General features: G+C 43.8%; 2 protein-coding genes across 5 annotated transcripts in view; both read left to right on the top strand.

Annotated features, from left to right (window-relative positions):
* The window catches only part of LOC143961451 (dnaJ homolog subfamily C member 3-like), a 24445-nt gene extending 8785 nt beyond the window's left edge, over positions 1-15660 (top strand). For all 4 annotated transcript variants that reach the window (XM_077470746.1, XM_077470744.1, XM_077470747.1 and 1 more), the window contains exons 7-13: positions 855-1036; positions 3429-3548; positions 6574-6679; positions 6771-6891; positions 10718-10850; positions 10941-11089; positions 15039-15660. In XM_077470746.1, the coding sequence (XP_077326872.1) occupies positions 855-1036; positions 3429-3548; positions 6574-6679; positions 6771-6891; positions 10718-10850; positions 10941-11089; positions 15039-15178 (951 nt within the window). In that variant the 3' untranslated portion in view covers positions 15179-15660. The remainder of the gene's footprint in view (positions 1-854; positions 1037-3428; positions 3549-6573; positions 6680-6770; positions 6892-10717; positions 10851-10940; positions 11090-15038) is intronic.
* A 32961-nt stretch (positions 15661-48621) lies between these two features.
* TM4SF5 (transmembrane 4 L six family member 5) lies at positions 48622-71858 on the top strand. Its single transcript, XM_077470743.1, has 5 exons — positions 48622-49020; positions 50114-50194; positions 59017-59171; positions 63514-63700; positions 67285-71858. Exons 1-5 carry the CDS (start codon positions 48850-48852, stop codon positions 67294-67296), a joined length of 606 nt encoding a protein of 201 aa, XP_077326869.1. The 5' UTR covers positions 48622-48849; the 3' UTR covers positions 67297-71858.
* Positions 71859-72089: the final 231 nt, after the last annotated feature.

Raw genomic sequence — 72089 nt, 5'->3', positions numbered from 1 at the left:
AAAAGTGATCCATTTTTTTTTATTTATTTTTTTAAAAAGGAAAAGTGTAAAAAAAATAAAAAAAAAATAAAAAAAAAGGGAATAAAAGAAACAAAAAAAAGTTTTTAATGCCCTGGTCTCTGCAAGCTCGCACGCAAAAGTGTACGCATATGTAAACGACGTTCAAACCACACATGTGAGGTATCACCACAAGCATTAGAGCGAGAGCAATAATTCTAGCACTAGACCACCTCCTGTAACGCTAAATGTGTAACCTGTAAAAAATATAAAAAGTAAAGTGTTGCCTATGGAGAATTTTAAGTACCAAAGTTTGGCACCATATGAGTGTGCGCAATTTTAAAGTGTGATATGAGTGTAACATCTTCTGTCACATTCTACAAAAAAAATTGGGCTAACTTTTTACTGTGTGTTTTTTTTCTTTTCCATGAAAATGTTTTTTTTTTGCTTGTTTTTTCTTTTCCAAAAAAAAAATGACTGTGCAAATACTGTGACATAAAAAGTTGCAATGACCGCCAACTTATTCCCCGGGGTCTCTGCTAAAACATATATATATATATATATATATATATATATATATATATATATATATGTGAGGGGGGGGGGGGGGGGTTCTCAGTCAGTCATTTTCTAGGAAAGAGAGTGATGCTTTTTACATGTAGGAGAGAAGTGCTGGAATTCGCACGATATGGAAGTGGTTAAATCTGAGTCAATGGCTTTGTATTTTGGAGAGCTATTTTATCTAAGAGGAAATTCCTAAAACGTGGTCTGTTGGGGGTACTTGAGGACAGATTTGAGAAGCACTGCTCTAATCTACTACCTCCTGAGTTTTTTTTTTATTTATCTTGAATTTTTAGTTTTCCCCTTGGGACCCGAGTGTCCGGGAGCTGAGGTCCGAGTGTTACCTCCGAATCGGAGAGCTAAACAAGGCCATCCAGGACCTCAAACCAACAACCAAACTCCGGAACGACAACAGAGCCGCCTTCCTGAAACTGAGCCGCCTCTACTACACAATGGGAGAGCATGAGGAGAGCCTGAAGTGAGGAAGATGTACTGCACTGGGGGGGGGGGGACATGTGGGAAGAATCTAATATATTGAGGGAGCAAATGGAGAGTCTTGGGCAGGCCATAGATCATGCAATTTTTCTTTCCTTCAACCATGAATTGCAGGAAAAAAAGCGTTTGACAGTTTCTACAGTCGATGTTGATGGGGGATGTTTCCTACAGACATATTATGTTCTTCCAGTAGGGGGGTGTGGGGAGTCATCCCGGTCAAAGCACAATAATTACTGCTAGTGGCTACAGCAATAGCTAAAAATACAACCCGCTGGTTGTAGCCAAGTGATCGATGGGTACAATGGTACAATCAGCCTGCCCATAGGTGGATCAAATTTTGACTGTTCTCAACCAAGCAGAGATCCGATGCATCTATGGTTAGTTTAAGGGGAAAGGGATCTAAAAAACACAGTGGTGTAGTGGGTAGCACTCTCACCTAGTGGTAAAAAAGGGTCGCTGGTTTAAATCCCAACCACGACACTACATGCCTGGAGTTTGCATGGTCTCCTTGTGCCTGTGTGGGTTTCCTCCGGGTGCCCCCGTTTCCTCCCACACTCCAAAGACATGCTGGTAGGTTAATTGGCTTCTGTCTAAATTGGCCTCAGTATATGAATGTGAGTTAGGGACCTTAGATTGTAAGCTCCTTGATGGTAGGAACCGATGTGAATGTACAATGTATATGTAAAGCACTGCGTAAATTGACGGCGCTATATAAGTACCTTTTTTAAATAATAATAATTTATGATGGAGACAACACATGGAGTGTCTGAGGTGAGGAGGATTAAATACACCATAGAGGGGGACACCTAGGGATGTTCTAATATATCAGGAGGGGAACACAGGGAAGATCAGACATGAGAAAAATGTATTGCGCCATGGGGGGGACATGTGGAGATGGTCAGACTGTGTATATATTGGGATAACACATGGAGGATCTTGGGTGAGGAAGATTTTCTACGCCATGAATGGGGACACCTAGGAATGTTCTTCACCCCAGACTCTTCATACATTTCCCTGTGATATATCAGAAGATTTAATAATCCATAGAACATGGGTCTTCAAACTATGGCCCTCCAGTTGTTCAGGAACTACAATTCCCATCATGCCTAGTCATGTCTGTGAATGTCAGAGTTTTACAATGCCTCATGGGATGTGTAGTTTTGCAACAGCTGGAGGGCCGTAGTTTGAGGATCCCTGCCAAAGAAGAACAAGGCAATGGTCTCATATAGTATAGAGGAATACATGGAGGGCCTGGGATGGAGGGTCTATTATACCTGGCTACTGTGTGTGAGGAAACGTGGAGAGTATACCGCTCTGCCTTGTGAACATAAAGGACAATCAGAATAAAGGATCTAATGTACTACATGAAATGGGAGTCTAAAATATGTCAACCACACCACTGGGGAGTGTACAGAAACTGTATTTTAATTGAATGTACCACATACTACACCATTGCGAAATATGGTGAAAAGTCTGAGGTGAGAGAGGTTTGTTCCTCTATGAGGGAGAAAAGGAGTAAGCTGTAGAATATTTATAATACCATGAGGGAGAGTCTGCATTCAGGGCTCTACTCCACTAGAGTAAAAGCATTCTTATACCATGTGTAAGAACCAGGAGTGAGGTTGTAAGGACCTACTACACCATAAGGCCGCGTACACACGAGAGGATTGTCCGTCCAACTAAGTCCGTCAGACAATCCGACAGACAGTCCGTCCTACTTTTGAATGAACGGACTTGACCACACACGATGAACAGACAGTCCGCTGAAAACTTGCGCGATGACGTGTACAGCACGTACGACGGGACTAGAAATATGACGTCCAATACACTGCAATGCACCCTTCGGCCGTGTAAATCCTTTCTGAGCATGCGCCATACTTAGTCCGTCCAACTAGCCTACTCACGAGCGGACTGTCCGCTGAAACCAAAGTTGGACGGACTGTATTATGGAAATTCCGAAAGACTAAGTCCGCCAGACTGTCCGCTGAAGCCCACACACGAGCGGACTGTCCGCTGAAACACGTTTCAGCGGACCAAGTTGGACGGACAATCCTCTCGTGTGTACGCGGCCTAAGAGAGTGAAGAATGTAAGAGGTGAGAGAGATCTACTCAACCACAGGAGACTATGAGAAGTATCTGACCTGTGGGAGATCAATTCCATTGCTGTTCTTGTGTTATGTTACATAGTAGGTGAGGTTGAAAAAAGACACAAGTCCATCAAGTCCAACCCATATGTGTGATTATATGTCCGTATTACATTGTATATCCCTGTATGTTGTGCGTGGGGATGCTGGCAGTGAGGGAAGGCCATCTACAAAGTGTTAGTTGCTTGGTGTGTTACTATAACATTGTGATGTTTGTTTTGCTCTATTTAGCCAAGTACGAGAGTGTCTGAAGTTGGATCAGGATGACAAAGATTGCTTCTCTCATTATAAACAAGTCAAGAAGCTCTCCAGACAGCTGGAATCAGCCGAAGAACTAATCCGAGGCCACAGGTGAGTTTATGAGCACTTGCCTTTCTTCCCAACATCAAAAGAAACTAGAGGTACCCACCAAAGTATGGTGGCCATTAGTCAAGCCAGACAGTTATCATTTGCACCAAACAGGCTCTGCAAGCCAACCATCACTCTAGAGCCGGGATATGCAATTAGCGGACCTCCAGATGTTGCAAAGCTACAAGTCCCATCATGCCTCTGGGTGTCATATTTGTAGCTGTCAGAGTCTTGCTATGCCTCATGGGACTTGTAGTTCTGCAACAGCTGGAGGTCCGCTAATTGCATATCCCTGCTCTAGAGCATCCTTTTTCAACCAGGACTAGAGCAATGTTTCTGAATCTGGGTGCCGCTACCATGAAACCCAGTTTGCTCTGGGTCAGGGATGGATGCGGACTCTTTGACCCAGGCAGGGACTCTGATGTGGGGCGGGGGGGGATCTGAGGTGATAGTTGATTGCATCAAGGGGGGTTGTATGCATCATCCCAGGTACAGGATTCCCATTGATAAGTAACGTTTCTGTTTTTTACATATTAGACTGGGATACCTCGAGATTTTACATACTTTTTAAAGGGTCCCACAACTGAAAAAAGTTGGAGCAACAGTGATTTAGAGGTTCCTAGGGATTTCTTTAGTAGTAAGTAGAGGTTGACTTGGTGCCCTTATAGTGTTGGCACCAACCTCTCTTAGCAGAGGCATAGGGCCAGTGTGGATTCTGATTTTGTTTTGCACATAACTGACCCCGGTCATTCTTCTAATGACTACCAATTTATGTAGAACTCTTCCTGGTGCCCCACAATGTATGGAGGGGGCACTACACTGACCACTAGTGTAATGGACATTCTTTCCACTGACCAACAGTTTTAACAGGGCATTCCTTCCATTGACCATCATTTTTTTTTTAAAGGGGCCTTTTTCTCTCGCTGACCTGCACTGAGGTGTGGCTAATGTACCGTGAGCTGTAGCTATGAATCAATTTTGTAGCGAGGGTCCCCTGAGACTTGAAAACTATTATGAGGGTTCCTCTGGGATTCAAAAGATTTGGAAAGACTGCCTTGGAGAACTGCTGGATATGTTTTCAATTCTTTATTGAATGCATTTATACAGGGCCGACGTATTAGAAATTTATGGAGAAACCTGCACGTCTGTCTCTGACTGTGTGGGGTGGAGGGTGTTCTCTTGCCATCATGGCTGGAGATTCTGGGAGAAAAGCAGCAAATGGCTGAGGAGCACATACAAACTCCATGCAGATACTGTTTACTCAAAATAAGGCCAGAGTGTGTTGTATGTGTGTGCACTCCTTGCTTGGAGCTTGAGCATGCTCACTTGCAAGAGTAAATGGTAATTCATATGGGTGACAGTTGCACGTCTTGATTTAATTGCATGTATACGTTTAACCCCTTGCAGACTAGCTCACGTCAGCAGAAGGGCACGTACAGGTATGTTAACGTACATATACGTTGCCCGAGCGCACCTGCTGCAAGCTCCGTGAGTGTGATTGCGGGTCCCGCGGACTCTGTGTCCATGGGGATACCCGCGATCGTCTCACAGAGAGGTAGGACGGGGAAATGCTAATGTAAACAAGCATCTCCCCGTTCCTGTGGCAGTACACTGATCACCGCTCCCTGAGATCGGGAGCGGTGATCAGTGTCGTGCCACACATAGCCCCTCCCTCCCACGGTTAGAATTAGGGATGCACCGAATGGGTTTTTTGGTGCCGAAACCGATACCGAAAATGAAAAATACACTAGGCCGAAAACCGATACCGAAACAGCACCGATATCGAAAATGACTGTTTTTAAAAAATATTTTTATACAGGAGGTGGTCAGAGACTGGCGACATGGTTCAGGAGGTGGCCAGAGACTGGCGACATGGTTCAGGAGGTGGCCAGAGACTGGCGACAGCCAGTAGTGTTTGTGTCCCCTCGTGCAGCGTGTGTTGTCCCCTGTGTAGTCAGTGATGCAGAAAGAGGAGAGCTGCCGTCTGGATCAATAGAGCGCCGGGAACATCACAGCTTTAATTTTAATAGCTGTGTGGCGATTATACACAGCAGATGGCGATCAGCGCATGTTGGCCAATGGGTGACCTCTGCACCAGCCGATCGTCGTGGACACACACATGACCGAGCTTTGCCTATCAATGAGGAAGTAAAGGATTTTCTTTCCCTGTGAAGGAGGGAACAAAATCCATGAAATCCAAACAGAGATGATTGTGGGAATCCTGCTAAAGTAGTATTACATATAGCATTCGCCTAGAAATACTAGGAGGGAGTGATCTAAAATGACTACAACAAAGGCCACAAAAAAAATAAATAAATAAAGGCTAAACCCCCCCCCCCCCCCTCTCCAAAACTGCCCCATCTCTGTTGAGGTGGTTGATAGGGCCTTGTTCTCTAAGGGGTCTGTTCTGGGGGAGGGGGTAGGCTCAGCTCCCTTGTGGGGTTGTATCCTCCACCCCATTCCTCTGCTCTTGGTGTGGGGGGGTTCTACTTGGGTTCGGTTTTGGAGAGGGTAGTTTAGGGGAGGTTTTATGCTGGGTGGGGAGGTGGAGTATGTGCTTTTCTTTAGGGGGGGCTAGCCTGGTGTTTTCATGCTGACTATCCCTTGTTCATGACTTAATACATTTTGTTTAGGTTACTGTGATTGGTAGGGTTTAGCCTTACTTTTTTTTTTTTTTTTTTTTGAGTGGCCTTTCTCGTAATAAAATCCATGACTTCCCTTAGTAAAAGCAGTACACCAAAACACTGGCTAGACATACATTTAACCCTTTCATTGCTCTAGATGTTTAACCCCTTCCCAGACGGTGACCATGTAGAGTTTTAGCACTGATCACTGTATTGGTGTCACTGGTCCCCAAAAAGTGTCTGTGTCCGATTTGTCCGTGCAATATCGCAGTCCTGCTGTAAGTCACTGATCGGCGCCATTACTAGTAAAAAAAAAAAAATATATATATATATATATATATATATATATATATATATATATATATATATATATAACATTTTATTTTTTTATTTTTTTTCTGCAGGTACGAAGCTGCTATAGAAAAATTTGAAGCGGCCATAAAAACGGAACCCAATGTGGAAATTTACAAGAAAGAGGCAAAAGAGCGGATCTGTCACTGCTTGTCTAAGGTGTGTCCTATAGTCATGTTTAGGGTCATATAAACCGTGCTGAGATCTGTACAATAATAAAGTGTCACCTTTTGTATCCTGTGACCTGTAGAGTCAGCACACAGAGGCGGCTATCAAGACATGTACAGAATCCCATCAGAGAGATCCACAGAATCCACAGGTGCTGAAGGACCGAGCCGAAGCCTATATCCTTAATGAGGAGTATGAGAAAGGTGTGTGCTGAAAAGAGCTCTGCTAACTGCTTCTTTCATCTATCATTTCATTCTCATTTGCCACTCATTCCATGCCCAAATGTTATTTTCCTGTTCCTTTACCTTGTGTTTTGCTCTTCTCTTATGTGTCCTGTCCTCCCCTCTCCTCCCTTCTCTTGTGTTCTGTTCTTTTAATGCCTCTTGTCCTTCCTTTCCTGTTTCTTGCCCTTTTTGTTCCTCTTATTTCTAGTCCTTCTTTTTTTTTTTTTTTTGCTCTTCTTCTTTTTTGTGGTTTGTTCTCTTCTGTCTCCTGTCCAGCCATGCCCTCTTGTCTGCCTTCCTATATCTTTCCACTACTCTATCTCCAATCCAGTCCTGCCACCTCCTCTCCATTTCTGTATCATCTCAACTCCTCGTACTTCCTGCCTTCTCTCTCCTGTCTCCTCTCCACTCCTCGTACTTCCTGCCCTCTCTCTCCTGTGTCCTCTCCACTCCTCGTACTTCCTGCCTTCTCTCTCCTGTCTCCTCTCCACTCCTCGTACTTCCTGCCCTCTCTCTCCTGTGTCCTCTAAACTCCTCGTACTTCCTCTCTTGTATCCTCTGCACTCCTTGTATTTCCTGCCCTCTCCACTCTTCATACTTCCTGCCCACTCCCCTGTGCCCTCTCCACTCCTCGTACTTCCTGCCCTCTCCACTCCTCGTACTTCCTGCCCACTCCCCTGTGCCCTCTCCACTCCTCGTACTTCCTGCCCACTCCCCTGTGCCCTCTCCACTCCTCGTACTTCCTGCCCACTCCCCTGTGCCCTCTCCACTCCTCGTACTTCCTGCCCTCTCCACTACTCGTACTTCCTGCCTTCTCTCTCCTGTCTCCTCTCCACTCCTCGTACTTCCTGCCCTCTCTCTCCTGTGTCCTCTCCACTCCTCGTACTTCCTGCCTTCTCTCTCCTGTCTCCTCTCCACTCCTCGTACTTCCTGCCCTCTCTCTCCTGTGTCCTCTAAACTCCTCGTACTTCCTCTCTTGTATCCTCTGCACTCCTTGTATTTCCTGCCCTCTCCACTCTTCATACTTCCTGCCCACTCCCCTGTGCCCTCTCCACTCCTCGTACTTCCTGCCCTCTCCACTCCTCGTACTTCCTGCCCACTCCCCTGTGCCCTCTCCACTCCTCGTACTTCCTGCCCACTCCCCTGTGCCCTCTCCACTCCTCGTACTTCCTGCCCTCTCCACTACTCGTACTTCCTGCCCTCTCCACTCCTCGTACTTCCTGCCCTCTCCACTCCTCGTACTTCCTGCCCTCTCCACTCCTCGTACTTCCTGCCCTCTCCACTCCTCGTACTTCCTGCCCTCTCCACTCCTCGTACTTCTTGCCCTCTCCACTCCTCGTACTTCTTGCCCTCTCCACTCCTCGTACTTCTTGCCCTCTCCACTCCTCGTACTTCTTGCCCTCTCCACTCCTCGTACTTCTTGCCCTCTCCACTCCTCGTACTTCTTGCCCTCTCCACTCCTCGTACTTCTTGCCCTCTCCACTCCTCGTACTTCTTGCCCTCTCCACTCCTCGTACTTCTTGCCCTTTCCACTCCTCGTACTTCTTGCCCTCTCCACTCCTCGTACTTCTTGCCCTCTCCACTCCTCGTACTTCTTGCCCTCTCCACTCCTCGTACTTCCTGCCCGCTCTTCTGTTTCCAGTCCAGACCTGCCTGCCTTCTCCTCTCGTTTTTGGTGTTCTCCTCACTCCCTCTGCCCTCTCCTGTCTCCAGCCCAACTTTTCCCTACTCTCATTTCTGTTGTCCTATCCACTGCTGTCTGTAGTCTAGCCCTCTCCTCTCACATGTCCTGCCCTTGTCTTACTTGTGTCCTTTTCTTTCTAGTCTTCTCTCCCTTTTGGGTCTTTTTTTTTTTTTTATTTATTTTTTTTTTTAAATTCCTCACCTACCTTTTCACTGGTCACCCAAGCATTACTTGATATAAGCCATGATTTCCATACTCTGAGGTTCGTTGGCCTTTAGCCAATGGCTGTATTTTGGTTTAGAATAAATGACTGTATTAGGCTTGATCTGTAAACCTGTGGTCCTGGATGCACAGTTGCTCCCGGGGTATACAGGTTTAATGTGCAGAACTCCATTCTCTATCCTTACAAGGACTCAACTCCTTAATGTTTGGATTTGTAATGACAACATCTTCAGTTTTATAGCTGAACTGCTTCACACACTTGTAGAAAATACTCTGATGTTGAAACTGATTACTTTCAATTGGCTGCACACTTGCGTCTTTTCCAGGATATAATGCGTTGAAGCTACAGCAGCTATCTTGGGTCGCTCTTCATTTCCTGTTTGATTATTCTGCCTACGATCATTTTGTTCCTGAGCATTATTTGAAAGATAAAATCGTCAGCATGCTTTTTAGATGTGTATGCTCAAGCAACTACATCATTGGTGTTCCGGATGGTGGCTGGAATAGTAGTGCCCCATCATTGGTTTTCTTGGGAGGGGTGGAATAGTCATAGTGCCTCATTGGTGTTCCTGGGAGGGGGGGGAGTAGTGCCCCATTGCTGTTTCTGGGGGGGGGGGGGGGGGGAATAGTGCCGCATCATTGGTGTTCCTGGGAGTAATAGTAGTACCCCACCATTGCTGTTCCTGGGAGGAATAGTGCCCCACCATTGCTGTTCCCGGGAGGAACAGCGCCCCGTCGCTGGTGTTCCCGGGAGGAACAGCGCCCCGTCGCTGGTGTTCCCGGGAGGAACAGCGCCCCGTCGCTGGTGTTCCCGGGAGGAACAGCGCCCCGTCGCTGGTGTTCCCGGGAGGAACAGCGCCCCGTCGCTGGTGTTCCCGGGAGGAACAGCGCCCCGTCGCTGGTGTTCCCGGGAGGAACAGCGCCCCGTCGCTGGTGTTCCCGGGAGGAACAGCGCCCCGTCGCTGGTGTTCCCGGGAGGAATAGCGCCCCGTCATTGGTGTTTTATTCTGCAGTTTGAGTGTAGCACTCAGTTTTTTCATTATTACTTTTAAATAAACAGAAAAATGGCATATTACGTTTTTTTTTTTTTTTTTTTTTTTTATGATTTTATCCAACTATGAAAATAATCGTTAGTTGCAGCCCTAGCCAGCAGCTACACATACTGCAGCTGCTGGCTTTTAACAATAGGATACTTGCATGTCCTGGAGTCCAGCGATGTCGGCACCGCAGCTGATGTTTCCATCAACTGTCAGGTGCTGCCGCCACCATTGCGGGTGAGGGAACCCAGCAGTGTAGCTTTATGGCTTCACGCCGGGAACCCTACTGTGCATGCACAAGGCCCAGCTCCTCTCTTCTACTGGAACGGGGAGAGGAGGAAGCCCTGCGGTGATGTCACGGGTCGTGGCCCGGACTCCCGAATGTGGGAACAGGATACCTGTCAAAAACGGGTATCCTATTTCCCCCCCAATGAAAGGTGCCAATCCAATTGTGGCACTGGAGGGGGAGAGGAGACAAATGAGCGGAAGTTCCACTTTTGGGTGGAACTCCGTTTTAAAGTCTAGAACACCCTTTTGTTAGCAGGGAGGAGCATGCACGTCTAAAGGGATTCTGGGAATGTTTTCTTTTTATATGAAGGAGATCTGAGGCAGGGCGCTTCCAGCCTCTCCCATTAAGCTGGAGGCAAACATCAGCAGACAGACCCAGTAATGACATCACTTGCTCTCAAAATTTAGTATTTCTTGAAAAGAAAATAATTTGAAACTTTTTTTTTTTTTTTTTTTTCTTTTCTTTCATTCATAAATTGTCACTTCAGCTTTCAGAGGACTCTGCAGTGCTTCTCCCATTATCTGAAATATTCTTTTATAACATTGTTGTCTTTTTTTTTTTTTTCTCTGGCAGCGGTGGAGGATTTCCAGCAAGCAAAAGAACTGGACGGAGAGAACGAGGAAATAAAGGAAGGTCTGGAGAGGGCTCAGAAACTGCTCAAACAGTCCCGGAAACGGGATTACTACAAGATCCTGGGCGTGAAGAGGTAACCTCCATAGCAACTGTATTGATCTGCATACTTAGTGCATGTGTCATGGGGACAGACCGCGGTGACTCCAGCATTACTTTCTCATAGAAACGCCAACAAGCAGGAAGTGATCAAAGCATACAGGAAGTTGGCACAGCAGTGGCACCCAGACAACTTTCAGTCAGAGGAGGAAAAAAGAGAAGCTGAGAAGAAATTCATTGATATTGCAGCTGCTAAAGAAGTGTTAACAGACCCAGGTAAAGACTACCGCTTTCCTGTAGTGTAAAATCTCATATTTACTGGACAAAAGAAAGTAATTTCAAGCTCTGTGTGGAAGCAGCGGTCTCTCTGCTGAAGTCCAACACAACCCTCGCTAAATCAGACCATCGGACCTATTGCTCTGCATTTAGAAAAGCCCAGGCTCCCTAGTGATTGTAAAGTTCTATGGTAAATGTTTAACCACTTCAATACCGGGCACTTAAACACCTTCCTGCCCAGACCAATTTTGAGCTTTCAGCGCTGTCGCACTTTGAATGACAATTGCGCGGTCATGCTACACGGTATGCAAATTAAATTTTTATCATTTTTTCTCCACAAATAGAGCTTTCTTTTGGTGGTATTTGATCACCTCTACGGTTTTTATTTTTTGCGCTACAAATAAAAAAAATACCAAATTTAAAAAAAAAAAAAATGTTTTTTTTTTGTTTCAGTTTCAAAACTTTGTAAATAAGTATGTTTTCTCCTTCACTAATGGGCACTGATGGGGCTACACTGATGGGCACCAATGATGTGGCACTGATGAGGTGGCATTGATGGGCACTGATATGTGGCACTGATAGGTGGCACTGGCGGGCACTGACAGGCGGCACTGATGGGTGGCACTGATGGGCGACACGGATGGGCACTGATAGGTGGCAAAAATTGGCACTGATAGCTGGCACGGATTGGCATGGATGGGTGGCACAGATGGGCATGGATAGGAGGCACAGATGGGCATGGATAGGCGGCACAGATGGGCACAGGTGGGCACTGATAGGCGGCACAGGTGGGCACTGATAGGCGGCACAGGTGGGCACTGATAGGCGGCATTGTATTGTTATACTGTACTAATGGATGCCAATCAGTGCCAAACAATAATGCATGCCAATCAGTGATGCCCATTGTGGGCACTGATTGGTATCCATTATGGGCACTGATTGGCATCCATTGTGGCACTGACTGGCATCCCTGGTGGTCTAGGGAGGATTACCTTTTGCTGGGCTTCCCTGGTGGTCTGGTGGCGTCCCTGGTGGTCCAGTGTGGGCATCCTCTGGGGGGCTGTGCTGATAATCGATCAGCACAGACCCCCCCTGTCAGAGGAGCAGCCGATCGGCTCTCCTCTACTCGCGTCTGACAGACACGAGTGAGGAAAAGCCGATCACCGGCTCTTCCTATTGACACTGTGATCAGCCGTGATTGGACACGGCTGATCACGTGGTAAAGAGTCTCCGTCGGAGACTCTTTACCGGGATCGTAGTTGCCGGGTGTCAGACTGACACCCCGCAACAACGATCGCCGCGATGCGCGCCCCCGGGAGCGCGCAGCAGCTCATAATCCTGATCACGTCATATGACGTCCGATCAGGATTATGCTACCGCTTTGCCACCGTCAATTGCCTATAGGGCGGGCGGCAAGTGGTTAAGGGTACTGAGTAAAGGGTTAGTTTAAAAACTGACTGTGTAGGTAAAGGACGCCTGTAGCGAAAAACATACTGCAGCTTTGACCACAGTTAAGTAATTCCCTTGCTATTGGTGTATAGGCCATTTATGTACCACCCTAAGCCTGACAAAACTCCCAAAGATGGCATAATCCCATCCTGCTTTGATGCTATGGCGTTGCTAAGACACATCCAGCCTTCCCCCACCATCCCAGGAGCAAGCTCTTAAAGCCCTGCACATGTGTGATCCACCATCTCCTCCATTGCAGCATTTCCTACCTCAGAGCTACTGTAACAAGGGAGAGTGAGTGCATATGAGGGTGCTAAGTCTATGCCCTACACTGTCTATGCCCTAGACTGACCGCTATTGACCCCCAAAGAATGGAGTCCCTAGACTGACCGCTATTGACCCCCAAAGAATGGAGTCCCTAGACTGACCGCTATTGACGCCCAAAGAATGGAGTCCCTAGACTGACCGCTATTGACGCCCAAAGAATGGAGTCCCTGGACTGACCGCTATTGACGCCCAAAGAATGGAGTCCCTGGACTGACCGCTATTGACGCCCAAAGAATGGAGTCCCTGGACTGACCGCTATTGACGCCCAAAGAATGGAGTCCCTGGACTGACCGCTATTGACGCCCAAAGAATGGAGTCCCTAGACTGACCGCTATTGACCCCCAAAGAATGGAGTCCCTGGACTGACCGCTATTGACGCCCAAAGAATGGAGTCCCTGGACTGACCGCTATTGACGCCCAAAGAATGGAGTCCCTGGACTGACCGCTATTGACGCCCAAAGAATGGAGTCCCTGGACTGACCGCTATTGACGCCCAAAGAATGGAGTCCCTAGACTGACCGCTATTGACGCCCAAAGAATGGAGTCCCTAGACTGACCGCTATTGACGCCCAAAGAATGGAGTCCCTAGACTGACCGCTATTGACGCCCAAAGAATGGAGTCCCTAGACTGACCGCTATTGACGCCCAAAGAATGGAGTCCCTAGACTGACCGCTATTGACGCCCAAAGAATGGAGTCCCTAGACTGACCGCTATTGACGCCCAAAGAATGGAGTCCCTAGACTGACCGCTATTGACGCCCAAAGAATGGAGTCCCTAGACTGACCGCTATTGACGCCCAAAGAATGGAGTCCCTGGACTGACCGCTATTGACCCCCAAAGAATGGAGTCCCTGGACTGACCGCTATTGACGCCCAAAGAATGGAGTCCCTAGACTGACCGCTATTGACGCCCAAAGAATGGAGTCCCTAGACTGACCGCTATTGACGCCCAAAGAATGGAGTCCCTAGACTGACCGCTATTGACGCCCAAAGAATGGAGTCCCTAGACTGACCGCTATTGACGCCCAAAGAATGGAGTCCCTAGACTGACCGCTATTGACGCCCAAAGAATGGAGTCCCTAGACTGACCGCTATTGACGCCCAAAGAATGGAGTCCCTAGACTGACCGCTATTGACGCCCAAAGAATGGAGTCCCTAGACTGACCGCTATTGACGCCCAAAGAATGGAGTCCCTAGACTGACCGCTATTGACGCCCAAAGAATGGAGTCCCTAGACTGACCGCTATTGACGCCCAAAGAATGGAGTCCCTAGACTGACCGCTATTGACGCCCAAAGAATGGAGTCCCTAGACTGACCGCTATTGACGCCCAAAGAATGGAGTCCCTAGACTGACCGCTATTGACGCCCAAAGAATGGAGTCCCTAGACTGACCGCTATTGACGCCCAAAGAATGGAGTCCCTAGACTGACCGCTATTGACGCCCAAAGAATGGAGTCCCTAGACTGACCGCTATTGACGCCCAAAGAATGGAGTCCCTAGACTGACCGCTATTGACGCCCAAAGAATGGAGTCCCTAGACTGACCGCTATTGACGCCCAAAGAATGGAGTCCCTAGACTGACCGCTATTGGAGTCCCTAGACTGACCGCTATTGACGCCCAAAGAATGGAGTCCCTAGACTGACCGCTATTGACGCCCAAAGAATGGAGTCCCTAGACTGACCGCTATTGACGCCCAAAGAATGGAGTCCCTAGACTGACCGCTATTGACGCCCAAAGAATGGAGTCCCTAGACTGACCGCTATTGACGCCCAAAGAATGGAGTCCCTAGACTGACCGCTATTGACGCCCAAAGAATGGAGTCCCTAGACTGACCGCTATTGACGCCCAAAGAATGGAGTCCCTAGACTGACCGCTATTGACGCCCAAAGAATGGAGTCCCTAGACTGACCGCTATTGACGCCCAAAGAATGGAGTCCCTAGACTGACCGCTATTGACGCCCAAAGAATGGGGGCCCTGAACTGACCACCATTGTCCCACAAAGAACAGAGGCCCTGAATTGACCACTAATGTACCACAATTCGTAGACAAAATTGCAGGAGGGGTTCCCTGACACCTTAACTATTTGAAAGGACCCTCCACAGTAAGGCTGAGAACAGCTGATCTAGCTTGTATACAACTGCCTCTGATCCTTTCTTTTACCTCTTTTCAGAGATGCGTCAGAAGGTGGATGCTGGAGAAGACCCTCTGGACCCCGAGAACCAGCAAGGCTCCGGACACCACCAGCAGTGGCCTTTTGAGTTTAACCCTTTCAGCTCAGGCAATTTCCACTTTAAATTTAACTTTAACTGATCCCCTTGGTCATTCATCTGGTCCTGGTGGCTGACCGGTAGACAGGAATGCACTCCACGCTGGCCCACTCTCCAGGTCGCCTTCAGAAGAACTCTAAAACATATCCGTTTACAGTGGGGATGAAACCCAAAAAAAGACTGCTGCATGCCCAGTGTGTGACCAGCTCCTGAAGATGTTTCCTCCTGGTTTGTTTTTCCAGCGGGAATCTAGTTGTGACCATTGACGACAAGGGCATGGACTCCTCACCTCGACCGGTTCTTCTCCTGGACATTTGTGGAACTGGTTCCAAGAGAGCCGTGAAATGCCGTACTGTAAGGGGTGCCTGGAATCGCCCTGTTCACACAATAAAAACCTTTTCCAGTGCTGAAAAGAGTTTGGTCAAATAGAACACAAAAGTTGGGGAAAAAAAACAAAAAACTTTGGAAGTTGTAGGGGGTGGGAAAAGATATATTATTAAAGAATAAATGCTTTTAAATGAGAAACTTGTATTTAATTTTTATCATAATTGGTCTTTATTCTCCAAGAGGTCTCCATGTTTATGGTCAATGAGCAAATGTAGCACTACCTCTAGGGGGCGCTGATTTAAATAGTTCTTTCCTAGACAGCGCAGAAGCCAAGTCATACAAGCAACAATCCATCCACTTTGGCTCCAATAAACTAAGGGTTGTCTTTGTAGGTTATTGCTTGTAGAACTTGGGATAGGATAGGGGTGAGGGTGCTAGGAAATGTTCAAGTCACGCTGAATAGCAACAGGAGGACACTCTTGAATAGGCTTCTCCGAAGAGGCTTTATGCCAAGGGTTCCTAGAAATGGCCAGCACTGAGACCATGTAAGCGCTACTGCTGCCAACTTATCCTTCAAAAGCCGCACACAGTCACTTGGATCCAGAGCTCAAGTCTTCAAGTCAAGTCAAGTGTTCTCACAATGTCTCTCAAGGACAGCTGAACTCCCTCAGTTTTCTTTAGGTGTCTCCTATGCTTCGGGGCAACTGCTCAGTTCCTACCTTCCACCCCGTCGCTCCTCAGTGTGGGAGGAGTTAATACAACACCACAGGACAGCTTCACACTTTCCAGCTTCCACCAGGCATTTCTCCAGTGAGCCCTCAAACCAGGGGGAGGCAACCTTTTGAGCACAGTGGGCCGAAAAAATGTTTTTAAAGAAATTGAGCGTGACGATTTTATAACAAAAAAAAAATTCAACTTTGCACTCTCAATCACGAAAAGGTTTTTTTTATAAAGTAAATGCTGTTAACTACTTTAGTATTAACTTCCTGCACTCTCACGCCTCAGATCAGCCCCAATTCCTGCACCTTCACACTTCAGACCACTGTAACCCTCTACAAATCTACCCCACCAATGTACTACCCTGCACATCTAGCTCTGAGGAAGGGGGTGCATCCCTGAAATGCGTTGGCTGTGCCCCGTGTTCTGTGCATGTCCACGCACTGTGTTTATGGCCTTTTGTCAGTTGCATTTTATGAGTGCCCACTTTTATACAATTTCTTATTTAAATTATCTCTGGTAATGCACTAGTTGTGCGCGCATTCCGTGTCTGTTTTTCTTGTGCCCTGCACATCTGCCCCCACCTCTGTACCCCCCCTGCTCATCTGTACCACCCTGCTCTTCTATCCCACCACTGTAACCCCCTGCTCATCTGCCCCACCAATGTTTCCCCCTTTCTCATCTGCCCACACCACTGTACCTCCCTGCACATCTGCTCCACCAGTGGACCATGTTCTCATCTGTCCTAACACTGAACTTATCTGCTCATCTGCCCCACCACTGTAACCCCCTTTCTCATCTGCTTCACGAATGTACCTCCTGCACATTTGCCCCACCACCGTACCCCCTTGCTTTTCTGTCCAACCACTGTAACCCCCATGCTTATCTGCCCTTTTTTCATCTGCCCCACCACTCGACCTCCCTGCACATCTGCTCCACAGCCATATTTCCATGCTCTCCTGCCTCACCTCTGTTCCCCATGCTCTCCTGCCCCATCACTGTAACCCCCTGCTCATCTGCCTCACTTCTAAATCACCTTCTCATCTGTCCTAACACTGAACCCATCTGCTCATCTGCCCACCACTGTAGTAAGCTGTCTCATCTACCCTACGAATGTACCTCCTGCACATCTGTCTTGCCTCTGTACTCCCTGCTCATCTGCCCCACCAATACACCTCCTTACACATCTTCCCTACTGCTCTACCCTCCCCCCCCCGGTTTTCTGCCCCAACACGGAACCCCCTTCTCATCTGCCCCAAAACGGAACCCCCTTCTCATCTGCCCCACCACTGTACCCCCTTGCTTTTCTGTCCCACCACTGTAACCCCCCAGCTTATCTGCTCTTTTCTCATCTGCCCCACCACTCCACCTCCCTGCACATCTGCTCCACAGCCATATTTCCATGCTCTCCTGCCCCACCTCTGTTCCCCATGCTCTCCTGGCCCATCACTGTGACCCCTGCTCATCTGTCTCTATACACATCTTCCCTACTGCTCCACCCCCCCCCCCCCCGGTTTTCTGCCCTAAAACTGAACCCCCTTCTCATCTGCCCCAAAACTGAACCCCCTTCTATTCTGCCCCAAAACTGAACCCTCCTGCTCATCTGACCCATCACTGTACCCCCTTGCTATTCTGTTCCACCGCTGAACCCCCTTCTCATCTCTTCCACTACTGCACCTCCCTGCACATCTGCCCCACCGCTGTACCTCCTTGCTCTTCTGTTCCACCTCTGCACCCCTCCTGCTAATTTTCCCCACCATTGTACTCTCTCATCTATGATATGCAGAGTGGTGCAAGGAAGCAGAGATGAGACACATATCTGTCCTGGCACACTCATCCTGCTGATCCACTTTTCACATCAAGCCCACATACTTGTATGTGAGGTGTGGGATGTATGAGAGGTGTGTGAGGTGTGGGATGTGTGTGAGGTGTGGGATGTGTGTGAGGTGTGGGATGTGTGTGAGGTGCGGGATGTGTGTGAGGTGCGGGATGTGTGTGAGGTGCGGCATGTGTGTGAGGTGCGGCATGTGTGTGAGGTGCGGCATGTGTGTGAGGTGCGGCATGTGTGTGAGGTGCGGCATGTATGAGAGGTGCGGGATGTATGAGAGGTGCGGGATGTATGTGAGGTGTGGGATGTCACATACAAGTATCTGGAATGGATGTGTAATGATGAGCTCAGGCTAGGTTGGGCCCCCCGCAGCTGAGAAAAAGTAGTTGGGTGTGATTTTCATTGTGCTGAATACTGGCCGTGGGTTAAAGGGACACAGAGTGCCGGGCGGGGTTCAGTAGTAAGTGATGCAAAGGTTCAGGAATAATTTCAACAAAATTCCCAGAAGCTCAACAGTAATTCCAAAAACTGTCACCTGATTGTGGTTTTCTCAATCAGAGTGAAATCTCTTCCTTCTGAGATTGGTAGTGGTAACTAAACGAGTCTTCTTCCTCCAGATGGTGGGCGGGGCTAGCAGGACTGTGATTGTATTTAGCAGTGGCCAATGACAGTCCCCCTCCTTCTGGAAACAGGGGCCGCCTCCCCCCCACGCAGAACTGCACCCAATCTTTTCCCCATCACAAAAGCTGACGATTGCAGCTACAGCAAAGTTGGAGAACCAATCAGTGTGTCCCATCTTTTACAATGTGTGGGGGCGCAGTGCACCCCCCTCAGTGCGGTGTGGGGAATTCTGAGACTGGAATCCATTAGTGTCTCACTGACACTTCCCTGCACTGCTCTGCCAATGGGCAGGGAGACGAGTGCCGGCAAAAGAGGCTTTGCGTGCCGCTTGCATCACCACTGCCGGGGATTGAGACTGCTTGGATAGCTCCGAGGTTGATTAGAAATGGATCCCCCACCCCACCCCACCCCAGCTCTGCCACAGCTGGGTCCTCTATGACTTACTGCAACTCCAGCAAGCTGTCTCAAAAGGGGCATCAGCCCCTAAGGCTAGGAACTTCACCAGGACAAGACAAGGGCTGCTTCAGACCTCATCTTTATGTTCCCATCAACCACCTACTGGGTACTAGACGTTTGGGATTCGTTTTGTTTACGAATCGAAATTCGGGTCAATTTTTCACTATTCGGAGATTCAGATGTATGCGAAATTTCCGAATCACAATAGAAACAAATTTTAATGAATCCAAAAAAAAAAATTCTAACAAATCAAATTATCTGAATTTGAAAACAAATTAAAATATGGAAAAATATTGCAATAAATACAGTAATGTAGAAAGTTAAACAGGATGACTATTCCTACTTTTGGCTACTTTTATAGAATAGAATATTTTTTTTTTATATTTATTGCAAAATGTTTCCGTCTTGAATTCAAGTAAATTTTCAAATTTGATTAAAAAAATAACAATTATACGAAACCAATCCAAATATATGAAATTAATCAGAAAATGGGGCTGCTGTATAAAATAGAATATACAAGAAAAGTATAGACAATAAAGGAATAGAAAATAAAACAGAATAGAGTAGAAAATAATAGAATTGAGTAAAACAGAATAGAAGAAAACTGAAAATAAAATAAAATAATTGAATAAAAAAATAAAAAAGAATAGAATAGACTATGTTCTTTTCTGTTACTTTCTATTCTATTTCCTTCTCTGTTCTGTTTTTTCAGTTTTTTGTTTTTATTTATATTTATTGCAAGATGTTTCCATCTTGAATTCAAGTAAATTTTCAAATTTGATGAAAAAAATAACGACTATTCAAAATAAATCCAAATATATGAAATTAATCAGAAAATGGCAAAATATCGCAATAAATACAGTAATGTATAAAGTTAAATAAGATGATTATTCTTACTTGGGCTGCTGTATAAAATAGAATATAAAAGAAAAGTATAGACAATAAAGGAATAGATGATAAACAGAATAGAGTAGAAAAATAATAGAAGGAAGTAAAACAGAATAGAAGAAAACTGAACAGAAAATAAAATAATAGAATAGAATATTATTATTCAGGATTTATATAGCGCCAACAATTTACGCAGCGCTTTACAATATAAAAGGAGACAATACAGTTACAATACAATAAAATACAAGAGGATTAAGAGGACCCTGCTCAGAAGAGCTTACAATCTAATAGGATAGACTATGTTTGTTTCTATTACTTTCTAATCTATGTCCTTCTCTGTTCTGTTTTTTTATATTTTTTTTATTTTTTTATATATATATAAAGGTAAATAAGATGATTATTCCTACTTAGGCTGCTGTATGAAATAGAATATAAAAGAAAAGTATTGAAAATAAAGGAATAGATAATAAAACAGAATAGAGTAGAAAATAATAGAATGGAGTAAAACAGAATAGAAGAAAACTGAACAGAAAATAAAATAATAGAAAAAAATAGAATAGACTATGTTCTTTTCTATTACTTTCTATTCCATTTCCTTCTCTGTTCTGATTTTTCAGTTTTTGATTTTATTTATTTATTGCAATATGTTTCCATCTTGAATTCAAATAAATTTTCAAATTTTATTTAAAAAAAATAACGATTATACGAAACAAATCCAAATATATGAAATTAATCAGAAAATTGCAAAATATTGCAATAAATACAATAATGAATAAAGTTAAATAAGATGATTATTCTTAATTGGGATGCTGTATAAAATAGAATATAAAAGAAAAGTAAAGACAATAAAGGAATAGAAGATCTAACAGAACAGAGTAGAAAAACAAATCCAAATATATGAAATTAATCAGAAAATGGCAAAATATCGCAATAAATACAGTAATGTATAAAGTTAAATAAGATGATTATTCCTACTTGGGCTGCTGTATATAATAGAATATAAAATAAAAGTATAGACAAAGGAATAGAAGATAAAACAGAATAGAGTAGAAAATAATAAAAGGAAGTAAAACAGAATAGAAGAAAACTCCACACTCCTCTACTGTACATGCCACCCACTGCCATACCTTCCAGACTTCTCTCCTGTACATACTGCCAACTGTCATACCCTCCACACTCCTCTCCTGTACATACTGCCAACTGTCATACCCTCCACACTCCTCTCCTGTACATACTGCCAACTGTCATACCCTCCACACTTCTCTCCTGTACATACTGCCAACTGTCATACCCTCCACACTCCTCTCCTGTACATACTGCCAACTGTCATACCCTCCACACTCCTTTCCTGTACATACTGCACACTGTCATAACCTCTGCATTCCTCTCCAGTGGCGACGTGTCCATTAGGGGCGTGGGGCGCCCCGCCTAATCCCTGTGCCTGGCCCCTAATCTACATGCAGGGAGCACCCGACGCATGGATTTCAATAGGGTTGGTTTTTTTTGAAGCACATGATTAGAGCCAGAGTGTGTTTGTTTGCCGCCCCCCCCCCCCCCTGCTGTAGCACCAACCGCCACTGCTGCCCACTATTATACCCTCCACACTCCTCTCCTGTACATACTGCCCATTGTCATACCCTCTACACTCCTCTCCTCCACATACTGCCCACTGTCATACCCACTGCATTCCATTCCTGCATGTACTGAACACAGTATACCCTCCCGCTCTCCTAATTCTATCCCATCAGTTTATTATGCAGGATTGAGTGTCAGAGGGAGCAGCCAATCGAGGGACAACACACAGATGGAATGTAGAAGGAGAGGGAAGGCAACACAACAAAGCTATTTCAATAGAGCATAGGACAATTGAACATCTAGAGCCAAGGTGGTCAACTTGAAAATTATAGAGGGCCTCCAGAGCAACACTTAATATGCCCACAGGGTGGCACAATAACATGTTTTCATATGCTGATGTGCATTGTTCTGAGTTCGGCAGTCTATTAAAATTAAATTGACTGTAACCCTGAAATCTCAGTCTTGTTGTATTGTTTGCCATGTAGAGCAACACACACTGAAGAGAGAGTGGGAGAAAAATAGACCCCCATGATTGTAGAGTAACACTAATCTACTGAGAACTTCTCCCTGCAGAGCATCACTCCCCTCCATACTAATTACTTCACCCTGCAGAGTATCACTCCCCTCTGTACTAATTACTTCTCCCTGCAGAGTATCACTCCCCTCCATACTAATTACTTCTCCCTGCAGAGTATCACTCCCCTCCATACTAATTACTTCACCCTGCAGAGTATCACTCCCCTCCATACTAATTACTTCACCCTGCAGAGTATCACTCCCCTCTGTACTAATTACTTCTCCCTGCAGAGTATCACTCCCCTCCATACTAATTACTTCTCCCTGCAGAGTATCACTCCCCTCCATACTAATTACTTCACCCTGCAGAGTATCACTCCCCTCCTTACTAATTACTTCTCCCTGCAGAGTATCACTCCCCTCCATACTAATTACTTCACCCTGCAGAGTATCACTCCCCTCTGTACTAATTACTTCTCCCTGCAGAGTATCACTCCCCTCCATACTAATTACTTCACCCTGCAGAGTATCACTCCCCTCCATACTAATTACTTCTCCCTGCAGAGTATCACTCCCCTCCATACTAATTACTTCACCCTGCAGAGTATCACTCCCCTCCTTACTAATTACTTCTCCCTGCAGAGTATCACTCCCCTCCATACTAATTACTTCACCCTGCAGAGTATCACTCCCCTCTGTACTAATTACTTCTCCCTGCAGAGTATCACTTACCTCCATACTAATTACTTCACCCTGCAGAGCATCACTCCCCTCCATACTAATTACTTCTCCCTGCAGAGTATCACTTACCTCCATACTAATTACTTCACCCTGCAGAGTATCACTCCCCTCCGTACTAATTACTTCTCGCTGCAGAGTATCACTCCCCTCCGTACTAATTACTTCACCCTGCAGAGTATCACTCCCCTCCGTACTAATTACTTCTCGCTGCAGAGTATCACTCCCCTCCATACTAATTACTTCTCCCTGCAGAGTATCACTCCCCTCCATACTAATTACTTCTCCCTGCAGAGTATCACTCCCCTCCATGCTAATTACTTCTCCCTGCAGAGTATCACTCCCCTCCATACTAATTACTTCTCTCTGCAGAGTATCACTTCCCTCCATACTAATTACTTCTCCCTGCAGAGCATCACTTCCCTCCATACTAATTACTTCTCCCTGCAGAGTATCACTTCCCTCCGTACTAATTACTTCTCTCTGCAGAGCATCACTCCCCTCCGTACTAATTACTTCTCCCTGCAGAGTATCACTCCCCTCCTTACTAATTACTTCTCCCTGCAGAGTATCACTCCCCTCTGTACTAATTACTTCTCCCTGCAGAGTATCACTTCCCTCCGTACTAGTCACTTCTTTCTGCAGAGCATCACACCTTTAATAACTCATCACTACTCCCTCCCTGCAGAGCATCACTCCTCCCTGTACTGAAAACTTCTCTCTGCAGAGTATCACTCCCTCTATACTAATCAGTTGTCTCCGAAGAACATCACTCCTCTACTTACTGAGCACTTCTCTCTGCAGAATATCACTCCCTTCGTTACTGATCAGTTCTTTCTGAAGACTATCATTTCTCTACTTACTGATCACTTTTCTCTGCAGAGTATCACTCCCCTCCTTACTGATCACTTCTTTCTGCACAGCATTACTCCACTTCTTACTAATTATTTCTATGTGCAGAATACCGCTCCTCTCCGTACTGAAAACTTCTCTCTGCAGAATAGCACTCCCTCTCTATACTGAGCACTCCTCCCTGCAGAGCATCACACCACTACTTACCATTCACTTCCCTTCTACAGAGCATCACTCCTCTCCGTACTGATCACTTTTTTCTGTAGAGTATCACTCCTCCCCTTATCAATCACTTCCCTCTGCAGAGTATCACTCCTCTACTTACTGATCACTTCTCCCTGCAGACCATCGATCTCCTCCATACTGATCACTTTTTTCTGCACAGCATTACTCCTCTTTTTACGGATTACTTCTATGTGCAGAGTATCGCTCCTCTCCCCTCCTGATCACTTCTCTCTGCAGAGTACCACTCCCCCTCTATACCAATCACTTCTCCCAGCAGAGCATCACACTGTACTGATCACTTTTTTATGTAGAGTATCACTCCTCTCTGAACTGATCTCTTCTCTCTGCAGAGTATTACTCTTCTCCGTACCGATCACTTCCCTCTGCAGACTGTCACTCTTCTCCTTCCCGATCACTTCCCTCTGCAGAGTATAATTCTCTGTACTGATCACTTCCCTCTGCAGAGTATCACTCTTCTCCATACCAATCACTTCCCTCTGCAGAGTATCACTCTTCTCTGTACTTATCACGTCCCTCTGCATAGTATCACTCTTTTTCTTACCGATCATTTCCCTCTGCAGAGTAACACTTCCAATCACTTCCCTCTGCAGAGTATCACTCTTCTCTGTATTGATCTCTTCCCTCTGCAGAGTATCACTCTTCTCTGTACTGATTACTTCCCTCTGCAGAGTATCACTCTTTTGCTTACCAAACGCTTCCCTCTGCAGAGTATCACTCTTCTCTGTACTCATTACTTCCCTCTGCAGAGTATCACTCTTTTCCTTACCGATCACTTCCCTCTGCAGAGTATCACTCTTCTCCTTACCGATCACTTCCCTCTGCAGAGTATCACTCTTCTCCTTACCGATCACTTCCCTCTCTAGAGTATTACTCTTCTTCTTTCTGAACACTTCCCTCTGCAGAGCAGCACACCTCTACTTACCAATCACTTCTCCCTGCAGAGCATCACTCTGTACTGATCACTTTTTTGTGTAGAGTGTCACTCCTCTCTGAACTGATCTCTTCTCTCTGCAGAGTATTACTCCTCCTCTTATCAATCACTTCCCTCTGCAAGGTATCACTCTTATGTGTACTGATCAATTCCCTCTACAGAGTATCACTCTTTTTCTTACAATCACTTCCCTCTACAGAGTATCACTCTTCTCCTTACCGATCACTTCCCTCTGCAGAGTATCCCTCTTCTCCTTACCGATCACTTCCCTCTGCAGAGTATCACTCTTCTCCTTACCGATCACTTCCCTCTGCAGAGTATCACTCTTCTCCTTACTGATCACTTCCCTCTGCAGAGTATCACTCTTCTCCTTACCGATCACTTCCCTCTGCAGAGTATCACTCTTCTCCTTACCGATCACTTCCCTCTGCAGAGTATCCCTCTTCTCCTTACTGATCACTTCCCTCTGCAGAGTATCACTCTTCTCCTTACCGATCACTTCCCTCTGCAGAGTATCACTCTTCTCCTTACCAATCACTTCCCTCTGCAGAGTATCACTCTTCTCCTTACCGATCACTTCCCTCCGCAGAGTATCACTTTTCTCCTTACCGATCACTCCCCTCTGCAGAGTATCACTCTTCTCCTTACCGATCACTTCCCTCTGCAGAGTATCACTTTTCTCCTTACTGATCACTTCCCTCTGCAGAGTATCACTCTTCTCCTTACCGATCACTTCCCTCTGCAGAGTATCCCTCTTCTCCTTACTGATCACTTCCCTCTGCAGAGTATCACTCTTCTCCTTACCGATCACTTCCCTCTGCAGAGTATCACTCTTCTCCTTACCGATCACTTCCCTCTGCAGAGTATCACTTTTCTCCTTACCGATCACTCCCCTCTGCAGAGTATCACTCTGTCATTTCTTTGCTGGCCCAGCCAATACACACACGGACATGCAAGCGTCATCTGTCTCAGCTCCTTGGGGGGTGGGGTGGGGGGGATTGATTGGCATTTTCACCTTGGGTGCCACAGGACCATGTTCCAACACCGAGTTGACATAAAGAGCCAGGAAGCAGCGGAATGGGCGCATGTTATGGGTGGGCATTAAAGATCTCATGGGTATGTTTTTAGAGTCTGTGCCAGGCAGTACCAGTGACGCCCAATGTGGGCTCTATAGCCCGGGCCGTATATCACACACCTACATGGTTTACAGCCCGTCCTGATCCTGATTAGATAGTCCGGATGGGGTTATTAGTCCAAACTCTAGCGAGATAACAAGGTTATTTTCAGAATGTGATAAGAAGGCGATCAATAATAGAGGGAGTCACCACCTTATCTATAGGAAAGCTGCCGTCACCCCCTCCCCACCCCCACCACCCCATGTACTAAGGAAGAACAAAGGAGGAAATATTCATTATTGTGGTTTCCCTGACTGATAGCGATTGCCACAAGTTTTTCTTATTACATAGGCGTCATGCAAGGAAATACGAAGGATGGCATTGCATTTATTGATACTTTTAGACTCATATGCTGTGGCATGTTATTGCCATCATCCCTATGTAGTAGACCAAATTTGATACCTCATTGCAAATGGGATTTTTAAGGCAATATAAACAAAAAAATATAATTCTTAAAAAAGTTTTTATCATAGATACAAAAAATAATATATATATATATAAAAAAAGCAATAATATCACATGATTATATATTCATACAATCCTGTATTGGACAATGCAGCATACATAAGTATATAGGAACAGATGAGCGGCTATTCCAACGCGTTTCGAAAAGTGCATATATATATATATATATATATATATATATATATATATATATATATATATATATATGTATATGTATATATATTTCTAGATTGTAAGCTCTAACAAGCAGGGCCCTCTGATCCCTCCTGTATTGATTTGTATTGTAAGTGTACTGTCTGCCCTCATATTGTAAAGCGCTGCGCAAACTGTTGGCGCTATATAAATCCTGAATAATAATAATAATAATATATATATATATATATATATATATATATATATATATATATATATATATATAGTTTCTTCTTCAGGGAAGCCACTCTCTGAAAACACATAATATACAATAAATATAACAAAATTGAGAAATAAAAAAAAGACAAATATTTATGTTCCACCATTTACATAGGTCGCACCAACGTTGGACTACTTACATGTTCACCCTTTAAATCAAGGAAACAATTCTCTCTCCCTCGCCAAACAACCCAAAAAGGAAGGATCATCTGTTGATTAACCACTGCACAAAAAGCCCAGGAGTCAAAACAACTCAACAATAGATGTACAAAAAAAACTTCCTTTGAACATGTCGCACAGCCCAGGTGTGAAAACAACTGAGCCCTCAATCACCAGGAAACAGGGGAAAGCCTAAAGCAGAAAGACAAACAAAAAGGTTTTTTGCCTTTCTCTTCCCCATTTCTTTCAAAAATAGAGAAAATGTTGCTATTACCTACAGCAATATAGAGATATGAAGCCACATCCAAGGTCCAAAGACCAAGAACCTCAATAACCACGTCCTTCTGGCATTGCACCCTACTCATGGAGACATGTGAGGAGTTACCACCTTTTGGGCTCCTGGTGTCTGTCTTAAATAGCCCAACTCAGGATGACCGGCGCCAAATAGTCTACCAATCAAAAATACCCTTCAAGTGGAAAGGGAGGGGCCTGCGACACTTTATTTATAAACAATGAGCCAACAATGTATATGCATCGGGACAATCTAAGACACTACCATGCACCAGCTCATCAAAAGCACACCACCCACAGATCGGAGAGCCCACCTTCACCACCAACACAACCCATCAGCGGGGGGCCTCTCCGTAAAATCCACTACAATCCTGTCCATGTCCGGTTCGTCATTTTCACCCGGAACCGGAAATGAGGATCGTCCGGAATTTCCGGAAATGACGACATTCCGGGGACCGAAAGCGTTGATTCCCGTCATAGATACGGCACAGACAGACGCTAATGTGGGGCGGAAGAGGGAGCTGGCAACGTCATCACCAAGGAGACAGGGGCACGGGGCAATGCAGAGAAGAAAAAAAGAAGAGGAATTAACCACGCCTCATCTAAACGAGGTGACCCTGCCTTCTTCACCTTCTATTATTGGGTGGAGAAAACAAAAAAAAAATATTTATATCATATTTATATCATATGTTAGTCCTATTTAAAGTGATATCGCCGCCCTACGGACTATTCTCCGGTAAGTTCTAGTTGGGCCACACAGATATCACATCCGTGTAAGATGACAGTCTCATCACAAACAACTCCAGAGTGTAATCATCTGGTGTGATGTGTCAACCAAGGTACAACTCAAAAAACCACCCGACACAGGAAAGAATTGGATGAACCTAAGATAACCACATTAAGTGAAGTTAAAAGGAAAAAATCCAAAGCGCACACAACACAACGGGGAACGAAAAGAAAAAACATTACTCTCCCACATGTCATATATGTGGGCTTACCTGTGCCGGGAGTAGTGACAACAGAAAACAGATCCTGCTTGGGAGACTCATATCCTGATAATTACTTAGAATAAAGGGAAAAAGGACCATGTAAGTATAACGTCCAAAGTTGTTTACAAAAAATATATAAAGAATAATATTTTGTAGAAAAACCAAATATAATACAAAGGACATCCTCTTAATTGATGAAAAAAAAAAAGGGAAAAACCCATCCTGAATCCAATCCCACCCATAATCAGCCACCCTAATTCTCAATCGGTTTTACCTGAGTTGAAGCCATCCAAGAATGGCCTAAATCTCTCTGTCTCATTGAGACCCGGGGGGGTTGTGGCATCTAGATACTTAATCCAGCGCATTTCGCGCTGCAAAAGTATCCTGTTCCAATCCCCGCCTCTCAATGGTATGTGTACCCGATCCACAACAGTGAAGTTCACAGAAGGCATCCTATAGCCATGTACCTTCGCCACATGTCTACCCAATGGGAGATACAAATTACAAATCCTCATACTAGAAAGATGTTTACTTATACGTTGGCCCAGTTCTTGTTTGGTTTTCCCAATGTAAAAAGCACCACATTCACATTGGAAAAGATAAACCACTCCTCTCGTTTTACAATTGGCAAAATGTTTTAATTGAAATTTCTCACCATTAGGTAACTTAAAAGATGTACGTTGTTTTATTACCTCACAGAAGGAACATGACCCACATGGGTAAGTTCCCCAAATTCCACAGGGATCTAGGCGTTGACTTCCCTTATATTCACTTTGTGTCAGTGAATCTCCAATGGAGCCGGCCTTCCGATAGGTAATTTGTTTTTTTTTAGTGATCAATGTTGACAGAACTGGATCGTTGGTCAACACCGACCAATATTTTAGTGAGAACCTTCCTCACTTTATCGTGTTCATTAGAGAAACGTAGTATTAGTCTAGTTGTTTCCTCTACATTTTTAGATTTCTTTTTCCCAAATAATTACGCATGTCTATCTTGATTCTTTACACGGTCAAAAGCCTTTTTCAGACATGTTTTAGTATAACCTCGTGTTAATAGTCTCTTGCTTAGTTTATCTGCCTCCAATTGGAATGCTTCATCAGTTGTACAATTTTGTTTTATTTGGAGCAGTTGACTGTATGGTATTGATTTTTTCAATGACTCAGGATGGAAACTCCTGGCATGCAAAAGGGTATTGCCAACAGTCTCCTTTCTGAATAATCGTGTGGTTAATCTTCCCACAGCATCTTTCATAATCGTGATGTCTAGGAAGTCAATTTGAGTCTGGTTAAAGGACATCGTAAAGAAAAGATTAAAGTTGTTCTGATTCATTTTTTCTAAGCAAATTTTCAAAATTTCTTCTGGACCATTCCAAACCAAAAATACGTCATCTATTTAACGTTGCCACAGCACGATATGCTCAGTGTACATAGCCCATAAATCATTGGATAAAAAAGTATTTTCCCACTCCCCTAGGTACAAGTTGGCATATGATGGCGCACAGTATGTGCCCATTGCCACCCCTTGTACCTGGAGGTAGGTGGATCCCTTGAACAAAAAGACATTATGTCTAAGTATAAAATCAAGCATCTAAAGAATGAATTTGTTAAATTTCCATTCGATGGTTGATCATTGTTGTAGAATACGTGAAATTGCCATTATTCCTAGATCATGTGGAATACTATTGTAGAGTGACTCGACATCTATAGTAACTAATATTGCTGAATCTGGGATTATCAAATCCTCCAATATTTGCAATAAATGAATAGTATCCTTTGTATAAGATGCCAATTCTAGAACATGTGGTCTAAGATAGTCATCTATGACTTGACTGGCTCCTTCGGAAATGCATCCATTTCCTGTGATGATGGGTCTTCCCGGAGGATTTTTAATATTTTTATGTACTTTTGGTAATGCGTACATTGTAGGTATTCTAGGATGTTTGGTACGTACAAATTCCAACATCTCAATCATAATGGCACCATCCCGATAGGCTTCATCCACCAAATTATAGAATTCCTGATTATATCTATCTATTAAATGGGCCGAGATCTTACAATAGCATTTCCGATCATTAAGAATTTTTAAGCACATGGCTTCATACATCAAATTGTCCATTAGGACAATATTTCCCCCCTTGTCTAATTCTTTTATCATAATTTCTACATTATTTTGAAGAGATTTTAGAGCATGCATCTGTTCCGAGCTAAGATTTTTTTAATGCTCTTTTTTCTTTACTCATAGTTTTAATTTCTCTAGTCATTGGTTTCACAAATAATGCTAAAGCTGGATTAGAACTCAAGGGGGGAAACCTACTCGATTTCCTTTTGTAAACCTTTTTATAGGGAAGGGAAGGGTCGCACTGGAAATCTTCACCTGTGCTATCTTCACTGTCAACCTCATCTTCCCAAATATCTATAGCTGATTCATTTTCCTCCAGCAGCTGATTGAGATCACGTAGAGCCCTAAAATCAGCCGCTGTAAGATTAGGCTGAATAGCTTCTTGTTGAGTAGACTGTTTACTGTACATACTTTTAAATAATAATTTACGTGCAAATAAATTAATATCCTTTATAATTTCAAAATTATCAGATGATTTATTTGGACAAAAAGATAGTCCAAGTACGAGCACATAGCTCTCAGCTGGTGTGAGTATATGTGATGACAAGTTGATCATGTTTAGACTTCCTTCACCGATGTCAGTACCTGTCTCTGATCCTGAGATTGCATGGGAGTCAATGGTTGAGCTGGAACTATCTTGTCTAAAAAATCGTCTAATTGTTTTTGTGTTTTAGGGATTGCACCCAACTCCTTTATATTCTTTGTATTTTTTCCCTTATCTATTTGATTAACTTTAGAGTTATCTTTACTATTTCTTGGATTTCTAGATGTGCATTTTTGCTGCCCCGTGAACTATAACCCTGCTGAACATCGTTTGTACGTTTTTTTGTGGCTTGTTGCAATTCACCATCCATTTCATGTAAATTCGCAAAAGGGCCCTTCCTTTTTCTTATAGGCCCATCCGTGTGGGAAGAGGCCGAAGAGGAAGAAACATTGGAGGCTGTATACAAGTTATAATCATTTTTGCTATCTTGTGTCTTTGAAAAGCTTTTATTCATACTATTGTTTTTATTGTTTTTGTGCCACTTATAGGCCCGATTCTCACTGAAGGCATTTTTGTCCCTCCAATATTTCCTCTCCTTCTTTTGAAGGATCAATTTCCCAAACTCTTTGAGATGATCCTTTAATTTTTCCTCTAGGCCAGTGTAGTCCTCGTGTATTTTTAGAGGAACTAGGCGGGCATAGAGAGTATCAATTTCTAGATCTAACACATCCAATTGTTGTTTATATTCATTCTGCAATAAAATCATCAATTTTTTTGAGCAGTCATTTAAGTGAGACTCCCAATTCTTCTTCAACTCACTAGAGATATGACTAAGGATTGGGAATATCTGAATCCTCAATCCAATCGGATTGATATTCTCTTGGATATAACGTTCCAAGGACTGTATGTGCCAATGTAAGGCTGACTTTTTTTCAAGTACTTTAGTTAGACTAGAAAACAATGAGTTCAAATCTGATATCACCTGTTCCTTTGCTTGAAAACTGGATTGGATGGTAGACATAAGTTCCTCCCAGTTACTTCCTAAAAGATCCCTCATCTCAAAAGAGAGGAGAAAAAAAAAAAAAGCATTTATCCGCTTCAACACCGGGCACTTTTACCCCCTTCCTGCCCAATTTTCAGCTTTCATCGCTGTCACACTTTGAATGACAATTGCACGGTCGTGCAAAACTGCACCCAGATGACATTTTTATATATTTTTTTCCTAACAAATAGAGCTTTCTATTGATGGTATTTAACCACCACTGGATATTTAATTTGTGCTAAATAAACAAAAAAGACCGGAAAGTAAGTCATTTTCTCCTTCACTGAAGGGCACTGATGAGAAGGTACTGAAGGGCACTGATGAGATGGCACTGAAGGGCACTGATGAGATGGCACTGAAGGGCACTGATGAGATGGCACAGAAGGGCACTGATGATATGGCACTGAAGGGCACTGATGAGATGGCACTGATGAGACGGCACTGAAGGGCACTGATGACATGGCACTGATGAGACGGCACTGAAGGGCACTGATGAGATAGCACTGAAGGGTATTGATGATATGACACTGATGAGACAGCACTGAAGGGCACTGATGACATGACACTGAGGGGCACTGATGAGACGGCACTGAAGGGCACTGATGAGATGGCACTGAAGGGCACTGATGAGACGGCACTGAAGGGCACTGATGAGATGGCACTGATGAGATGACACTGATGAGATGGCACTGATGAGATGGCACTGGTGAGATGGCACTGATGAGACGGCACTGAAGGGCACTGATGTGATGGCACTGATGAGATGACACTGAAGGGCACTGATGAGGTGGCACTGATGAGATGGCACTGAAGGGCACTGATGAGACGGCACTGAAGGGCACTGATGAGATGGCACTGAAGGGCACTGATGAGATGGCACTGAAGGGCACTGAGGTGATGGCACTGAAGGGCACTGGTGAGACGGCACTGAATGGCATTGATGAGACGGCATTGAAGGGCACTGATGAGATGGCACTGATGAGAAGGCACTGACGGGCACTGATAAGATGGAACTGATGAGACGGCACTGATGAGATGGCACTGAAGGCCACTGATGAGATGGCACTGAAGGGCACTGATGAGACGGCACTGAAGGGCACTGATAAGATGGAACTGATGAGACGGCACTGATGAGATGGCACTGAAGGGCACTGATGAGACGGCACTGAAGGGCACTGATGAGATGGCACTGAAGGGCACTGATTAATAGAGCTGCACAATTCTGGCTAAAATGAGAATCACAATTTTTTTGCTTAGAAGATAGAATCATGATTCTCTCACGATTCTCGCAGCATTTTTTTTTTTTTTAATTCATTGAAGTGTATTTTTTCCCCCAAAAAATTGCGTTTGAAAGACCTCTGGGCAAATACAGTGTGACATAAAATATTGCAGCAATTGCTATTTTATTCCCTAGGGTCTCTGCTAAAATATATATAATGTTTGGGGGTTCCAAGTAATTTTCTAGCAAAAAATATTGATTTTTACCTTAAGAAAGAAGCATCAGAAAAAGATTTAAAATTTAAGTGGTTAAACTTCCTGCATTTACACTTCTTGAAAACTTGGCAGACTGCCTGATGTTTTCTTTTGACAGCTGAGTGAGCAGATAAGTCTCTCCACTTGTTATATGAAAGAATCGGCAAACTCTGCAATAGAGATCATCGGGGAGGGGGTGAATCGAGATCACGATTTTTTTAATGATTAATTGTGCAGCTCTACTGACTAGGTGGCACTGATGAGGAGGCACTAATATGCTGCACTGATCAACACTGACTGGGCACCGGTGGGCACTAATAGGTGGCACTGATGGGCACTGATAGGTGGCACTTATGGGCAATGATAGGCAGCACGTATACATAACTGTCCCTGATTACAAGGGACTGTCCCTGATTACAAGGGACTGTCCCTGATTTGGATTCGGATGTCCCTCTGCCCCTCTTTCCTCCTCATTTGTCCCTCATGTTGGTCTGATCTATATAGATGTATATAAAATGCTCTTTTTATCTATCAAAAAGTGTTTTCCAGCGCCAAACCTTTCATCTGATTTCTAAATTGCTGCATTTGTAAATTCCCGAAAGCCAATATAAAGGAATAATAGTGGTAAAAAAAAGCACTTGTGGGTTTAACCAATCTTGTTTTCTTTTATACAATTCTCCTTTAAGGGGGCATGGCAGGGGGTGTGTCCAATGCCTGCATACTTTTGCTGATAGGCGTCTCTCATTCCCATCTCAAAAAGTTGGGAGGTGTGCGTATAGGTGGCACTGATGGGCAGCACTGATTAGCAGGCACTGATGAGCACTGATAGGCAACACCGATGGGCATTGATTAGTGTCACTGATGGGCATTGATTGGTGTCACTGATTGGGGGCACTGCTGGGGCTACATTGGTGATCAGTGCCCCGATTACCTGTACACTCTCTGCTGCGAGGAGACGCCGCTAATTGGTTCTCCTCTCCTCACACAGAGTGAGGAAAAATGTCACTTCCGTGTTTACATGTGATTGGCTGTGATTGGACACAGCCAATCACATGGTTAAAAAGCCTTGTCATTGGCTCTTTACACAGATCGGGTGCGCGCCGTGTCCTAGGAACATGGCATGACTGGGAACGCCGCGATGCATGTCCCCAAACGACAGGGGATCCCGCCCGCCGTCATTTTACTAAGCGGCGGGTGGGAGGTAGTTAAATGCTGGTTGCCTGGCCTGTCATGTTCATCCCCTGGCTTCACAGCCCCTGCCTTGGTTCACACAGGTAGCCATGGAAATCAGAACTGCCGATCCATCAAATACAGCTCCCGGTCCTTGCTAACGATTGGTAGTCAGCAAGACCGGCTCCTGATCATGTGACCACTGTGCTAGCTGATCACAGTGGTCACATGATCACTGATCCTTCCCCCCCCCCCAGAAAAAGGGATGCCATGGCAGGCAGGAAGGGTTTAAACATGCTATACCTTTTGTAATATCTTTTGATCCTGCCAGAACTCCAGTGCTGTCCCCTGTGCATGCCGCCTGTATTATGAGCAATAACCAGTACACCTCTGTCAACTCCAACCCCCCCCCCCCTCCCAATAAGGGTGTTGAGGAAAGAGGGAGGTGTTTTGTAGTCCTGGCACACTTCCTTTCCTACAACACAAAGCAATCACTTCCAGCGCTAAGAGGTCCTCCACAGTTGGACAGGACTGTGTGATGACTGATCCAAATGTTTGGCGGGTGCAGCACAGGGCAGTCCAAAGTGGAACCACAAAAACCAAAAGCGAATGAAAACATGTAGAAATGGATACTTACAAGAGTGAAACTAATGCCGCGTACATACGACTGGACTTTCCGGCAGACTAGGTCTGAAGGGATTAGTCCGTTGGACAATCCGATCATATGTGGGATAGTCCGATCATTTTTCAAAAAATAAAAATCCGACGGACATAGAACATGTTTCAAATCTATCCGATGGACTCAATTTCGACGGACTAAATTCGGGAAAACCGTTCGTCTGTGTGCTGATCCGATGGACCAAATATGACGGAAGCTATTGGCTATATAGTCCCGTTTATGCCATCACGTTCAAAGCGAACGGACTTTCAACCGGACTTAGTCCGTTCCTGTGTGGCCAAGTCCGTTCGTTCAGAAAGTCAGTCGGAACCTCGCCGAAAGTCCATCGGGAAGACCGTCGCACCTAGTTTGCCAGAAAGTCCGGTCATGTGAATGCAGCATTATAAAAGCCCATAAACCACAAGATGCCATACAGTGCAGGACAAGTGTAGTCCAGTTGCATCCCACTGTGGTAGCAAGCTGACGCATTTCGGGAGTGCGCCCTCTTTCTCAAAGCTAGACCGACACTTCCTTTTCTAGTGTGACAACGCTGCTCCTACATAGATACAGTGAAATAGGTAAGCGTTTTCTGCCTAGGACAAGAAATGTGTTACTGGCAGGATCACCAGGTGAAAATAAAGAAAAAGAAAAGGGGAAAAAAAAATGAATGCAGCCGCCACATCTAGGAATTGATAAGCTGGAATATGTTTTATTTTTGTACTTGGCTTTAGAAACGCAAGTTACTTGCAAACCCTTTTCTCCTCGTCCCCACCATAGCCAGTATCTGGTATAATTAGCATGACCCGGCTGTCAGTTTGACAGACAGGACTTGGCTTGCTTTGCAGTTCAGGAGCCAATAGAGAGTCTCCGCTGTAGGGTATTTAAATACACTGTAACAATATTTCTTCAAATGGCATCCTTTAGGCCGCGTACACACGGGCGGACTGTTCGCCCAACTTTGTCCGCTGAACAGTGTTTGGGCGGACAGTCCGCTCGTGTGTGGGCTTTCAGCGGACAGTTTCAGCGGACAGTTTGACGGACAAGGTTTTTCGGAATTTCCGAAAAACTGTCCGCTGAAACCTTGTTTCAGCGAACAGTCCGCTCGTGTGTAGGCTTGTTCGTCAAACTAAGTTGCGCGCATGCTCAGAAAGGATTTTCACGCCGAAAGCTATAATGCAGTGTATAGGACGTCGTATTTTTCGTCCCGTCGTACGTGCCGTTCACGTCATCGCGCACGGTTTCAGCAAACTGTTCGTTCGTCGTGTGTGGGCATGTCCGTCCATGCTAATTTTGAGCGGACTGTTTGCCGAAACTGTTGGACGGACAAAGTTGGGCGAACAGTCCGCGCGTGTGTACGCGGCCTTACACATAATGTCAGTTAAAGCTGAACTCCAGGATCAGAAAATATCATCTAAATCCGTTAATTTATGTATATTCCTCCTTGAATCTTGGTGTGCTTTGTGTATTTCTTCCAGATCTGTGTATTAATCCAGTGTGAGACTTCCTGTAATAAAGACCGCTCACTGCTGCTCTCTCTTTGTGCAGAGAGACTGGTCTTGTCTCCGCCCCCTCCTGTAGTTTTCTGCAGGCAGCCTGTAGTGGGTGGAGTATGCTGGGCCCCTCCCACAGCTCTGCTCTGTGTCTCGGCTATCTCCCCGAACAGTCTCTATTCAGGAGTAAGCACCGATGGCAGGACTGAGTCCTTTTTAGTAGCTATCCCAGCCAGGAATACTACTGGCTCCTCCACCCAAAGGGCACAGCACACCGTCACTAGGCCCCTAAGCTCAGGTCAGTACTTGCAATGTCACAGGATCACTGGATGCCTCCTTCTAGTATCCACCGGACACTCTTCAGTAAGGAAGAGGCTGATGCATATAGTCATATACAAAAGCAATATAAAGTAAAACGAATGTTTATTGTACACCATTAAAATCTAGCAGAAAATTCTCAAAAAAAAATGTAATAAACACTACCAGGATTATTATACAACCAACAAAGCACTTGGAGGAAACAAGAGGTGATGGTATCAACGTGTTTCACCCGAGATGGCCTTCTTCAGGATCGAATTCGTATTCACAGCTTTTTTCACTGGTAAGTAATACAAACAATAAATTATACTAATACAGAATTACTACAGATTTATACATACCAATGCAAAATAAGGAGGAAAAAGTATATACTACAGCAACAAAATAAGAGGGACACCCGCCAAACGGGAGAGAAAAAAAGGAAAAAGAACAGGCTGTAAAAAGAGTCATGCTGGACCATGCTTGACTCTTTTTAGAGCCTGTTCTTTGTTTGTTTTTTTTTGTTTCTTTTTTCTCCCTTCTTGTGAGTTTCCCTCTTATTATGTTGCTGTATTGTTTTATATACTTTTTCCTCTTTATTTTGGATTGGCATGTATAAATCTGTAGTAATTCTGTGCAGCACAGTGGTGTAGTGGTTAGCACTCTCACCTAGTAGTAAGAAGGTCACTGGTTCAAATCCCAACCATGACACTACCTGCCTGTGGTTTGCATGTTCTCCCTGTGCCTGCGTGGGTTTCCTCCCACAATCCAAAGACATGCAGGTAGGTTAATTGGCTTCTGTCCAAAATTGTCCCTAGTATATGAATATATACACCTTGTATTGTGGGCTCCTTGAGGGTAGGGACCAACATGAGTGTGCAATGTACAGGGATAGGGACAATTGTAGACACTCACTCAGGATGGACTGGTGTCTTTATTCAACCTAACTAACTATGAAACTATCCAGACAGCCAAAAGCAATCAACAACTGCACCACTGACTACAGAGGAACAAAAAAAAATCTAAATTTGCTTAACATCCTATCAACAAACCATGAGGGTGGGCTGGTGGATGTGGAAGTCTGCAAGGGCCCATTAGAATCTGGAAGGCTCCTTTAAAATCAAGGTATCCAGCCCTCCTTCCTACATTAACCACTTAAAGACCAGCCACCACAGTTGTACTGTGGCAGATTGGCTCTCCTGGGCGAATCGCCATCATGGTATGTCCACTATGTGGCACAATGCCAGAGCCAGTGGCCGCAATGTCTGCTGGTGGCCTGTGATCGCTTCTGAGAGAGAAAGAATGGGGATCTGTCAATGTAAACAGATCCCTGTTCTGTCAGGTGATTAGGAACAGCTATCTGTCTCCTCCTCTAGTCACTACGCTTCCTCCACAGTTGGGAACACTTAACCCCTTGATCACACCCTACTGTTAACTCCTTCCCTGTCAGTGACATTTATAGAGTAATCAGTGGCTATTTTTAGCTCCGATCACTGTATAGATGTCAGTGGTCCCCAAAAAGTGTCAAAAGTGTCCAATCTGTCCGCGTTGCAGTCCTGCTAAAAATCGCTGATCACCACCATTACTAGTAAAAAAAAAAAATAATAATAAAAATGCCATAAATCTATCCCCTATTTTATAACTTTTGCGCAAACCAATCAATATATACGCTTATTGCGATTTTTTTTTTTTACCAAAAATGTGTAGCAGAATACATATCGGCCTAAACTGAAGACATTTTTTTTTTTTAATTTTGGGATATCTGTTGTAGCAAAATGTCAAAAATCTATATTTTATTCAAAATTGGCACTCTTTTTTTGTTTATAGCACAAAAAATAAAAAACACTGAGGTGATCAAATACCACCAAAAGAAAGCTCTATTTGTGGGAAAAAAGGACATCAATTTTGTTGGGGTACAATGTCGCACGACTGCGCAATTGCTACCCATACAATAACTTGTTATTCATTCACAAAATGTTTTTTACAAGAAGTGGAAATAGAAACAAACACCAACATTGAAAAAGTATTTTATTAAATAAAAACATGTCCCACGATCTAAAAGGGAAGCAATCAAAAGTACAATTAAAATAAATTTAAACTAAAAATAGTCTTTCAAACTTCAGCAGCGCTAAAGGTTTTGCACAAAAAATGAGTAGCCTGTAAATCCATCTGAAACCGAAGTCCAAAAACAGTGTATTGCATGTACAGTAGCAGTTCATAAATGATTCATCAGCTGTTTTAAACGTTTCACCATTAATACATCTAGTGCTCATAATCCCTCTAGGAATTGCACTCACCAGATTTAAGATCAATCAGAGCCTCTTAGTATGTATGGGGTGGCTACGATCACTGCCAAATGAACCTCCGTCCGATCCTCAGTAAATGATCAGCCACTATGGAAATAGACACTCACGTCTTCTGATTCACCAGGATCCAATCAGCTAAGAGTCTTCCATAATACTCAGGCAAGGAAAGGAAAGAGGAAGCCTCATAGTGTATTACTGTAAAGCTTTTTATTATCCAATAGACCTCCTTCCCTTAATACATTAGACTTACAAACAAATATTAAAAAAGAGCATCCAATAAATGGTAGCACGGTGCATTCGGTTCTGTTAATCTCACCACCAGTCGGAGAGCTGTAATCATCCGTGGTGGTTCCCGGGGAGAAACCAGAGCCAAAGACCTGTATTGCAAGCCGTGTGGATGTAAATACAACGTCGATCGCATCAGCCATAAATGTAGTTCCATGGCCAGTCACAACTCATGGACACAAACACTAAGGCCGCGTACACACGGGCGGACTATCCGTCCAACTAAGTCCGTCAGACAATCCGACAGACAGTCCGTCCTACTTTTGAATGAACGGACTTGACCACACACGACGAACAGACAGTCCACTGAAAGCTTGCGCGATGACGTGTACGGCACGTACGACGGGACTAGAAATTCGACGTCCAATACACTGCAATGCAACCTTCGGCCGTGTAAACCCTTTCTGAGCATGCGCAATACTTAGTCCGTCGAACTAACCTACTCACGAGCGGACTGTCCGCTGAAACCAAGTTTGGACGGACAATATTACGGAAATTCCGAAAGACTTAGTCCGCCAGACTGTCCGCTGAAAAAGTCCGCTGAAGCCCACACACGAGCGGATTGACTAAGTTGGACGGACAATCCTCTCGTGTGTACACGGCCTAAGCCCTTGTACACACGGTCGGAGATTCCGACAACCAAATCCGTCGGATTTGGTCCGTCGGATTTTGTTCGACGGATTTTGTCTGAAACTGTTGCATACACACGGTCGGACAAAGTTGTAGAAAAATCTGACATGATGACGTTATTTCGCTACGACGGGACTACGTTCAGGCTAGTAGCCAATAGCTTTGGTGTAGGAATTTGATCTGAGCATGCGTGGCACTTTGTCCGATCGGAATTCTCCACACATGATCGCAGTATGTCCGATCGGAGCATTTTGTCAGGAATATTTTACCAAGTTGGAAAAATTTGGACCGTCGGATACTCCGACAGAAACAGTCCGATGTAGACCACACACAGTCGGAATATCCAACAAAACGGTCCGATCGGACACATTCCGTCTGAATCTCCGACCGTGTGTACAAGGGCTAAGGGCTCGTTTCTACTTGCTTCAAAATGTATCACTGGACGTGCTTTATTAAAGCATTCTGAATACCAATCAAAGCTCATGTTACAAAATAAAATGGTTACCTTACAGTCCTTATTCACGCGTTGTGTTCGATTCACTTAAAAAATGATACCCCATGCCGCTTTCTTGGTGCTTTAAAACATCTCCAAACGCCTCCTGTGTCCAAAGGTGCTCCATCAGATACATCAGGAAGCTTCTGACATATGCCCATGGTGCCACTCCTCTAAGGGCTCTCTATTACATATCTGGTGGGAATGCCCTCCTATTCAAGAGTTTTGGAATCAGATTTTGGGGCTCTATGCCACTGTTACAGGGGTGAATGCTCCTAACATGCCACAAATCACTTTGCTCTCTATTTTCCCAGGTTCTCTTAATCAGAAAAGGTCTCCTTATGCCGTGTACACACAACTGGACTTTCCGGCAGACTAGGTTCAGCGGAGTTCCGAACAACTTTCTGAATGAATGGACTTGGCCACACGCAATCACACCAATGGATTCAAATGTGATAACGTACGACCAGACTAGAATAAGGAAGTTCATAGCTAGAAGCCAATAACTGCCCTAGCGTCGGTTTTCGTCTGTCGGACTAGCATACAGACAAACAGATTTTTCGACCGGACTCGAGTCCGTCGGAAAGATTTGAAACATGTTCTAAATCTAAAGCCCGTCTGATTTTTCGACAGCAAAGGTCCGATGAAGCCCACACACGGTCGAATTGTCCGACGGATTCGTTCCATCGGACCTTTGCTGTCGAAAAGTCCGGCCGTGTGTACGCGGCATTAGGCACTGGTTGACAGCAGCAAGATCGGTTATACCACACCAGTGGTGGACGGCACAAAAAATAAAAACCGCAGAGGTGATCAAATATCACCAAAAGAAAGCTCTATTTGTGGGGAAAAAGGACATAGATTTGGCCTGGTCATGTAGGGGGGGGGGGGGGTAAATCTTCTGGAGGGTGAGTGGTTAAATAAGGGACACCTGTAAGACACATTTTTTTTTTCACAGACTGAATGACCTCACTAATCCAGCTCCACACTGCTATTATTTTGAACATGCCCCTTTTAATTATTGATTCAATTATTGATTTATGCATGTCATGACTGTTGGATCTGTTGGGTTTCTATTACACCTACTAGTAAATTATTTGCCATGTACAGCGCCTTGCAAAAGTATTCACCCCCCTTTGGCTTTTTACCTATTTTGTTACATTACAGCCTTCAGTTCAATGTTTTTTTAATCTGAATTATATGTGATGGATCAGAACACAATAGTCTAAGCTGGTGAAGTAAAATCAGAAAAATATATACATAAAACTATTTTTCAGAAATAATAAACTGATATTTGGCATGTGCGTATGTATTCATCCCCTTTGTTTTGAAGCCCATAAAAAAGCTCAGTTGCAACCAATTACCTTTACATAATTAGTGAAATGATGTCCACCTGTGTGCAATCTAAGTGTCACATGATCTGCCATTACATATACACACCTTTTAGAAAGGCCCCAGAGGCTGCAACACCTAAGCAAGAGTGTGGTAGCAATCTGGCTGTATGCTATGCACATAGCCACATCTACTGTGCTCATAATAATATTTCCGTCTTAATGATATAATACTTCTTACCTTACCTTTCAACCCACTCATCCCAATGAACAGACATGACCATCCTTCTTACGTTCTAAGTTCCATCAGCCTGACTCCCCCTGCGGATCGTCTGCTGGCTCTTTTATTTACATATCAACAGGAAACCACGACCTGGAGGGTTTGCCTCCAACCAGCTAGACACCTCCTACAAAGCTTGTGACCTCACAGCAGCAACACAGGATGTCAAATGACCATATAAGGACAATACAATGCAATACAATACAGAAGAATGTGGTGTCTTCACAGACAGCCAATCAGACATTTGTTTTCCTTCAAAATAACCAATAACAGACATGTATACATTCAAATAGTCAGTGACGCAAACTGACTAAATGCTTTCAATGATGCGAATAATACAAAACCAATGAACGATGACTACAATTCCGTTGATAGAAATCCTTAATATACATTGTTCCAGAGAACAATGTATACCTGGATTATTCTACACCTCCGTGTGGATGGAAGGTTATCCACAGATGTGCACCGCCTATCTCCATGTGGTGATCAGATGCAGCAGAGACAATGAGCGCACATCCGCCCACAACCAATCCTTGCAGAGCAAGCATATGACCCCAGGCGATCGTCTGTATAATGTACAGGGGCCCTTTCGCTGGCGGACATACCCCACTCCGCAAACACCTCTTTCCAATCCCAGGAAGTTATCCACTACCTAACGGATCTCAACCAGCGTCAGTCTGCCCCCGTCGGCTCTTTTAGAGCGGGCTAGGGGAGAATGAACATAGGGGGACTCTTATGACAATACATATAAAAATACATCTAAAATTTTCCACAACAAGAGGCACCACTAACCAAACACTGCCATGAAGACCAAGGAACCCTCCAAACAAGTAAGGGTCAATGTTGTTGAGAAGTCAAGGTTAGGTTATAAAAGAATATCCAAATCTTTGATGATACCTAGGAGCACCATCAAATCTATCATAACCAAATGGAAAGAACATGGCACAACAGCAAACCTGCCAAGAGATGGCCGCACACCAAAACTCAAGGACCGGGCAAGGAGGGCATTAATCAGAGAGGCAGCACATAGATCTAAGGTAACACTGGAGGAGCTGCAGAGTTCCACAGCAGAGACTGGAGTATCTGTACATAGGACAACAATAAGCCATACACTCCATAGAGTTGGGCTTTATGGCAGAGTGGCCAGAAGAAAGCCATTACTTTCAGCAAAAAACAAAATGGCACGTTTTGAGTTTGCGAAAAGGCATGTGGGAGACTCCCAAAATGTATAGAGGAAGGTGCTCTGGTCTGATGAGACTAAAATTTTACTTTTTGGTCATCAAAGAAAATGCTGTCTGGCGCAAACCCAACATATCACATCACCCAAAGAACACCACCCCCACTGTGAAACATGGTGGTGGCAGCATCATGCTGTGGGTCAGAGTTGAGGGAAAGAGGGATGGTGCTAAATACAGGGATATTCTTGAGCAAAACCTGTACCACCCTGTGTGTGATTTGAAGTTAGGACAGAGGTTCACCTTCCAGCAGGACAATGACCCCAAACACACTGCTAAAGCAACACTTGAGTGGTTTAAAGGGAAACATTTAAATGTGTTGGATTGGCCTAGTCAAAGCCCAGACCTCAATCCAATAGAAAATCTGTGTTCAGACTTAAAGATTGCTGTTCACAAGCGCAAACCATCCAACTTGAAGGAGCTGGAGCAGTTTTGCAAGGAGGAATGGGCAAAGATCCCAGTGGTGAGATGTGGCAAGCTCATAGAGACTTATCCAAAGCGACTTGGAGCTGTGATAGCCGCAAAAGGTGGTTCTACAAAGTATTGACTTTAAGGGGGTGATTATTTATGCACATTGACTTTTTCTGTTATTTTGTCCTAAAAAAAAAAAGATCTTCAAAGTTGTGTGCATGTTCAGTGATGCGAATCCTCAAACAATCCATGTTAATTCCAGGTTATGAGGCAACAAAACACCAAAAATGCCAAGTGAATACTTTTGCAAGGCACTGTAGAAATATAATTTATACCAAGAACAGTGAATGATTTGGTTAGTGATGCTGGACTGCTATTATCAGGGCTTTGTTTTCAGCGGGAACGCGGGGGAACGCAGTTCCGGCACCTCTTGTACTGACTGTATGTAATGGCAAGAGGTCCTGGGGTGTGCTGCAGGTTATTGATGTTCACTGCTGGGGATCTATTTTTGCAAGGGGAGTCTATTGTTGCTAGTGGGGGACCTATGGTTGCTGGGGGAGGGTCTTGTTGAAAGAGATCTACTCTTGGGGGAGGTGTTGATGACAGCAGGACAGACTATTAATGCTGGCTATGCGGAGATCTGTTGATGCTGCGGGGAGTCTATTGTTGCTGGCGGGGAAATTTTGTTGTGGTTGGTCCATTGTTGTTAGGGGGATCTATTGTTGCTGGCGGCAGGGGATCTATTTTACTGCTTTTCTTGATATCATTACCAAATGCCATACAAATTAGCACCTCAGAATGATACTTGGTTCGATAGTGTCTAAAATGGACGGTACTGGGAGGTGGGTAGGGGCGGAGAAAAGGGGTGACTCAGAAAGGGGGAGTTCCTGCACCTGTTTTAGAAAAAAAGCCCTGGGTATGATTATGAACACAACTGGAGTGTCTGGTGCCGATGTAACATCTGGAGTGCAGTGTGGAGAAGCAGGAAGACGAGCGGGGTCCGGACTGGAGCAGAGCACCAGCAGATGGCACGCGTGGTGTGCAACATGGGACCGCTGTATCAGAAAGGGAGTGGAGACGAGAGAGCGAGAGGACAGAGTGGCAGAGGATCAGCAGAGCTGGGGGAGCAGAGCAGGAGAAACTAGCTGATGTCACATGTGTTGAGCAGTGTGGGAGTGCTATAGCGGGAGTTGATCATGGACCAGAAAGGGAAGAGGATCAGCAAGCCAGAGGATCAGCAAAGTTGGGGTTACTACCGAGTGGGAGATCAGCAGAGCAAGGTGCTACTACTAGGTAGGGCATCAGAAGAGCTGGGGGTACTACTGAGCAGGAGATCTGCTGAACGAAGGTACTAATGAGCTGGGGATCTGCTGAGTGGGGGTACTGCAGAGACAGATAGGAAATCAACACCCACAAGGCATTCGCCAAACTTCAATTCAGCTACAAAAAAGCATCACTGAAGCATCACAGAAGAATCACATCAAACACATCAAAAAAGCATGTTGAAGTGGTAGGCACTTTAACCGCTTGCCGACCAGTCGCGTCATTATACTGCGACAGGTCGGCACGTTGCCGCGAGCCGTCGTAGCTGTACGTCGGCTCCTTTAAGGGGGATAGCAGGCATGCGCTGCATTGCTGTTGGTGCCGATGCTCGTGGCCGATGGTCGCAATGACCTCCAGCCACGAGCGATCACGGGCACGAGGGGCAGAACAGGGACATGTGTGTGTAAACTGTTCTGAGAGGAGAGACAGATCGTGAGTTCCTAATAGCTAGGAACCACGATCCGTCACTTGCTCAAGGTCAGTCCCCTCCCTCTACAGTTAGAAACACATAGCAGGGAACACAGTTAACCCCTTGATCACCCCCTATTGTTAACCCCTTCCCTGCCAGTGACATTTGTACAGCAATTGGTGCATTTTTATAGCTATTGGCCAGTGTTGCCAACCGTCATGTATTTTTACTGGCAGACGGTAAAAAAACAGGCAATTTTCTCCTGCCAGTAAATGCCAGTAAAAGGAAAAAGTTGCCAGTAAAAAATATGGTTGTGATGTTCAGCTCAGTCCAGAGCCGGCCGAGACCATCTGAGTACAGTGTGTTCGGACAGCTCTGGTGGAGACGGTGTACTAGCGTGTTGTGTGATGTCATGGTGCAAGGGAGACAAGCAGAGCAGGCAGAGCCTTGTGTGTGGGTCTGCAGGACAGGAGCAGGGCAGGTCGGGAGCGGGACTGTCAGTGCTGTTTAGACTGGAGTGGACTGAAGGGACCAACTTCATGTGTGCGTGCCTTCCTATTCTAATTTCTTGCCCTCCTGAGTCCTGTCCCTGAGCTACTTACTATATCGAAAATAAAATAAGAAATATGTTTTTTGCCCTAATATCTACCTTAAATCACATCGGTAATTGTATATTGTACTTGTTTGTAGCCTAAATACTAAAATTTGCACTTAAAACTGTAATTTTGTAACTTTTGGCAATGCCAGTAAAAACTTGGCTGTGCCGGGAAATTTTGGGTGTCGTGTCAGTAAATTTCAATCAGGTAGGTTGGCTACACTGCTATTGGCTATAAATGCCAATGGTCCCAAAAATGTGTCAAAAGTGTCCAATGTGTCCGCCATAATGTCTCAGTCCCGATAAAAATCGCAGATCGCCGCCGTTACTAGTATAAATAATAATAATGACATAAATCTATCCCCTATTTTGTAGACGCTATAACTTTTGCACAAACCAATCAATATACGCTTATTGTAATTTTTATTACCAAAAATATCTAGAAGAATACGCATCGGCCTAAACTGAGAAAAAAATAGCTTTTTAAAAAAAAAAAAAAATGGGAATATTTATTATGGAAAAAAGTACAAAATATTGTACTTTTTTTTTCAAAATTGTCGCTCTTTTTTTGGTTATAGAGCAAAAAATAAAAACCGCAGAGGTGATCAAATACCACCAAAAGAAAGCTCTATTTGTGGGAAAAAAAGGATGCCAATTTTGTTTGGGTACAGCGTCGCATGACTGCGCAATTGTCAGTTAAAGCGACGCAGTACCGAATCACCAAAAAATGGCCTGGTCATTCAGCAGCCAAATCTTCCGGGGCTGAAGTGGTTAATGTGTGTTAAAGTGGATGTAAACCCGATTCATGAAATTTGAGCTGAGCACATATATCTGTAGTGTTTTGTTATCTCTCTTCAAAGCACTATGTCCCGTAGCTGTCTCCTGCTCCGTTCTTCTGTTATCAGCCTGATAACTCCTGACAAGTTCTCCGAGACATAAGATAAAAGCAGCCAGAGTTTTGTGTTGGGGAGGATGCTGCAAATAGATTAGCAGAGTTCTAAACTATTCAACTAACAGAGCTGAAAGTCTCTGCCTATGAGGAGAGGGGGGTGTGTGCCTTTCCTCCAATCAGCTGTCTTGTCTGTATACCCAGGCTTCACTGCAGTGCTAACCAGAAAGAGGAAATCTCCTAACACTATGTGCACTTTCTAAAGAATATGTAAAGCTGAAGAGAGCAGATATACATGTAAAACTTATGTAGGGCGACTTGTTTCATCTCTGTGTATCATCTGAGGCTGTTCACATCACTGGGTATATGTGAGGGTTTAGATCCGCTTTAAAGTTGAGGAAAATGTAAATGAGCCCTTAGACTAAGGTGACCAGATTTTTAAAATGAAATCCGGGGACATATTGTTTTTTTTTACTAGTGATGGCGGCAATTAGCGACTCTCTGCCCGTCGCCGCCGCTGCCCGCCTCACAGCCTGTTAAGTCTTACTCTCCGGGCCCCGGCTACTACTGGGTTGGGAGCGGAGGAAGATCTCTCCGCCAGGGAAGGCAAGGAGATAAGCAGGTAGGCGGCTGGCCGGGACTTGAGCCAAGGCAGAAGAACATGGACCCGATACTGAAAAAAATATTCCCTCAACACCGACCAGCACAGAATCATCAGAAAGGGGCACAGATAATGGAAAAAAATACACCCCCCTAAGCTAGTAGGAGCGGTGGAACCGGGGGTGTGTAAGTCAGAATTTTTATTTAAATTTTTTTAATGTTTTTGAAATTGCCCCAGCCTCTGTTCAAATCCAATCTGGGGACAAAACCGGGGACAGACTTGGTCCGGGGACAGTGTCCTCAATCCGGGGACTGTCCCCGGAAACCGGGGATGTCTGATCACCCTACCTTAGACCCACACCAAAGATCCTCTCCTGTCGGGGGAAGGGGGTGTAAACTGGTGAACTGTGAACCAGTCAAGTTCAGGTGGAACTCATGGTGGATCCAAACCTGAAGCTCGTCCTCAATCTTCATTGTGCCTAGAATGTCCCCTATGGGTGATCAATAATGGACGATGATTACGTTGTTTGGTATTATTAGTCATATGTCTTGTTTAACATCAGCCAATCAGGTGGTTCAAAAAAGCATCAGCTTGAAGTGCCATTTCTATCACCTGACTGCATACGTGTATGAGAAGGATGAAGTCACTTTATTGAGCGGCCATAATGGAAAAGACCATATGCGGAGATAGAGATCGGGGTGCCCAAGGAACGGTTTAGCTGTCCTTTCTTCTTCCCATTATATAATTTTTTGATGTTTAAGATTGTTTTTATGAATTGATTTTCACTCTTGTTTTCTGTCAATAATACTCATCTCTTGTTGCCATTGTGTGATCTCTCCTTGTTATCCATTACTCCCCCTCCTCTGCCTGGACCCGTCCCCTATCCATGACTGATAACTTCCATGAACTTTGCCCATCTCCTTATCATTAAACCAACATACAGAGCGGAGGAAACACACAACGGATTTACAGAGAATTAACATTGGGTTCTCCATCCCGAGGAGCCTCCAAAATGTGTACGGGGAAATGTTCTCGATTCGTCGGGCTGGGGCTATTGCCCATGGCGTTCATTGCCATCATCGCCAATGTGTTACTGATATTTCCTAATGGGGAGACCAAATGGACCGACCATATCACTATACAGGTCTGGCTGATGGCCGGTGTTGGAGGAGCTGGATTATTTGTGAGTAACAGGTTACTTGTTTATATATAATGACAGAGATAGAAGGGAGCTATGAGTCTGCCCTCCTCCTGCAGGGTGATGTAGTATATATTTCCAAAAGTATTGGTACACCTGCCTTCACACGCACAAGAACTCTAATGACATCCCAGTCTTAGTCTGTAGCGTTCAACATTGAGTTGGCCCACCCTTTACAGCTATAACAGCTTCAACTCTTCTGGGAAGGCTGCCCACAAGCTTTAGTAGTGTATCTATGAGAATGTTTGACCATTCTTCCAGAAGCGCATTGATAAGGTCAGGCACTAATGTTGGACGAGAAGGCCTGGCTAGCAGTCTCCGCTCAAATTCATCCCAAAGGTGTTCTATCAGGTTGAGGTCAGGACTCTGTGGAGGCCAGTCAAGTTCTTCCACCTCAAACTCGCTCATCCATGTCTTTATGGACCTTGCTTTGTGCACTGGTGCACAGTCATGTTGGAACAGGAAGGGGCCATCCCCAAACTTTTAAATTGTCTAAAATGTCTTGATATGCTGATGCCTTAAGTGTTCCCCATTGGAATTATGGGGCCAGGCCCAACCCCTGAAAAGCAACCCCACACCATAATCCCTCCTCCACCAAATGATTTGGACCAGTGCACACAGCAAGGTTCATAAAGACATGGATGAGCGAGTTTGGCGTGGAGGAACTAGACTGGCCTGTACCTCAACCTGATAGAACACCTTTGGGATAAATTAGTGCGGAGACTGTGAGCCAGGCATTCTGGTTCAACATCAGTGCCTGACCTCACAAATGTGCTTCTGGAAGAATGGTTAAACATTCCCATAGACACACTCCTAAACCTTGTGGACAGCCTTCCCAGAAGAGTTGAAGCTGTTATAGCTGCAAAGGGTGGGCCAACTCAATATTGAACCCTACGGACTAAGACCGGGACGCCATTGAAGTTCATGTGCATGTAAAGGCAGGTGTCCCAATACTTTTGGTGATATAGTGTAAAAGGGAGTTATCAGTCTGTGCTCTTCCTGCAGGGAGACGTAGAATATATATGATTTTCATATAGTTGTTTGCGATGTTTCTGATTTATATCTTGTATCCCTGCAGATGCTGTGTCCATCTTGCAACGCCATTCGGGCGGGTGGTAAAGGTTGCTGTGGGGAGGGATGCTGCGGAAATCGATGCCGGGTATGTCCTACTAAAATAATGTATTTTATTTGACTTTACTTGGGATTTTGTCAGAGAAAAATAAAGCAGAATTTAGAAATCAGGAAGATAATTGGTAATGCCCTCACTCCTCTTTAGATCCCTATTTAACCACCTGCTGACCACTCACAGTAAATATACTTTGAGCAGATACAGGCATAGTCATGTACATGTAGGTGATAGGCCTTCTTATAGGTTTGGGGTGCACCCCCTGCCGACCCGTGCTGTGATTGGACACAACACAAGTTTTGGCAGCATATTACAGCCAATGATTTTGGTTGAAACCTGATGATCAACTTTGTCCAATCACACACAGAGCTCTGTGTACAGCAATCTGGCTGTTTCTTCTCCCTGAAAGGCAGGGAGAACAAACAACCAGATTAGTAAATTAAAACAGCACACATTACACTTGTTATTCACACAGGAAACCTCTTGATTGCCCCTTGATATTAAAGTGAAGGGCCACCCTGAAAAAAAAAAATATTAAAAATTACAAAAAAACTAAAAAAAAAAAAAAAGAATTTTTTTATTTTTTTTTTTACTTACCAGAAATGCCTGTTGCTAGGCACATAATCCTAATCTTCCTCTTCCTCCTCCGCGGAGATCTTCTTTCTTCGTCGTGTTGTCTTCTGGGTAATGGGTCGCGCTGTGTTCTGGGAACTGTGTGTTCCAGAACACAGTGCATCCCATTCACAAAGCGCTGCGCGACTCGCGCATGCGCAGTAGGAAACGGGCAGTGAAGCCATAAGGCTCCACTGCCTGTTTCCCTTAGAAGGAATGGCGGTGCCGGGACCCGAGAGCCGAGGGACGGGTCGGCCTCGGGCGGCCGACATCGCGGGCGCCCTGGACAGGTAAGTCTGCTTATTAAGTCAGCAGCTGCAGTGTTTGCAGCTGCTGACTTTTAATTATTTTTTTTTTTTAAACGGCCCTCCTCTTTAACTTGTTCCCAGCCAATGTCATTAGTACAGTGTATAGTATTATCACTGAGCACTGTATTAGCGTCATCAGCAACGTCAGTGTCACTCCCAGCCTGGGCGGTCTTAAAAACATCATGGGCCCTTAAGCAAAGTAATGGACTGGGGTCCCTACCAGCCTGCCCCAATTTACACACCTACTGTCAAGAATTAATGTATAATGTATAAATAGTTGATAGAATTAATCATACATTTGTTAGTACTTTCAATAAAATCGGAGGACACAGTACAGGGGCGGAGGCAGAGGAGCACAGTACAGGGGTGGAGACAGAAGGGCACAGTACAGGAGGGCACAGTACAGGGGTGGAGGCAGAAGGGCACAGGATAGGGGGGTCAGGAGGGTACAGGACAGGGGTGGAGGCAGAAGGGCACAGTACAGGGGGGTCAGGAGGGCACAGTACAGGGGGGTCAGAAGGGCACAGTACAGGGGTGAAGGCAGAAGGGCACAGTACAGGAGGATCAGGAGGGCACAGTGCAGGGGTGGAGGCAGAAGGGCACAGTACAGGGGGGCCAGAAGGGCAAAGTACAGGGGGGTCAGAAGGGCACAGTACAGGGGTGAAGGCAGAAGGGCACAGTACAGGAGGATCAGGAGGGCACAGTACAGGGGTGGAGGCAGAAGGGCACAGTACAGGGGGCCAGAAGGGCACAGTACAGGGGGGTCAGAAGGGCACAGTACAGGGGTGAAGGCAGAAGGGCACAGTACAGGAGGATCAGGAGGGCAGATCACCACCATTAGTAATAAAAAAAAAAGAATAAAAATGCCATAAATGTATCCCCTTTTTAACTTATGACCCCTTTAACTTTTGCGCAAACAAATAAATATACGCTTGTAATTTTTTTACCAAAAACATATAGAAGAATAAATATTGACCTAAATTGAGGAAGAAATTTGTTTTTTTATATATTTTTTGGGGATATTTATTATAGTAAAAAATATTGCTTTCCTGACAGACTCCATGGCAGCCTACGCGTCGGTAGATCCTCTCTAATGCTATAGGACCCCGCTCCCATAAATTTGAGATTACCGCTAGAGACTGCATTCATTTTTTGTCCTCCTCATTTGGACCTACAAACAGTGCACTTACGTTTAGGGACGTCCAATCGATCAAGGTTGTTCGGTGGTGAGAAAATAATGATTGGCTACCTATAGGTCTAAGAACTGGAAACCCAAGTCACATCCCAATTTTTGGAGAAAAATGGAAAAGGTGCCCCAGGGATTGTATGGGCAAGGGACTGAAACCATGTGGAAGAGTAGGAAACCGGTATAAAGAAATATTTGTTTTCTTTACAAACATAGTTCACATAAAATCATTGTTAGAAAAACAAAACGAAAACAATGGTCATGCTATAACATTATACAGCTTGCTTCTGAATCATAAGAAGGGACTCATGGTAGGAGGCCAAATAAATCATATGACATTCAGAAATCCCAACATGTTTCGGAGTAAATTGTTACATTCCTTCTTCAGGGAGGATTAACCAGTTGCCGACTGTCGCACGCCGATATACGTTGGCACAATGGCAGCGTTGGGCAAATAGCCATACCTGTACGTCCCCTCTAAGAGCTGGAGATAGCAGTCACGTGTGCCCGCCACGTACAGCGAGAACGTGCCCGTGGAACCGGCTGACTCGATGTCCCCCAGTCTCCCGTCAATCATGTCACAGAGCCTCAGAATAGGGAAGTGCCTATGTAAATAAGGCATTTCCCCGTTCTGGCTGTGTTCATGACAGAGATCACCGCTCCCTGTCATCGGGAGCGGCGATCGCTGTCATGTGACTTGAAGCCCATCCCCCCCACAGTTAGAATCACTCCCTAGGACACACTTAACTCCTTCATCACCCCCTAGTGGTTAACCCCTTCACTGCCAGTGTCATTTACACAGTAATCAATGCATTTTTATAGCACTGATCGCTGCATAAATGGCAATGGTCCCAGAATAGTGTCAAAATTGTCCGAAGTGTCCACTATAATGTCGCAGTCCTGATAAAAATTGAAGATCGCCGCCATTACTAATGAAAAATAAGAATGAAAAATGAAAATGCCATAAAACGATGCCCTATTTTGTAGATGCTATAACTTTTGCGCAAACCAATCAACATATGCTTACTGCGATTTTTTTTACCAAAAACATGTAGAAGAATACGTATTGGCCTATATATATATATATATATATATATATATATATATATATATATATATATATATATATATATATTATATATATTATAAATATATATGTATTATATTATATTTTTTATATATATATATTTTTGCAGGATATTTATTATAGCAAAGAGTAAAAAATAATGCGTTTTCTTTCAAAATTGACGATTTTTTTAGTTTATAGCGCAAAAAATAAAAACCGCAGAGGTGATCAAATACCACCAAAAGACAGCTCTATTTGTGGGTAAAAAAACGACGCAAATTTTGTTTGGGTGCAACGTTGCACAACCGCGCAATTGTCAGTTAAACCAACGCAGTGCCAAATCGCAAGCAGTGTTCTGGTCGGGAAAGGGGTAAAATCTGAAGCCATTAAAGATAAGCTGTATTATCTGGCGTAGAAATAGATAAGGGAGATTAATAATTAAAGTATTATATATAAGCAGGATTTGGGAAAACAGCATGGAGAATATTAAGGGACGAGTAGTAAAAATCTGAAAATACTTACAGGCAAATTGACCGTATAGAGTAGGTTCACTTGCACATTAGAGACCACTTTCAAGCAGGATCAGCGTCACCCTACATTCCCATCATCCATGTCACACCAGGCCATATTTAGGGTAGTGTTAGATCTTTATGGTTCATGGAATTGCAACATAATGCAAAAAAGCAGAAGTTAAAGATGTCACCTGCCGCAGGAGAGGGCGGGGAAAGGGCAGGGGGGGGCAGGGGGGAAGGGAAGGGACGTGAAAAGGTAGGGTGAGGCAGGGAGCCCAATCAGGACAAATGAGTCCACGAGGATAGGTAAAATGCTGCAAGGAAACCCCCTAAACATAAAAATAGTAGAATGTGACATAAGCATACGGGGAATTTATCAGGGAGTAACTCCCAAGGTGGACTATATACATAATCATAAAGAATAAGCTAATAATGGTGCATGAACAAGTAAAGCCCCATACACACTATGCCCTTGTACACACGGTCGGAGATTTCGACAACCAAATCCGTCGGAATAATTATGACGGATTAATTCCGGAAGAGGTCCGGAAGTGATGTTGCATACACACGGTTGGACTAAGTTGTCGGAAAATCCGATTGTACATAACGTGATGACGTTATTTCCTTACGATGGGACTACGTTCAGACTAGTATCCAATAGCTTAGGTCTAGGAATTTGATCTGAGCATGCGTGGCACTTTGTCCATCGGAGTAGGCTACACATGATCGGAGTATGTCTGATAGAAGCATTTTGTCGGAAAATTTTACCGACAAGTTGGAAAACTTTGTCCATCGGATATTCAGAAGGAAACAGTCTGATGCAGACCACACACAGTCGGAATATCCGACAAAACGGTCCAATAGGAAACAATCCGTCAGAATCTCTGACCGTGTGTACAAGGGCTATCAGTTTTTCTGCTGAGTTTTTCCTTCAGGTTTACCAAAACCATGTAGTACAAGGGCCTGCCTGATTGCATACAAATTGAAACTCCAAAGTTTGACCTCATATTATATGGTTTTGGTAAATCTGAAGGAAAAACTCAGCAGAAAGACTGATAGTGTGTATGGGGCTTAAGGCAACCTATATGCTTAAATATGGTAACCAGAATAGACAATTAAACAAACATATTTGAAAGATCATGTTGGATTGCGTATCCCAAGCATTGTGCATCATGAAACACCCAATAGTAACTTACTTTGAATTGCCAGTAATGGTATATTCTCCCCGAAGAGATGACACTTTGCTACAATGTAAAGTAGTGAGTGTACAGCTTGTATAACAGTGTAAATTTGCTGTCCCCTCAAAATAACTCAACACACAGTCATTAATGTCTAAACCGCTGGCAACAAAAGTGAGTACACCCCTAAGTGAAAATGTCCAAATTGGGCCCAATTAACCATTTTCCCTCCCCGGTGTCATGTGACTCGTTAGTGCTACAAGGTCTCAGGTGTGAATGGGGAGCAGGTGTGTTAAATTTGGTGTTATCGCTCTCTCATACTGGTCACTGGAAGTTTAACATGGCACCTCATGGCAAAGAACTCTCTGAGGATCTGAAAAAAAAGAATTGTTGCTCTACATAAAGATGTCCTAGCCCAGTGATGGCAAACCTTGGCACCCCAGATGTTTTGCAACTACATTTCCCATGATGCTCAACTACACTGCAGAGTGCATTAGTATCATGGGAAATGTAGTTCCAAAACATCTGGGGTGTCAAGGTTTGCCATCACTGGCATCGGCTATTGCCAAGACCCTGAAACTAAGCTGCAGTGCGGTGGCCAAGACCATACAGTGGTTTAACAGGACAGGTTCCACTCAGAACAGGCCTTTCCATGGTTGACCAAAGAAGTTGAGTGCACGTGCTCAGCGTCATATCCAGAGGTTGTCTTTGGGAAACCTGTGGAATACTCACACTACTCACACTAGAATAAAAATTAATAGATCAGAATCAATTTGGATCATTCGTTAAGTTGTTACATTATTTTGGATGGTTCAAAGATGAAGAAAAGGCCCAAACTATCACATCCCGTCATCCAAATGAATGAATGAATAGGTTGTTTCCGTTATATTTTATTTTGGATTTGTTGAAATTTGTTACTATTGTGATCCAGAGATTCAGATACATCCAAATCTCTGAAGTCCTCATTTTCATTTCTAACTAAATGTATCGCACAAGTCTAACCAGCTCTGATGCATGTAAAGCCAAGCCAGCTTTCATAGATGTGAAAAGGTATATATGTATAAATATATTGAATTTGTGATTGCAGCTGCTGTACACAAAGTGCTAACACTTGACAAATGAAAATAAAAAGGAAATGACAGCGCTCACAATATATACAAATCAAATTAATAAGTGAAAAACGTTAATATAAATTGTGCAGATGTGCTCCAAGCAATAATGTGCAGTAGTGCTTCAACTTCAAGGTGTATCACACAGGTGTGACTAGTTCCTGTGACCTGGGGGTCTCCAATGAATTCCCCTAATTTTCAGGGATTTCCAATTACTTCCTGTTTGGCTATGGCACAGGAAGCAAAGGGAAATCTCCCCAAAGTAACACAGATGGCAAAACAAAAAAATCTGACAAGGGTTATAACCCTCCCTTATGTCACGTACACACGACTGGACTTTCCGCCAGAAAAGGTCCGATGGTCTTCCCGATGGAGTTCCTATCAAACGGACTTTCCCACACACGAACACACCAAAGTCCATTCGTTCGAACGTGATGACATATGACGGGACTAGAAAAGGAAGTTAAATGGCCAGTAGCCAATAGCCGCCCTTGCGTCATATTTGGTCCGTCGGACCAGCATACAGACGAACGGTTTTCCCAATAGGAATTGCTTCCGTCTGAAAGATTTGAAACGTTTGAAGAAAAAAATCTGAGGGAGCCCACACACAATCGGAATATCCGCTGGAATGGTTCCATCGGACCTCTTCTGCCGGAAAGTCCAGTCGCGTGTACGCGGCATTGTTCTGTCCAAAATGATAAAAAAATAAAGTTTTGCCTTTAGTTCTACTTTAATACCCTCCACTTTTTGTACTATGGCTTAGCAATGCATGGGATGGTGGTATTCTAGGTGGTAGCTCTATATCCTACAAGTAACATTCCACACTATCTTCCTAGCAATTACATGTGGTCTTCCTGTTTGAAGGGTTGCTACAGAGTAAATGTTGAAGCAGGGCCTGATCTAGGGGGATGCTGAGGTGGGGTTTTCCCTCCCCCTGCAGGTTTTGGACTTGCCCCCCAGTCCCCGCAAGACTAGTGGCATCAGCAGGATTCTAGAATGAGGCACTGAAGTCTAGCCCAACCATCATAGTGCACATAGCCATAAGAATAAAATTAATGTGTTTGCACCCCCATATCAGACAGGCTAGATCCGGCCCTGTGGTGAATTGGTAAGAGATCCTTTAGATCAGTGGTCATCAACCCTGTCCTCAGGGCCCACTAACAGGCCAGGTTTACAGGATAACTGAAATACATCACAGGTGATATCATTTGCTGCTCAGTGATTGCAGTATTCTAGTCTGTATCTTCCCAAGGTAATACATAAAACCTGGCCTGTTAGTGGGCCCTGAGGACAGGGTTGATGACCACTGCTTTAGATGACTTTAGGACTTTTGGATTCACTGGTAAAGCCAATTACTGCTTCTGTGTAAACCTCATTTCAGACCAGGCTGAATTTGCCATGGTCCTGACTCTTGCACACTTTTACTTACGCATATTCTCACTATCATAAATACAGTTGATCTTAACACTAAACCAAATATGACCCCTAACACTTAATCAACCCCTACAGACTCAAATGGTTGGCACTAAAAGCCACCAATCCGGCACCCAAAGGTTGATGTTGAAAACCAGTGATCTGGAAATATAACCACCATGAAAATATGGATTAGCAAATATGACAAACGTAAAAACTTGACTTTCATGTAATCTTTGAAATACCAAGTTGTTGCCTTTTAATTTAGTCTTGAAATATATCTTTATATATCTGATATATCTTTTTATATTTTCTTATATGTTTCCTTCCTACATTTATGTGATGATTATCTGATATTTCTGTTTTTATTGTACTTTTTTATTTTTTTGTGGGTGTTATTGAGGTCTTTCCCTGCATATATTGACCTCCCCAATTTTTAATTAAATAAAAAAAAATATATTTTTTTATGATTAATTTCTTTACATAAATCTGGCTCATCTGATCTTGCCATAGGATGGTGCTCTATTTTTAGAGGCATTATTAAAACATATTCTGTTGGCTAAATCTTCTGCTGGTCAGTTGATTGGCTTTTTTTTTTTTTATTGTTTTATTTTACCTATAATTTCTGTTATTGAAATATTAATAGAGTATTATGGGCGTCACTACCTATTTTCTTCATCTTCAACAAGATGTTTTTTTTTTGTTTACTCATTGTCGCCGGTCTAGTTACCTCCTGCTGGCCATATGTGCACAGGTCATTTTTCTTCCACTTGCACTTCTATTTATACGTTCAGCATGATGCATGTCATTTAGCCACACCCCTGACGACGTCAAATGTATGACGAAGCGCGCAGGGAGGTGCCTAATGTGATGTCATCATGTACAGCGGCTACCAGAGGGAAAGGAACCTTTGGTTGACATTTTGATAGTTGCAGCTTTATGACATTGTGATGCCTGTCTTTTTCTTCTCGAATGTGAGTGGTTTTATTTTCATAAACTTTTTTAAGAATATACTCCACTATGAGTTTTTACATTTTATACGTCTCCATGTACTGAGATTCATTTTGGAATGGAGTCAGGAGGCCATGTGTTATCATTCATTGTGAATCCATTTAGGGTTTATCCCCTAAAATGCTTCTGGCTTTTCATTTCTTTGAAAGACAATAACCTCCGGTAAGCAGCCACCTCTACTTTCACTTCCACTGGGCTTTTGGGGAGTCTTCTTGCTTTGACTTTTTTGGAGCTTGCCCTTTTTGGAACTGTGTCTTCTGGTTTATGATCATGGGAAACACTTTTTTTGCACAATTGTGGACTTTCTTTTTTTCTATATATCAACACTTATGCATGGATTCTTTAAAAGGACAGATTATTATTCTTTTTTTAAAATATATTTTTTCTGTGAATTACAATACACTTTGTATTAATGTTCCTATATTCAGATTTTTCATCTGTATTTCCTGTCCCATTTCAGATGTTGCGGTCCATGATATCTTCAATCTTTGGTGGTCTGGGAAGCTTCTACTGCCTGGCGGTCTCTGGGACGGCTCTGAATGATGGACCATTGTGTAACTTCAACAATCAGACCGGCAAGGCAGCAGATTGGGGTTACCACTTCAAGGAGATGGAGTAAGAACACAACTCTAATAACCATAAAAAGACTCCGTCATATTGTTAAACTGTCATTAAAGAACAGAATAAGTAATTACCTCTCCTGCCGCCCATAGTCCTCAATCCTCCCTGATCCTAAGATATGGTCCTCCGAGGTTTGCCGGAAAACCAACATTTGAGGTAGTATTGATTTCCTGGGTCCTCCACAGTTCTCAATTGGTTCCTCCTGATGACCTCCACATTTGTGCTTTATCTTCTAAGTGGAGGTCATCAAGAGAGGAACCAGTGCAGGGGCCCATAGATATTGACTCTTCCAAAAATGTTGGTTTCCAAGCAGACCTTGAGGGATTTTTTTTTTTCTTTAGTTGCATAGTTAAGTAAAGCAGAGAATATATGTATTCAGACTCTTCTTTACAGGTATACGATTTGCTCAAAAACTTTAATGGTGTGAGCTGTTTTTAACAGCCACCACAAGAGAATTTTAAAAGCATTTAAAGAGTATAATCATATGAACCTTAAGAGATTGTCAGAAATGTAGATATGTAAAGAACAACTATAATGGAATGATATACATTTTTTTTACGTTAATAAATTTTTAAGTAACGTTTTATTGCGGTTTTGGTTATAATTATATAGAAAGATGATCCGCAAACCAATAGTTGCTCTTAAAAAATCTTAATCTTTATTCAGAAACCACAGCCCACAACCACAGGTAAAATCAGTTGATGCATTTCAGCCTATGAGGCCTTACTTATAACAGTGTTATGGCTAAGGCCTCATAGGTTGAAACGCGTCAACTGATTTTATCTGTGGTTGTGGACTGTGGTTTTTGAATAAAGATGAAGATATTTTTAAGAGCAACTAACGCTGTGTGGATCATCTTTCTATATATGCACTGAAAAGTCTGGGGATCGGGGGCCCAGGAGCTCTTTTCATCGGTATGTTGTATGGGTAGCTTCTGTGTGAATTTGTAATCATTATACACACATTTTTCATTTTTACAAATAAGTAAATAATTATTGGAGGGCGCATTCTTGACACATTGATCACAGAGAAGTATGGGCTTTTTTTTTTTTCAATATGTTTTTATTGAGAAATTAAACAAAAGACAATTGTACAGGTTACCATCAGTCATTTTGTATGGGCTTTTTAAAGAGGAAACAGCAAAATCTGTTTGCCTTCAGACTCTCTCTCTGGTTGAAATTTTTGGCTTTAACTTTCGAAACAAAATAGGCAGGGATGGAGAGTAGTCACTGCAGTTGCATGTATATTTCTGTAAAAGAACAGAAGAGAACTCCAAATCAAATCAATATTGGAGTGACCACCCTTTGCTTTCAAAACAGCATCAACTCTTCTAGGTATTCTTGCACACAGTTTTTGAAGGAACTCAGCAGGTAGGTTGTTCCAAACATCTTGGAGAACTAAGCACAGATCTTCTGTGGCTGGTGGCTGCCTCAAAATCCTTCTGTCTCTTGTATTCCCAGACTCTGTGATGTTGAGATCAGGGCTCTGTGGGGGGCAATCCATCACTTCCAGGACTCCTTGTTCTTCTTCACAATAAAGATAGTTCCTAATGACATTGGCTGTATTTTTGTCGTTGTTGTCCTGCTGCAGAATACATTTGAGGCCAATCACATGTCTCCCTGATGGTATGCCATGATGCATAAGTATCTGCCCATATTTTTCATATATCTATTATTCTTATTTTTCTTTCTTGCCTTAAATGGATTTTAATGCACGCACAGAATATAATACCCCCTTTTTGGTTAAAATATAAAAGATGGTGCTACACCGAGTAAATAGATACTAAACATGCCATGCTTTAAGATTGCGCATGCCGTGGAATGATGACAAACTTTTAGAATCTCTATAGGGAATGCTTTAAAAGCTTTTTTAGGTTACCAATTTAGAAATACAGAGGTGCTCTGGTGCTAGAATTATTACTCTCACTCTGATGTTTGCGACAATACCTCACATGTGTGGTGTGAGTACCTTTTAGTATGTGTGAGGGATCAACAAATGTGTTCACCTTTGTGCTCAAGCATGGGGCAATAGGGCTGCTTTAAAAAAAATATATAAACTTTGTTTAGCACTTTTACTGCTGTTACAGGGAATGTAAACATCCCTTTGACAGCAGTAAGCAGCGACAGGTGCTCTTTATAGAGAGATCTGGGGTCTATTAGACCCCAAAATGTCTCCTCTGCCCTTAAAAGCTGACGATCACACCAAGATGTGTGTGATTAGATACGTTACAAATTTAAAAATGGCGCTGTTTACATCTGAGGTTTATTTATAGATTTCTCAATTATGTATTTATTCTAATTACTGAGAATTCATCATATGACAGTGACACCTTCATTGGGCTTTGCAGTGGCCAAAGCTGTTAACAGAATCAGGGGTTCAAATTGGGGCTTCATTCTACTGGAATCCTGCAAATATACTGTATAAGTTTATAATAGTTGGGGTACAGCTCTCCTTGGAAAACTTCTGTGAAGTCTAGGCATTACAAGAGAATTATTTTCTTACAATATATATATATATATATATATATATATATATATATATATATATATATATACATACAGTTGTGCTCTAAGTTTACACACCCTGGCAGAATTTTTGATTTCTTGTCCATTTTCAGAGAATATGAATGATAACACAAAAACATTTCTTTCACTTATGGTTAGTGTTTGGCTGAAGCCATTTATTATCAATCAACTGTGTTCTTATGCTTTTTAAGTCATTAATAACAACAGAAACTACTCAAATGATCCTGATCAAAAGTTTACATACCCCATTTCTTAATACCGTGCATTGCCCCCTTTAACATCAATGACAGCTTGAAGTCTTTTGTGATATTTGTGGATGAGGCTCTTTATCTTCTCAGATGGTAAAGCTGCCCATTCCTCTTGGCAAAAGGCCTCCAGTTCCTGTAAATTCTTGGGCTGTCTTGTATGAACGGCACGTTTGAGATCTCCCCAGAGTGGCTCAATGATATTGAGGTCAGGAAACTGAGATGGCCACTCCAGAATCTTCACTTTATTCTGCTGTAGCCAATGACGGGTTGACTTGGCCTTGTGTTTTGGAATGTCCAAGTATGTCCCATGCGCAGCTTCCTGGCTGATGAATGCAAATTTCCCTCCAGTATTTTTTGATAACATACTGCATTCATCTTGTCATCCATTGTGACCAAATTTCCTGTGCCTTTGTAGCTCACACATCCCCAAAACATCAGGGATCCACCTCCGTGTTTCACAGTAGGAATGGTGGACCTTTCATCATAGGCGTTGTTGACTCCTCTCCAAATGGAGCGTTTATGGCTGTGGGCAAAAAGCACTTGGTCTTATCACTCCAAACTTTGTGGCAGAACATTTGAGGCTTGTCTCTGTGCTGTTTGGCGTATTGTAGACGGGATACTTTGTGGCATTTGCGTAGTAATGGCTTTCTTCTGGCGACTCGACCATGCAGCCCATCTTTCTTCAGGTGTCATCTTGAAACAGCCACACCACATTAAAATTGAGAGCAAATGGTGGGACTTTATATGAAGCACACAGCAGCACAAAAGGAAGTCATGTGACTGGGAAATACTGTTTAGTCATGTTGTATAATCTAACATACAACTTAATGGGTATATAACCTCCAAAAGCATTTGATCATTTACAACATAAGTTACATAGTAGTCCGCAATCATTGAAACAGTTGTAGAACAGACATTGGGTACATATTATAAACATAGGTAAGTTAAAAACAGTACTAAATATATAAAAAAAATAGGAGAAGAGGGGGGAGAAAAAATAAATAAATAAAATTAAAATAAAAAATGAACATAATTCATATACTGAATGATTATAAACATGAATAAAACCGTAGAGAATATAAATTGGTCCATGGTAGAATGATAGTAAAGTGTAAGGCTTGACGCGTTTCATGGCCTTATATCCGTTCATCAGAAGCATAAACCATGTAAAATATCTAAAAACAAAAAATATTAGTTCTAAATGGTCTAAAAGGATAATTGGTTTTAATTGAGGTAGGGGTAAGAAAACATTGTGTATGAAGGTTTGTTACCGGGTTTGTTACCAGGTCATCTGCATCTGCACAGCGGCAGTGCGGCATCGAGAGTCACCAACAAATCGCACGGTCTCATTTCCAGGCACCACGATCACAGTCACTGAGACAGTGCGATTTGTTGGCGACTCTCGATGTCTTTGACTTTGTCAAATTAGAATCGTCCTTGGAAATACATCATGCACAAAGGTGTATGAAATGTAATGGATTGTCAAAATATGGTGTCATTTGACTGCTACTTCCATAGGACAGGCTTGTGAGTAACCCTTTCTCCTTTCTATTTTCTTCCTAGATACAATTATCTTTTTAATAAGCCCTCGTGGGAGCTCTGCCTCCAGCCCCCGAACATCGTCCTCTGGCACATCGTCCTCTTCTCCATTCTCCTGGGGTTGGGAGTCTTGGAATTCGTCCTCTGTGCCATTCAGATTATCAATGGTCTCTTTGGAATCATGTGTGGGGACTGCCGGAAGAAAGGAAATGTGAGTATACCAAACTGGGCTCAGTTCAGACTATATGGTACACCAAAATGGACATCTGTTGACAACCCCCACATTATTAGAACTAACAGTACTGCATGGCCAAAAATATGTGGCTAGCCCTCCAAATTGTTTGGTTCAGGTGCTTCCAGTGAAGGGTACTTTTAATATTACAGCATACAAAGCCTTTTTAGACAAGTGTGCTCTTCCAACCTTGTAGTAACAGTTTGGTGTAGAGCCTTTTCTGTTCCAGCAGGACTCTGCCCCTATGTACACAACCAACTGCATAATAACACAGTTTGATGAGTTTGGTGTGGAGTTTTGATGGATAACGGTTCGGTCTGAATCCAAATTCAATTGAAATCAATCAACTGCATCCAATACCGTTGACATCATATGACCATGTGTGGCTATATTAGATCAATTGGGTTTGACTGCAAAGTCTGATGCAGCTCAGAAACCAATCAGCTTCCAGTTTTTTTTTGTTAAAGCTTAATCGAGCAAGCTTAAGTTAGAAGCTGATTGTCTACCATGCACAGCAGCACCTGATTTTGCACTCTCCAGTTTTGGTAAACCAACCTCTTTGTCTTCCTTATTTGATCTTCTACCTGACCTTGCATCAGAATCATATTGCATCTTGACTACTAACCTGTAGTGTGGCACTTCTATCTCAGATGCATTGTTTTACACTAAAAACCAAGAAAATTGTGGGATTTCTCTGGTGTGTGGAAGTTGCCAAATAACCTATACAAACACCTCTGCAATACTTGTTGTTCAGTCGTTTAGTTGTGACCGACTTTTTCTGACCTCATGGACCATAGCATGCCAGGCTTTTCTGTCCTCCACTGCCTCCTGGAGCTTGCCTAACTTCATGTTCATTGTTTCGATGATGCTATCCATCCATCTTGTTTTCTGTCATCCTCTTCTCCTTTTTCCTTCCAAATTTCCCAGCTTCATGGCGACAGTCACCATCTGCCATGATCATGGAGCCTAGGAAGATATAATCTGTCACTGTTTTCATTTTTTCTCCTTCTATTTGCCAAGGAGTGATGGGACGGATTGCCATGATCTTAGTTTTCTTAATGTTAAATTTCAGACCAGCTTTTGAGCTCTCCTCTTTCACCGTCATTAAAGCCCCGTACACACGAGAGGACTTATGTCCGACAGACTTCCGAAGGAGTTCTACCGGAGTTCTGCCGGAGTTCCGACAGAGTTCTGACGGACTTTCCGACTGAGCGGACTTGGCCACACACAATCACACCAAACTCCGACGGATTCGAACGTGATGACGTATGACTCGAATAAGGAAGTTCATAGCCAGTAGCCAATAGCTGCCCTAGCGTCGGTTTTAGTCCGTTGGAATAGCATACACACGAGCAAATTTTTCGGTAGGAACTGGGTCCGGCGGAGTTCCGTCGGAAAAATTTGAAGCATGTTCCATTTTCTAAAGTCCGTCAGACTTTTGCGAATCAAAAGTCCGTTGCAGCCCACACACGATCGAATAGTCTGACGGAATCATTCCGTCGGACTTTGGATGTTGAAAAGTCCGCTCGTGTGTACGCGGCATCAGAAACTCCTTAGTTCTTCTTCACTTTCTGCCATTAGTGTGGTTTCATCTGCATATCTCAGGTTGGTGATATTTCTCCCTGCGATCCGAATTCCGGCTTGTGATTTGGCATTTCGCATAATATGCTCTGCATATAAGTGTAACTCGGACTCCCGAAGGAGCTGCTGATTTTAATGGGCTTACCGTTACCTTCTTCACCTCGATTTGCATCTAGGGGTTTCCCATGGTAGATGGCCCAAGAACTATAAAGGCTGACGACAGATCCGCTTAAAGGGATTTTTATTTGAAAAAAACGTAGTTAACAAACAGTCTCTCAGTATAGGATCAGAGGGTTTAGGTGAAAAGTCCAGGTACTCTTAATGTCAAAGAAAGTATAGGAGAACTCTTACTTTGAATAAATCCAGAGAATAGCCATTCACAGCTGGATCTTCACCCTAATTGGATAGTCCTTCTCTCACCAGGCCTAGCAGCCAACAGGGTGCTTGAGTCAGGAATAAGTCTCTGCCACAGACTTTATTATAGAACACGTGTGGTACCAGTATCTTGCAGCCGGTCCGGCGATACTGCACGAGATTGAATTTGCTTAGGTCCTTCAGCTTTACCAAGCTCTTGTTGAGAAGCCAACCCTTGAGTGGCCTTCTCCCAAAGAGTCCTCCCCTGGATAACTTCGAAGTTGCTGGGCCTCTCCATAACCTGAGACAGCACTGGACCACCTCCTAACCCTTCCTTTAGTTTCCTCACCTCGGGCTAGCGTAAAACGTAAAATTGGTTGGATCCGCACCCCAGGCCATAGGCGTCCTGGGGGCTGGTCAGTAGGACCAGGAGCATGCAGCAGAACATACTTCTGGACCTGAACCCCCGAATCACGTGACATCCACATCTTAATTACCCCCTCCCAGAAGGCACAGCAAGAGTGACACTCCCACTGGGCTGACTCCAAGAGAAAGTACCCAACCAGACTGTGTTACCATGCCTGCCAGAAGTTACAGTGCCCCCCCATTGGCCAGTCAGAACACCTTGTAGTCTATTCAGACTGATGCTGAGGTCAAAATTTGGAGTAATCAAACCCAAACCAAACTGCGGTTTAGATTAAACATTACATTTCAAAAACACAGCATGCTCGTACAGCGCGTGCTCTTCAGGAGCTGGTGCTACATAAGTTAAATAAGTTGGGTGACAATATACATCCTTGCCGCACTCCTTTCTCAATCTTGAACCAGTCAGTTGTTTCAAGTCCTAACTATTGCTTCTTGACTTGCATACAGATTTTTAAGAAGACAGGTGAGGGGGTCTGGTATTCCCATTTCTTTCAGTATTTGTCACAATCAAATGCTTTACTGTAGTCAATAAAGCAAAAGTAGGCATTCTTCTCCTTTGCTTTCTCCATGATCCAGCGAATGTTGGCAATTTGATCTAGTTCCTCTGCCTCTTCGAAATCCAGCTTGTACTTGTGGTAGCTCTCGGTTGACATGCTGCTGAAGCCTAGCTTGTAGAATTTTCAGCATAACCTTACTAGTGTGTGAGATGAGTGTGATCGTATTGTAGTTTGAAGATTCTTTGGTGCTGCCCTTCTTAGGTATCAGAATGTAAACTGACTTTTTCCAGTCCTGTGGCCATTGTTAAGTTTTCCAAATTTGTTGGCATATTGAGTGCAGCACTGCAATACTATTTAATAGCAATACCAATAGGACAATCCTAGGGTCCAGAGCTACCTATCCACTATCCGATGTATCCAAACCATTCTACATATATTTATTATTCAGAATTTCCAGAAAATTCAACAGTTTTCGGGGGTTCTGAAAGACCCACTTTATCAGGGCTTACAAAGCCAGAAGAAGAAAGGATACTTTGACTATAAAACGTTCTGATCACAATATGTGATGGTTATATTATGGTTTATTTTGGTGTTCGTGATCGGATCAGAGTGACCTATTTATACCAAGCCCTGTCCTTTAGTTTACCCCATATGTATTGTGAGTCTGTAATAATCCTGCTTTGTTTTGTTTCTCCGCCTGTGTAGAATGAAGCCTGAAATTGAAGAAACTACCTCTACGTATCTCGTCCCCCTTTCCTCAATCCGCACTGAAATGAAAACTCCTCTGATCATTTGACTCCTTTGGACATTATAGTGAAATGACTCCATCTATGGGATTTTGACAAGTCTCTTGACTTTTCTTTTTTTGTGATTTAATTGTAACGTCCACCCAAACATTTTGTTTCGGTTGGAGGGCAATGGGCTGAATCTCACACCGCCGTCCGGACTTACAAGGTGAGGTCTCTGCAATTGAGCTCTCATCTCTCCAGCCATAGGAGCATATGATGTGAATTAGAGTCTTGAGTCCAGCAGGGAGGAGACCTTTTTGCAATGGCCATGGTGGAGGGATGGAGCTGGGAACTCAGGGACAGAGATGTCACCGGCGCGGTAGGTTGGATGGGTTATATGTTTACGTATACTTGTGACTTTACTACTATTTAGAAATATCTATCTATCTATCTATCTATCTATCTATCTATCTATCTATCTATCTATCTATCTATCTATCTATCTATCTATCTATCTATCTATCTATCTATCTATCGATATGTATACAGTATATACACACACCATAAGAAGGGTATATATATGTAGCACTAACCCCCGAAGGAGCTGCTGGTCAGATTTGGGCTTACCGCCATTACCTTCTGTTCTCCTCGTTGTACGTCTAGGGGTGTCCCGTGGTAATGGCCCAGTAACTTGAGAGACCAACAACAGATCCACTTGAATGCATTTTATTTGCAAAACATAGACAATGAACAGTCTATGAAAGCTGAACTTCAGGATCAGTAAACATTGTCTAAATACATTCATCCTGTGTATTCTTCTTGAATCTTGGTGCGATTTTTGTATTTCTTCCACTTCTGTGCAGCAATCCAGTGTGATACTTCCTGAAATAAAGACCGCTGACAGCTGCTCTCTCTCCTTGTGTCGGGTGACTGGTCTCGTCTCCGCCCCCTCCTGTAGTTTTCTGCAGGTGGCTTGTAGTGGGTGGAGCCTGATGGGCCCCTCCTACAGCTCGGCTCTCTGTACAGGCTATGTACAGCACAGGGATAATGGCACTACATATTTTAGGTAACATCTGGGTGGTATTTGGAGAGTATTCTTTGTGTGTATTGAGAAATAGATTTTAATGACATTTTTAGCATGGATCTCAGCTTTACAAAAAAACAGACACTTTGCACATTGCATAGATAGGCCTGGTCAATAGTAGTATCATTGATCCCTCCATTGCTGGTTCCTATATTTAGATAATTAGAGGGCGCTTAGTGTGAATAATATACAACAATAATACAATAGTTTCACACCTTTAAAACATAAGTGACATTAGTGTTTTGATACACCGTGAAAATAAAAATAAATGTGCATATAGAAAATTCCCAGTAAATAGAAGACCAAATGGTATTGTGAACACTGTAATCTTCTAAAGAAACTTCTTTATATTCAGTGAAAAGATCCTTCACCAGAAGGGGGAGCCGTCACCCCACAGTGCCAAAACAATTGCTCTGCTTACCAGATGTATTAGCCCTTGTACACACGGTCGGAGAATCCGTTGGAATGTGTCCTATCGGACCGTGTCGTCTTTAGTTAAAAAGAAAGTCATGAAGGCCTGCGCAGGATTGTGCCTGCTCACACATGGAGACTGCGTCTTAGCAGAAAAACCTCTATCCCGGATGCAGGGGCGGACTGACAACTCATGGGGCCCCCGGGCAATAGGAGATTATGGGGCCCCCTGGGCAATAGGAGAAGATTATGAGGCCCCCAGGTAATAGATTATGGGGCCACACAGTATATACACACATACAGTATACACACACAGTCACACAACATACACACACAGTATACACACACAGAATACACATACACACACTGAAAAGGTACTGGAGAGGCGGGGCAGCTATAATCTTGGGATTTTAAAAAAAAAACACAGATTTCTACATACTGTCCCTGGTTTTATTGAGGCTGGCAACCCTGATGGGACCCCTTAGTAGCATGGGGCCCTCGGGCAGTGCCTGAGAGCCCCAATGGTCAGTCCGCCCCCACCCGGATGGTTAAGCAAGGGACATAGAAGAGACAATATACATTTCCATAATGTGATACTGTTTAATAAAATAATTTAAAAATATAAACGATAAGCCAAATGGCCTCTTACATTTGGTGGTGCCCACTCGGCACTGTGGCTGTACATTTGATTATTGAACCGTAGGGCATGGGAACCGTGGGCTACCTCCGTAGCCGGCGTGCGTTCCACCCGAGCATCAAAGATAACCAAACAACCCAGAAGTCGGAAGTGGGGACCAGGAGATCACGTGACCAGGGTTACGCTCCTTTCATTTGCCACTTCAGCCCCGGAAAGGATTTACCCCCTCCCTGACCAGAGCACTTTTTGCGATTCGGCACTACGTCGATTTAACTGACAATTGCGCGGTCGTTGCGACGTTGCACCCAAACAAAATTGATGTTTTTTTTTCCCCACAAATAGAGCTTTCTTTTGGTGGTATTTGATCACCTCTGCGGTTTTTATTTTTTGAGCTATAAACAAAAAAAGAGCAAACAATTTTGAAAGAAAATGCAATATTTTTTACTTTTTGCTATAATAAATATCCCCCAAAAAACTTTTTTTTCCTCAGTTTAGGCCGATATGTATTCTTCTAAATATTTTTGGTAAAAAAAACAAAAAACCGCAATAAGCGTATATTGATTGGTTTTTGAAAAAGGTATAGCGTCTATAAAATAGGGCATAGATTTATGCCATTTTTATTATTATTATTTTTTTTTTGTAGTAGTAATGGAAACGGTCTGCATTTTTTATCAGGACTGCGACATTATGGCGGACACATCGGACACTTTTACACATTTTTAAGACTATTGTCGTTATACATATACAGTGATCAGTGCTATAAAAATGCACTGATTACTGTGTAAATGACACTGGCAGTGAAGGGGTTAAACACTAGGGGGCGATGAAGGAGTTAAGTGTGTCCTAGGGGGTGATTGTAACTGTGGGGGGGTGGGCTTCAAGTCACATGACAGCGATCACCGTTGCCGATGACAAGGAGTGGTGATCTCTGTCATGAACCAAGCCAGAACGGGGAAATGGCTTGTTTACATAGGCACTTCCCCATTCTGAGGCTCCGTGACAAGATTCGGCGGTCGCGCATGCCTGCTATCTCCGGCTCTTAAAGGGGACGTACAGGTACGCCATTTGATTTGCGATCAAGGGGTTAAGTGTGTGCTAGGGAGTGATTCTAACTGTGGGGGTTTTGGGCTACCAAGGACATGACAGCGATCACCGCTCCCGATGACAGAGAGCAGTGATCTCTGTCATGTCTCTAGGCAGAACGGGGACCTTGTTTACGTAGGCATCTCCCCGTTCTGACGCTCTGTGACACGATCTCGGGACACTGGCGGACATCGAGTCTTGCGGGTCCCGTGGGCACAGTCACAGAGCACACGGCACGCGTGCCCACAATGACGCTTCTTAAAGGGGACGTACATGTATGTCCATTTGTTCAGCCGTGCCATTGTGTCGAAGTATATCGTCGTGCGCTGGTCGGCAAGCGGTTAACAAGACATTATGAGCCGTTGCCTCCAGTATTTTGCAGCTGATATAGAGGCCGGTTGGAGAACAGACCACCCTGACACACTGAGCAGAGCATGTCCTAGCTGCTCCATTCTCTCCTCCACTTACTGAACCAACCACCTTGTTGAGGGTCTACTGGAAGAATCATATCAGGACTGTAACCCAGAATTCATTTCATTAACCTGCCATGGTGGCAAAAAGGTGGGCTTTAATGACCACACACCACACATACAGTATGAGTCTCCACTAACAATTGGTAGCTGGTGGGGCTGGCTCCCGATCACGTGACCACTGTGATAGCCAATCGGTATGGTCACATGGTCGCCAATCCTTCCTGCCCCTCCCCAGGGGTTCAGAACCTTTTAAAGGGACACTGAGGTGGGGGGATGGCTTTAACACTTTTCATATTCTGTCCAAAAAAGTTTTTTGATGTAATCTGGTTGGTGTTGTCCATGGAATGTCTTTTAAAGCAGAATTCCAGCTGAAAATAACAAGGTAAAAAAAAAAAGAGATTTCCTCCCCTGTACTTTTTTTCTGCCACTAGATGTCCTCAGTCTGATGGTCAGCATAATTTACCCCACCTCCTCTGCGCCCAGATCCTCCTGGACCTGCCCCCAGCCTGTGACTGGACAGTGAAAGGAAAAGCAGCACAGTGATGAGCTCATCTCTCTGTCACACTGCTATCTCCTCCTATCAGAATGCTTATTCTCAGCACACGAACTGGTTGGCTTTTTTGTGATGCTTCTTCCACTCACACTCAACCCCTGCGGTACAGGGACTGCAAGAGGCTGATACCAGGTCAAACTGCCGGCACTTAAAAAATACATTCATTTGTGTATGAATGAATACAGAGCTGTACTCATTTGTGTCTTTCTATGTCTGCTTAGATTTTAGGTTTTAAATCCAAAAGTCGTGTTGATGTCTCGTTTTTGTAACTTATCAATAAAGACTTTGATGTCCCAGTTGGAGGAAAGTCGCTCATTTGTGTTGTCTTTTGTTCTTTGATACTTTTGTTACTAATTTTTTTTTTTAATGGTATAATGTAACCACTTGCTGCCCGCCCACCGTCAGATGACGAAGGGATGGTGCGGCTCTCGTTCTGGGTGGACGTCATATGACGTTACCCCAGAACGGCCGTTCTCGCGCACCTTGCTGCTAGGACTAGGATCTCTGTGAAGAGCCGATGATGTGGCTCTTTACCCATGTG

The sequence above is a fragment of the Lithobates pipiens genome, unplaced genomic scaffold, assembly GCF_037356315.1.
Source record: "Lithobates pipiens isolate NorthernLeopardFrog02 unplaced genomic scaffold, aLitPip1_a1.2 Scaffold_8, whole genome shotgun sequence".
Classification (NCBI taxonomy): Eukaryota; Metazoa; Chordata; class Amphibia; order Anura; family Ranidae; genus Lithobates; species Lithobates pipiens.
This window is presented reverse-complemented; position numbering and strand designations above follow the sequence as displayed.

Bases quoted from the DNA above. Each gene is read 5' to 3' on its own strand.
- TM4SF5 (XM_077470743.1), top strand. From the start codon at position 48,850: ATGTGTACGGGGAAATGTTCTCGATTCGTCGGGCTGGGGCTATTGCCC. The intron at 49,021-50,113 runs GTGAGTAACAGG...GTATCCCTGCAG, and splicing joins TTGGAGGAGCTGGATTATTT to ATGCTGTGTCCATCTTGCAA. The intron at 50,195-59,016 runs GTATGTCCTACT...GTCCCATTTCAG, and splicing joins GCTGCGGAAATCGATGCCGG to ATGTTGCGGTCCATGATATC.